General features: G+C 43.0%; 2 protein-coding genes across 3 annotated transcripts in view; one reads left to right on the plus strand and one right to left on the minus strand.

Annotated features, from left to right (window-relative positions):
• The first annotated feature begins 3,998 nt into the window (after positions 1–3,998).
• Positions 3,999–42,477, plus strand: LOC133547697 (transforming growth factor-beta-induced protein ig-h3-like). Of its 2 annotated transcripts, none has more exons than XM_061893249.1 (13): positions 3,999–5,484; positions 9,225–9,371; positions 9,445–9,586; positions 9,658–9,870; positions 20,756–20,893; positions 21,025–21,167; positions 28,834–28,970; positions 29,033–29,163; positions 36,873–36,997; positions 37,075–37,177; positions 37,247–37,287; positions 41,853–41,880; positions 41,940–42,477. In XM_061893249.1, the coding sequence occupies exons 1-13, from the start codon at positions 4,003–4,005 to the stop codon at positions 42,005–42,007; spliced, it is 2,898 nt and encodes a 965-aa protein (XP_061749233.1). In that variant the 5' UTR covers positions 3,999–4,002; the 3' UTR covers positions 42,008–42,477. The 2 variants fall into 2 exon arrangements, with proteins under 2 accessions (XP_061749233.1, XP_061749234.1); XM_061893250.1 differs by having other exon boundaries at positions 21,028–21,167.
• A 27,425-nt stretch (positions 42,478–69,902) lies between these two features.
• LOC133547696 (beta-1,4-galactosyltransferase 1-like) overlaps positions 69,903–72,089 on the minus strand; it is a 71,083-nt gene continuing 68,896 nt past the window's right edge. The window contains exon 6 of the mRNA XM_061893248.1: positions 69,903–70,626. Coding sequence (XP_061749232.1) covers positions 70,497–70,626 — 130 coding nt within the window. The 3' untranslated portion in view covers positions 69,903–70,496. The remainder of the gene's footprint in view (positions 70,627–72,089) is intronic.

Genomic DNA, 72,089 nt, shown 5'->3' on the forward strand with positions numbered 1-72,089 from the left:
TGATGGAGTGTGTGCTCTTTGACCTGATGGAGTGTGTGCTCTTTGACCTGATGGAGTGTGTGCTCTTGACCTGATGGAGTGTGTGCTCTTGACCTGATGGAGTGTGTGCTCTTTGACCTGATGGAGTGTGTGCTCTTTGACCTGATGGAGTGTGTGCTCTTTGACCTGATGGAGTGTGTGCTCTTTGACCTGATGGAGTGTGTGCTCTTTGACCTGATGGAGTGTGTGCTCCTTGACCTGATGGAGTGTGTGCTCTTTGACCTGATGGAGTGTGTGCTCTTTGACCTGATGGAGTGTGTGCTCTTTGACCTGATGGAGTGTGTGCTCTTTGACCTGATGGAGTGTGTGCTCTTTGACCTGATGGAGTGTGTGCTCTTGACCTGATGGAGTGTGTGCTCTTTGACCTGATGGAGTGTGTGCTCTTTGACCTGATGGAGTGTGTGCTCTTTGACCTGATGGAGTGTGTGCTCTTGACCTGATGGAGTGTGTGCTCCTTGACCTGATGGAGTGTGTGCTGGTGCTCTTGACCTGATGGAGTGTGTGCTCTTTGACCTGATGGAGTGTGTGCTCTTTGACCTGATGGAGTGTGTGCTCCTTGACCTGATGGAGTGTGTGCTCCTTGACCTGATGGAGTGTGTGCTCTTTGACCTGTTGGAGTGTGTGCTCTTTGACCTGATGGAGTGTGTGCTCTTTGACCTGATGGAGTGTGTGCTCCTTGACCTGATGGAGTGTGTGCTCTTTGACCTGATGGAGTTTGTGCTCCTTGACCTGATGGAGTTGTGTGCTCTTTGACCTGATGGAGTGTGTGCTCTTTGACCTTATGGAGTGTGTGCTCTTTGACCTGATGGAGTGTGTGCTCTTTGACCTGATGGAGTGTGTGCTCTTTGACCTGATGGAGTGTGTGCTCCTTGACCTGATGGAGTGTGTGCTCTTTGACCTGTTGGAGTGTGTTCTCTTTGACCTGATGGAGTGTGTGCTCTTTGACCTGATGGAGTGTGTGCTCTTTGACCTGATGGAGTGTGTGCTCTTTGACCTGATGGAGTGTGTGCTCTTTGACCTGATGGAGTGTGTGCTCCTTGACCTGATGGAGTGTGTGCTCTTTGACCTGACGGGGTGTGTGCTCTTTGACGTGATGGAGTGTGTGCTCTTTGAACTGATGGAGTGTGTGCTCCTTGACCTGATGGAGTGTGTGCTCTTTGACCTGATGGAGTGTGTGCTCTTTGGCCTGATGGAGTGTGTGCTCTTTGACCTGATGGAGTGTGTGCTCTTTGACCTGATGGAGTGTGTGCTCTTTGACTGATGGAGTGTGTGCTCCTTGACCTGATGGAGTGTGTGCTCCTTGACCTGATGGAGTGTGTGCTCTTTGACCTGTTGGAGTGTGTGCTCTTTGACCTGATGGAGTGTGTGCTCTTTGACCTGATGGAGTGTGTGCTCTTTGACCTGATGGAGTGTGTGCTCTTTGACCTGATGAGTGTGTGCTCTTTGACCTGATGGAGTGTGTGCTCTTTGGCCTGATGGAGTGTGTGCTCTTTGACCTTATGGAGTGTGTGCTCTTTGACCTGATGGAGTGTGTGCTCTTTGACCTGATGGAGTGTGTGCTCTTTGACCTGATGGAGTGTGTGCTCTTTGACCTGATGGAGTGTGTGCTCTTTGACCTGATGGAGTGTGTGCTCTTTGACCTGATGGAGTGTGTGCTCTTGACCTGATGGAGTGTGTGCTCTTTGACCTGATGGAGTGTGTGCTCTTTGACCTGATGGAGTGTGTGCTCTTTGACCTGATGGAGTGTGTGCTCCTTGACCTGATGGGAGTGTGTGCTCTTTGACCTGATGGAGTGTGTGCTCTTTGACCTGATGGAGTGTGTGCTCTTTGACCTGATGGAGTGTGTGCTCTTTGACCTGATGGAGTGTGTGCTCTTTGACCTGATGGAGTGTGTGCTCTTTGACCTGATGGAGTGTGTGCTCTTTGACCTGATGGAGTGTGTGCTCTTTGACCTGATGGAGTGTGTGCTCCTTGACCTGATGGAGTGTGTGCTCCTTGACCTGATGGAGTGTGTGCTCTTTGACCTGATGGAGTGTGTGCTCTTTGACCTGATGGAGTGTGTGCTCTTGACCTGATGGAGTGTGTGCTCCTTGACCTGATGGAGTGTGTGCTCTTTGACCTGTTGGAGTGTGTGCTCTTTGACCTGATGGAGTGTGTGCTCTTTGACCTGATGGAGTGTGTGCTTCTTTGACCTGATGGAGTGTGTGCTCCTTGACCTGATGGAGTGTGTGCTCTTTGACCTGACGGGGTGTGTGCTCTTGACCTGATGGAGTGTGTGCTCTTTGAACTGATGGAGTGTGTGCTCCTTGACCTGATGGAGTGTGTGCTCTTTGACCTGATGGAGTGTGTGCTCTTTGACCTGATGGAGTGTGTGCTCTTTGACCTGATGGAGTGTGTGCTCTTTGACCTGATGGAGTGTGTGCTCTTTGACCTGATGGAGTGTGTGCTCTTTGACCTGATGGAGTGTGTGCTCCTTGACCTGAGGAGTGTGTGCTCCTTTACCTGATGGAGTGTGTGCTCTTTGACCTGTTGGAGTGTGTGCTCTTTGACCTGATGGAGTGTGTGCTCTTTGACCTGATGGAGTGTGTGCTCTTGACCTGATGGAGTGTGTGCTCCTTGACCTGATGGAGTGTGTGCTCTTTGACCTGTTGGAGTGTGTGCTCTTTGACCTGATGGAGTGTGTGCTCTTTGACCTGATGGAGTGTGCTCTTGACCTGATGGAGTGTGTGCTCTTTGACCTGATGGAGTTGTGCTCCTTGACCTGATGGAGTGTGTGCTCTTTGACCTGATGGAGTGTGTGCTCTTTGACCTTATGGAGTGTGTGCTCTTTGACCTGATGGAGTGTGTGCTCTTTGACTGATGGAGTGTGTGCTCCTTGACCTGATGGAGTGTTTGCTCCTTGACCTGATGGAGTGTGTGCTCTTTGACCTGTTGGAGTGTGTTCTCTTTGACCTGATGGAGTGTGTGCTCTTTGACCTGATGGAGTGTGTGCTATTTGACCTGATGGAGTGTGTGCTATTTGACCTAATGGAGTGTGTGCTCTTTGACCTGATGGAGTGTGTGCTCTTGACCTGATGGAGTGTGTGCTCTTTGACCTGACGGGGTGTGTGCTCTTTGACCTGATGGAGTGTGTGCTCTTTGAACTGATGGAGTGTGTGCTCCTTGACCTGATGGAGTGTGTGCTCTTTGACCTGATGGAGTGTGTGCTCTTTGGCCTGATGGAGTGTGTGCTCTTTGACCTGATGGAGTGTGTGCTCTTTGACCTGATGGAGTGTGTGCTCTTTGATCTGATGGAGTGTGTGCTCTTTGACCTGATGGAGTGTGTGCTCCTTGACCTGATGGAGTGTGTGCTCCTTGACCTGATGGAGTGTGTGCTCTTTGACCTGTTGGAGTGTGTGCTCTTTGACCTGATGGAGTGTGTGCTCTTTGACCTGATAGAGTGTGTGCTCTTTGACCTGATGGAGTGTGTGCTCTTTGACCTGATGGAGTGTGTGCTCTTTGACCTGATGGAGTGTGTGCTCTTTGGCCTGATGGAGTGTGTGCTCTTTGACCTGATGGAGTGTGTGCTCTTTGTCCTGATGGAGTGTGTGCTCTTTGACCTGATGGAGTGTGTGCTCTTTGACCTGATGGAGTGTGTGCTATTTGACCTGATGGAGTGTGTGCTCTTTGACCTGATGGAGTGTGTGCTCTTTGACCTGATGGAGTGTGTGCTCTTTGACCTGATGGAGTGTGTGCTCCTTGACCTGATGGAGTGTGTGCTCCTTTACCTGATGGAGTGTGTGCTCTTTGACCTGTTGGAGTGTGTGCTCTTTGACCTGATGGAGTGTGTGCTCTTTGACCTGATGGAGTGTGTGGCTCCTTGACCTGATGGAGTGTGTGCTCCTTGACCTGATGGAGTGTGTGCTCTTTGACCTGTTGGAGTGTGTGCTCTTTGACCTGATGGAGTGTGTGCTCTTTGACCTGATGGAGTGTGTGCTCCTTGACCTGATGGAGTGTGTGCTCTTTGACCTGATGGAGTTTGTGCTCCTTGACCTGATGGAGTGTGTGCTCTTTGACCTGATGGAGTGTGTGCTCTTTGACCTTATGGAGTGTGTGCTCTTTGACCTGATGGAGTGTGTGCTCTTTGACCTGATGGAGTGTGTGCTCCTTGACCTGATGGAGTGTTTGCTCCTTGACCTGATGGAGTGTGTGCTCTTTGACCTGTTGGAGTGTGTTCTCTTTGACCTGATGGAGTGTGTGCTCTTTGACCTGATGGAGTGTGTGCTATTTGACCTGATGGAGTGTGTGCTATTTGACCTAATGGAGTGTGTGCTCTTTGACCTGATGGAGTGTGTGCTCCTTGACCTGATGGAGTGTGTGCTCTTTGACCTGACGGGGTGTGTGCTCTTTGACCTGATGGAGTGTGTGCTCTTTGAACTGATGGAGTGTGTGCTCCTTGACCTGATGGAGTGTGTGCTCTTTGACCTGATGGAGTGTGTGCTCTTTGGCCTGATGGAGTGTGTGCTCTTTGACCTGATGGAGTGTGTGCTCTTTGACCTGATGGAGTGTGTGCTCTTTGATCTGATGGAGTGTGTGCTCTTTGACCTGATGGAGTGTGTGCTCCTTGACCTGATGGAGTGTGTGCTCCTTGACCTGATGGAGTGTGTGCTCTTTGACCTGTTGGAGTGTGTGCTCTTTGACCTGATGGAGTGTGTGCTCTTTGACCTGATAGAGTGTGTGCTCTTTGACCTGATGGAGTGTGTGCTCTTTGACCTGATGGAGTGTGTGCTCTTTGACCTGATGGAGTGTGTGCTCTTTGGCCTGATGGAGTGTGTGCTCTTTGACCTGATGGAGTGTGTGCTCTTTGTCCTGATGGAGTGTGTGCTCTTTGACCTGATGGAGTGTGTGCTCTTTGACCTGATGGAGTGTGTGCTATTTGACCTGATGGAGTGTGTGCTCTTTGACCTGATGGAGTGTGTGCTCTTTGACCTGATGGAGTGTGTGCTCTTTGACCTGATGGAGTGTGTGCTCTTTGACCTGATGGAGTGTGTGCTCTTTGACCTGATGGAGTGTGTGCTCTTTGACCTGATGGAGTGTGTGCTCTTTGACCTGATGGAGTGTGTGCTCTTTGACCTGATGGAGTGTGTGCTCTTTGACCTGATGGAGTGTGTGCTCTTTGACCTGATGGAGTGTGTGCTCTTTGACCTGATGGAGTGTGTGCTCTTTGACCTGATGGAGTGTGTGCTCTTTGACCTGATGGAGTGTGTGCTCTTTGACCTGATGAGTGTGTGCTCCTCACAGGAGATATTGGATGCACTGGTGAGCAACGTCAACATCGAGCTCCTCAATGCTCTCCACTATCACATGATCAACCGCAGACTCACCTCTGAGGAGCTCAAACATGGATCCTCCTTCTCCTCCATGTACCAAGACTTCCACGTGCACCTGCAGCACTACTCCAACGGGGTAACACGCACTTACCACACACACACACCACGCACACACACACATACACACAAACACACACACACACACACACACACGCACACATGCATGTGTGTGTATGTAGGTCGCCCTCCCTAGTTAGTGTCACTGGATGTGCACGTTGGTAGGTCATCCTCCTAGTTAGTGTCACTGGATGTGCACGTTGGTAGGTCACCCTCCCTAGTTAGTGTCACTGGATGTGCACGTTGGTAGGTCACCCTCCCTAGTTAGTGTCACTGGATGTGCACGTTGGTAGGTCACCCTCCCTAGTTAGTGTCACTGGATGTGCACGTTGGTAGGTCACCCTCCCTAGTTAGTGTCACTGGATGTGCACGTTGGTAGGTCACCCTCCCTAGTTAGTGTCACTGGATGTGCACGTTGGTAGGGTCACCCTCCCTAGTTAGTGTCACTGATGTGCACGTTGGTAGGTCACCCTCCCTAGTTAGTGTCACTGGATGTGCACGTTGGTAGGTCACCCTCCCTAGTTAGTGTCACTGGATGTGCACGTTGGTAGGTCACCCTCCCTAGTTAGTGTCACTGGATGTGCACCTTGGTAGGTCACCCTCCCTAGTTAGTGTCACTGGATGTGCACGTTGGTAGGTCACCCTCCCTAGTTAGTGTCACTGGATGTGCACCTTGGTAGGTCACCCTCCCTAGTTAGTGTCACTGGATGTGCACCTTGGTAGGTCACCCTCCCTAGTTAGTGTCACTGGATGTGCACGTTGGTAGGTCACCCTCCCTAGTTAGTGTCACTGGATGTGCACGTTGGTAGTCACCCTCCCTAGTTAGTGTCACTGGATGTGCACCTTGGTAGGTCACCCTCCCTAGTTAGTGTCACTGGATGTGCACCTTGGTAGGTCACCCTCCCTAGTTAGTGTCACTGGATGTGCACGTTGGTAGGTCACCCTCCCTAGTTAGTGTCACTGGATGTGCACGTTGGTAGGTCACCCTCCCTAGTTAGTGTCACTGGATGTGCACGTTGGTAGGTCACCCTCCCTAGTTAGTGTCACTGATGTGCACGTTGGTAGGTCACCCTCCCTAGTTAGTGTCACTGGATGTGCACGTTGGTAGGTCACCCTCCCTAGTTAGTGTCACTGGATGTGCACGTTGGTAGGTCACCCTCCCTAGTTAGTGTCACTGGATGTGCACCTTGGTAGGTCACCCTCCCTAGTTAGTGTCACTGGATGTGCACGTTGGTAGGTCACCCTCCCTAGTTAGTGTCACTGGATGTGCACGTTGGTAGGTCACCCTCCCTAGTTAGTGTCACTGGATGTGCACGTTGGTAGGTCACCCTCCCTAGTTAGTGTCACTGGATGTGCACGTTGGTAGGTCACCCTCCCTAGTTAGTGTCACTGGATGTGCACGTTGGTAGGTCACCCTCCCTAGTTAGTGTCACTGGATGTGCACGTTGGTAGGTCACCCTCCCTAGTTAGTGTCACTGGATGTGCACGTTGGTAGGTCACCCTCCCTAGTTAGTGTCACTGGATGTGCACCTTGGTAGGTCACCCTCCCTAGTTAGTGTCACTGGATGTGCACGTTGGTAGGTCACCCTCCCTAGTTAGTGTCACTGGATGTGCACGTTGGTAGGCCAGCCTCCCTAGTTAGTGTCACTGGATGTGCACCTTGGTAGGTCACCCTCCCTAGTTAGTGTCACTGGATGTGCACCTTGGTAGGTCACCCTCCCTAGTTAGTGTCACTGGATGTGCACCTTGGTAGGCCACCCTCCCTAGTTAGTGTCACTGGATGTGCACGTTGGTAGGTCACCCTCACTAGTTAGTGTCACTGGATGTGCACGTTGGTAGGTCACCCTCCCTAGTTAGTGTCACTGGATGTGCACGTTGGTAGGTCACCCTCCCTAGTTAGTGTCACTGGATGTGCACGTTGGTAGGTCACCCTCCCTAGTTAGTGTCACTGGATGTGCACCTTGGTAGGTCACCCTCCCTAGTTAGTGTCACTGGATGTGCACGTTGGTAGGTCACCCTCCCTAGTTAGTGTCACTGGATGTGCACGTTGGTAGGTCACCCTCCCTAGTTAGTGTCACTGGATGTGCACGTTGGTAGGTCACCCTCCCTAGTTAGTGTCACTGGATGTGCACCTTGGTAGGTCACCCTCCCTAGTTAGTGTCACTGGATGTGCACGTTGGTAGGTCACCCTCCCTAGTTAGTGTCACTGGATGTGCACCTTGGTAGGTCACCCTCCCTAGTTAGTGTCACTGGATGTGCACCTTGGTAGGTCACCCTCCCTAGTTAGTGTCACTGGATGTGCACCTTGGTAGGTCACCCTCCCTAGTTAGTGTCACTGGATGTGCACCTTGGTAGGTCACCCTCCCTAGTTAGTGTCACTGGATGTGCACCTTGGTAGGTCACCCTCCCTAGTTAGTGTCACTGGATGTGCACCTTGGTAGGTCACCCTCCCTAGTTAGTGTCACTGGATGTGCACGTTGGTAGGTCACCCTCCCTAGTTAGTGTCACTGGATGTGCACCTTGGTAGGCCACCCTCCCTAGTTAGTGTCACTGGATGTGCACGTTGGTAGGTCACCCTCCCTAGTTAGTGTCACTGGATGTGCACCTTGGTAGGTCACCCTCCCTAGTTAGTGTCACTGGATGTGCACCTTGGTAGGTCACCCTCCCTAGTTAGTGTCACTGGATGTGCACCTTGGTAGGTCACCCTCCCTAGTTAGTGTCACTGGATGTGCACCTTGGTAGGTCACCCTCCCTAGTTAGTGTCACTGGATGTGCACGTTGGTAGGTCACCCTCCCTAGTTAGTGTCACTGGATGTGCACCTTGGTAGGTCACCCTCCCTAGTTAGTGTCACTGGATGTGCACCTTGGTAGGTCACCCTCCCTAGTTAGTGTCACTGGATGTGCACCTTGGTAGGTCACCCTCCCTAGTTAGTGTCACTGGATGTGCACGTTGGTAGGTCACCCTCCCTAGTTAGTGTCACTGGATGTGCACCTTGGTAGGTCACCCTCCCTAGTTAGTGTCACTGGATGTGCACCTTGGTAGGTCACCCTCCTTAGTTAGTGTCACTGGATGTGCACGTTGGTAGGTCGCCCTCCCTAGTTAGTGTCACTGGATGTGCACGTTGGTAGGTCACCCTCCCTAGTTAGTGTCACTGGATGTGCACCTTGGTAGGTCACCCTCCCTAGTTAGTGTCACTGGATGTGCACGTTGGTAGGTCACCCTCCCTAGTTAGTGTCACTGGATGTGCACGTTGGTAGGTCACCCTCCCTAGTTAGTGTCACTGGATGTGCACCTTGGTAGGTCACCCTCCCTAGTTAGTGTCACTGGATGTGCACGTTGGTAGGTCACCCTCCCTAGTTAGTGTCACTGGATGTGCACGTTGGTAGGTCACCCTCCCTAGTTAGTGTCACTGGATGTGCACCTTGGTAGGTCACCCTCCCTAGTTAGTGTCACTGGATGTGCACGTTGGTAGGTCACCCTCCCTAGTTAGTGTCACTGGATGCGCACCTTGGTAGGTCACCCTCCCTAGTTAGTGTCACTGGATGTGCACGTTGGTAGGTCACCCTCCCTAGTTAGTGTCACTGGATGTGCACGTTGGTAGGTCACCCTCCCTAGTTAGTGTCACTGGATGTGCACCTTGGTAGGTCACCCTCCCTAGTTAGTGTCACTGGATGTGCACCTTGGTAGGTTAGGGTTAGTGCAGAGGGGACAAGGCAGGGTTCCACATTGTTGACAAACAAAGAACCTTTCACCTTCAGATCGTGACGGTGAACTGCGCCCGGCTGATCAAAGCCGACCAGCACGCCACCAACGGGATCGTGCACGTGGTGGACCGTGTGATCACTGCCATCTCCAACAACGTGCACGTTCTCATCGACGTGGACGAGGACCTGGAAACCCTGCGTGTAAGTCCACCACTCAAAGGTTACAGTGGAAGGAACTGCTCTCTTCTCTGCTGACTTCCTGTGCGGCTTCAAGACGGCCATTGCGGCCGCCGGTCTCACCAGCATTCTGGAGAGCGAGGGTCAGTACACCATCTTTGCTCCTACCAATGAGGCCTTCCAGAAAATTCCTCCAGAAACCTTAAACAGGATCTTGGGGGACCCCGTGTCTCTTCGAGGTAACCAGCAGGAAACCTGGCCCCGTTGGAACGGTTCTCTCATGGTTGTGGTTCTGGTTCCAACCCTTTAGACCTGCTCAACTACCACATCCTGAAGAACATGCGCTGTGCAGAGTCCATCGTGTCTGGGACGCCCATGGAGACGCTGCAGGGCACGGTTCTGGAAGTGGGATGTGACGGACAGGAGATCACTCTGAACGGGAAGGCCGTCATCACCAAGAAGGACCAGCTGGGAACCAACGGGGTCATCCATTACATCAACCAACTGCTCATCCCGGACTCAGGTACCACCGGAGCCCTGACTTGGATTTAACAACACCCGGGTCAACAGAGGAACTTAGAAAAGGCTGAAATCCTGAGTATCGCGGAACCATAGACATGATATCCACACAATGAAGTTCTAGAATAACAATCATGAGTATCACAGCACCGTAGACATGATATCCACACGATGAAGCTCTAGAATAACAATCATGAGTATCGCAGCACCGTTGACATGATATCCACACAACAAAGTTCTAGAATAACAATCATGAGTATCACAGCACCGTAGACATGATATCCACACAATGAAGTTCTAGAATAACAATCATGAGTATCGCAGCACCGTAGACATGATATCCACACAACAAAGTTCTAGAATAACAATCATGAGTATCGCAGCACCGTAGACATGATATCCACACGATGAAGCTCTAGAATAACAATCATGAGTATCACAGCACCGTAGACATGATATCCACACGATGAAGTTCTAGAATAACAATCATGAGTATCGCAGCAATGCAGACATGATATCCACACGATGAAGCTCTAGAATAACAATCATGTGTATCGCAGCACCGTAGACATGATATCCACACAATGAAGTTCTAGAATAACAATCATGAGTATCGCAGCAATGTAGACATGATATCCACACCATTAAGTTCTAGAATAACAATCATGAGTATCACAGCACCGTAGACATGATATCCACACAATGAAGTTCTAGAATAACAATCATGAATATCGCAGCAATGCAGACATGATATCCACACAATGAAGTTCTAGAATAACAATCATGAGTATCGCAGCACCGTAGACATGATATCCACACAATGAAGTTCTAGAATAACAATCATGAGTATCGCAGCAATGCAGACATGATATCCACACAATGAAGTTCTAGAATAACAATCATGAGTATCGCGGCACCATAGACATGATATCCACACAATGAAGTTCTAGAATAACAATCATGAATATCGCAGCAATGCAGACATGATATCCACACAATGAAGTTCTAGAATAACAATCATGAGTATCGCAGCAATGCAGACATGATATCCACACAATGAAGTTCTAGAATAACAATCATGAGTATCGCAGCAATGTAGACATGATATCCACACCATTAAGTTCTAGAATAACAATCATGAGTATCACAGCACCGTAGACATGATATCCACACAATGAAGTTCTAGAATAACAATCATGAATATCGCAGCAATGCAGACATGATATCCACACAATGAAGTTCTAGAATAACAATCATGAGTATCGCAGCACCGTAGACATGATATCCACACGATGAAGCTTTAGAATAACAATCATGAGTATCGCAGCACCGTAGACATGATATCCACACAATGAAGTTCTAGAATAACAATCATGAGTATCGCAGCAATGCAGACATGATATCCACACAATTAAGTTCTAGAATAACAATCATGAATATCGCAGCAATGCAGACATGATATCCACACAATGAAGTTCTAGAATAACAATCATGAGTATCGCAGCAATGCAGACATGATATCCACACAATGAAGTTCTAGAATAACAATCATGAGTATCGCAGCAATGCAGACATGATATCCACACAATGAAGCTCTAGAATAACAATCATGAGTATCGCAGCACCGTAGACATGATATCCACACAATGAAGTTCTAGAATAACAATCATGAGTATCGCAGCAATGCAGACATGATATCCACACAATTAAGTTCTAGAATAACAATCATGAATATCGCAGCAATGCAGACATGATATCCACACAATGAAGTTCTAGAATAACAATCATGAGTATCGCAGCAATGCAGACATGATATCCACACAATGAAGTTCTAGAATAACAATCATGAGTATCACAGCACCATGGACATGATATCCACACAATGAAGTTCTAGAATAACAATCATGAGTATCGCAGCACCGTAGACATGATATCCACACAATGAAGTTCTAGAATAACAATCATGAGTATCACAGCACCGTAGACATGATATCCACACAATGAAGTTCTAGAATAACAATCATGAGTATCGCAGCACCGTAGACATGATATCCACACAATGAAGTTCTAGAATAACAATCATGAGTATCGCAGCAATGCAGACATGATATCCACACAATGAAGTTCTAGAATAACAATCATGAGTATCGCAGCAATGCATACATGATATCCACACAATGAAGCTCTAGAATAACAATCATGAGTATCGCAGCAATGCAGACATGATATCCACACAATGAAGTTCTAGAATAACAATCATGAGTATCGCAGCAATGTAGACATGATATCCACACAATGAAGTTCTAGAATAACAATCATGAGTATCGCAGCACCGTAGACATGATATCCACACAATGAAGTTCTAGAATAACAATCATGAGTATCGCAGCAATGCAGACATGATATCCACACAATGAAGTTCTAGAATAACAATCATGAGTATCGCAGCAATGTAGACATGATATCCACACCATTGAGTTCTAGAATAACAATCATGAGTATCACAGCACCATGGACATGATATCCACACAATGAAGTTCTAGAATAACAATCATGAGTATCGCAGCACCGTAGACATGATATCCACACAATGAAGTTCTAGAATAACAATCATGAGTATCGCAGCAATGCAGACATGATATCCACACAATGAAGTTCTAGAATAACAATCATGAGTATCGCAGCAATGCAGACATGATATCCACACAATGAAGTTCTAGAATAACAATCATGAGTATCGCAGCACCGTAGACATGATATCCACACAATGAAGTTCTAGAATAACAATCATGAGTATCGCAGCAATGCAGACATGATATCCACACAATGAATCTCTAGAATAACAATCATGAGTATCACAGCACCGTAGACATGATATCCACACAATGAAGTTCTAGAATAACAATCATGAGTATCGCGGCACCATAGACATGATATCCACACAATGAAGTTCTAGAATAACAATCATGAATATCGCAGCAATGCAGACATGATATCCACATGATGAAGCTCTAGAATAACAATCATGAGTATCACAGCACAGTAGACATGATATCCACACAACGAAGTTCTAGAATAACAATCATGAGTATCGCGGCACCATAGACATGATATCCACACAATGAAGTTCTAGAATAACAATCATGAGTATCGCAGCAATGTAGACATGATATCCACACCATTAAGTTCTAGAATAACAATCATGAGTATCACAGAACCGTAGACATGATATCCACACAAAGAAGTTCTAGAATAACAATCATGAGTATCGCAGCACCGTAGACATGATATCCACACGATGAAGCTCTAGAATAACAATCATGAGTATCGCAGCAATGCAGACATGATATCCACACAATGAATCTCTAGAATAACAATCATGAGTATCACAGCACCGTAGACATGATATCCACACAATGAAGTTCTAGAATAACAATCATGAGTATCGCGGCACCATAGACATGATATCCACACAATGAAGTTCTAGAATAACAATCATGAATATCGCAGCAATGCAGACATGATATCCACATGATGAAGCTCTAGAATAACAATCATGAGTATCACAGCACAGTAGACATGATATCCACACAACGAAGTTCTAGAATAACAATCATGAGTATCGCGGCACCATAGACATGATATCCACACAATGAAGTTCTAGAATAACAATCATGAGTATCGCAGCAATGTAGACATGATATCCACACCATTAAGTTCTAGAATAACAATCATGAGTATCACAGAACCGTAGACATGATATCCACACAAAGAAGTTCTAGAATAACAATCATGAGTATCGCAGCACCGTAGACATGATATCCACACGATGAAGCTCTAGAATAACAATCATGAGTATCGCAGCACCGTAGACATGATATCCACACAATGAAGTTCTAGAATAACAATCATGAGTATCGCGGCACCATAGACATGATATCCACACAATGAAGTTCTAGAATAACAATCATGAATATCGCAGCAATGCAGATATGATATCCACACAATGAAGTACTAGAATAACAATCATGAGTGTCACAGCACCGTTGACATGATATCCACACAACGAAGTTCTAGAATAACAATCATGAGTATCGCAGCACCGTAGACATGATATCCACACGATGAAGCTCTAGAATAACAATCATGAGTATCACAGCACCGTAGACATGATATCCACACGATGAAGTTCTAGAATAACAATCATGAGTATCGCAGCACCGTAGACATGATATCCACACGATGAAGTTCTAGAATAACAATCATGAATATCGCAGCAATGTAGACATGATATCCACACGATGAAGCTCTAGAATAACAATCATGAGTATCACAGCACAGTAGACATGATATCCACACAACAAAGTTCTAGAATAACAATCATGAGTATCGCGGCACCATAAACATGATATCCAGACAATGAAGTTCTAGAATAACAATCATGAGTATCGCAGCAATGTAGACATGATATCCATACCATTAAGTTCTAGAATAACAATCATGAGTATCACAGCACCGTAGACATGATATCCACACAAAGAAGTTCTAGAATAACAATCATGAGTATCGCAGCACCGTAGACATGATATCCACACAATGAAGTTCTAGAATAACAATCATGAGTATCGCGGCACCGTAGACATGATATCCACACAATGGAGTTCTAGAATAACAATCATGAGTATCGCGGCACCATAGACATGATATCCACACAATGAAGTTCTAGAATAACAATCATGAATATCGCAGCAATGCAGACATGATATCCACACAATGAAGTTCTAGAATAACAATCATGAGTATCGCAGCATCCTAGACATGATATCCACACAATGAAGTTTTTAGAATAACAATCATGAATATCGCAGCAATGCAGACATGATATCCACACAATGAAGTTCTAGAATAACAATCATGAATATCGCAGCAATGCAGACATGATATCCACACAATGAAGTTCTAGAATAACAATCATGAGTATCGCGGCACCGTAGACATGATATCCACACAATGAAGTTCTAGAATAACAATCATGAGTATCGCGGCACCATAGACATGATATCCACACAATGAAGTTCTAGAATAACAATCATGAATATCGCAGCAATGCAGACATGATATCCACACAATGAAGTTCTAGAATAACAATCATGAGTATCGCAGCATCCTAGACATGATATCCACACAATGAAGTTCTAGAATAACAATCATGAATATCGCAGCAATGCGGACATGATATCCACACAATGAAGTTCTAGAATAACAATCATGAGTATCGCAGCACCGTAGACATGATATCCACACAATGAATCTCTAGAATAACAATCATGAGTATCACAGCACCGTAGACATGATATCCACACAATGAAGTTCTAGAATAACAATCATGAGTATCGCGGCACCATAGACATGATATCCACACAATGAAGTTCTAGAATAACAATCATGAGTATCGCAGCAATGTAGACATGATATCCACACCATTAAGTTCTAGAATAACAATCATGAGTATCACAGAACCGTAGACATGATATCCACACAAAGAAGTTCTAGAATAACAATCATGAGTATCGCAGCACCGTAGACATGATATCCACACGATGAAGCTCTAGAATAACAATCATGAGTATCGCAGCAATGCAGACATGATATCCACACAAAGAAGTTCTAGAATAACAATCATGAGTATCGCGGCACCATAGACATGATATCCACACAATGAAGTTCTAGAATAACAATCATGAATATCGCAGCAATGCAGACATGATATCCACACAATGAAGTTCTAGAATAACAATCATGAGTATCGCGGCACCATAGACATGATATCCACACAATGAAGTTCTAGAATAACAATCATGAATATCGCAGCAATGCAGACATGATATCCACACAATGAAGTTCTAGAATAACAATCATGAGTATCGCAGCATCCTAGACATGATATCCACACGATGAAGTTCTAGAATAACAATCATGAGTATCGCAGCAATGCAGACATGATATCCACACAATGAAGCTCTAGAATAACAATCATGAGTATCACAGCACCGTAGACATGATATCCAGACAATGAAGCTCTAGAATAACAATCATGAGTATCGCGGCACCATAGACATGATATCCACACAATGAAGTTCTAGAATAACAATCATGAATATCGCAGCAATGCAGACATGATATCCACACAATGAAGTTCTAGAATAACAATCATGAGTGTCACAGCACTGTTGACATGATATCCACACAACGAAGTTCTAGAATAACAATCATGAGTACCGCAGCACCGTAGACATGATATCCACACGATGAAGTTCTAGAATAACAATCATGAGTATCACAGCACCGTAGACATGATATCCACACGATGAAGTTCTGGAATAACAATCATGAGTATCGCAGCACCGTAGCATGATATCCACACGATGAAGTTCTAGAATAACAATCATGAATATCGCAGCAATGTAGACATGATATCCACACGATGAAGCTCTAGAATAACAATCATGAATATCGCAGCAATGCAGACATGATATCCACACAACGAAGTTCTAGAATAACAATCATGAGTACCGCAGCACCGTAGACATGATATCCACACAATGAAGTTCTAGAATAACAATCATGAGCATCACAGCACCGTAGACATGATATCCACACGATGAAGTTCTGGAATAACAATAATGAGTATCGCAGCAATGTAGACATGATATCCACACGATGAAGCTCTAGAATAACAATCATGAATATCGCAGCAATGCAGACATGATATCCACACAATGAAGTTCTAGAATAACAATCATGAGTATCACAGCACCGTAGACATGATATCCACACAAAGAAGTTCTAGAATAACAATCATGAGTATCGCAGCACCGTAGACATGATATCCACACAATGAAGTTCTAGAATAACAATCATAAGTATCGCGGCACCGTAGACATGATATCCACACAATGAAGTTCTAGAATAACAATCATGAGTATCGCGGCACCATAGACATGATATCCACACAATGAAGTTCTAGAATAACAATCATGAATATCGCAGCAATGCAGACATGATATCCACACAATGAAGTTCTAGAATAACAATCATGAGTATCGCAGCATCCTAGACATGATATCCACACAATGAAGTTCTAGAATAACAATCATGAATATCGCAGCAATGCAGACATGATATCCACACAATGAAGTTCTAGAATAACAATCATGAGTATCGCAGCATCCTAGACATGATATCCACACAATGAAGTTCTAGAATAACAATCATGAATATCGCAGCAATGCAGACATGATATCCACACAATGAAGTTCTAGAATAACAATCATGAATATCGCAGCAATGCAGACATGATATCCACACAATGAAGTTCTAGAATAACAATCATGAGTATCGCAGCATCCTAGACATGATATCCACACAATGAAGTTCTAGAATAACAATCATGAATATCGCAGCAATGCAGACATGATATCCACACAATGAAGTTCTAGAATAACAATCATAAGTATCGCGGCACCGTAGACATGATATCCACACAATGAAGTTCTAGAATAACAATCATAAGTATCGCGGCACCGTAGACATGATATCCACACAATGAAGTTCTAGAATAACAATCATGAATATCGCAGCAATGCAGACATGATATCCACACAATGAAGTTCTAGAATAACAATCATAAGTATCGCGGCACCGTAGACATGATATCCACACAATGAAGTTCTAGAATAACAATCATGAGTATCGCAGCACCGTAGACATGATATCCACACAATGAAGTTCTAGAATAACAATCATAAGTATCGCGGCACCGTAGACATGATATCCACACAATGAAGTTCTAGAATAACAATCATGAGTATCGCGGCACCATAGACATGATATCCACACAATGAAGTTCTAGAATAACAATCATGAATATCGCAGCAATGCAGACATGATATCCACACAATGAAGTTCTAGAATAACAATCATGAGTATCGCAGCATCCTAGACATGATATCCACACAATGAAGTTCTAGAATAACAATCATGAATATCGCAGCAATGCAGACATGATATCCACACAATGAAGTTCTAGAATAACAATCATGAGTATCGCAGCATCCTAGACATGATATCCACACAATGAAGTTCTAGAATAACAATCATGAATATCGCAGCAATGCAGACATGATATCCACACAATGAAGTTCTAGAATAACAATCATGAGTATCGCAGCACCGTAGACATGATATCCACACAATGAAGTTCTAGAATAACAAGAGCTGTCATTGAACTATAACTGACAGCTGACTTTTTTATTCTAACCCTCAACTTTAGCATATTAAAGCACTTAAACAGCATCCAAACATAAATCTATAAACATACTACATTTTCAACCACGACTGCTATTGGAACCCAAGTTCTTCTGCTCTACACCCCAAGTACTATTGACGTAAATTAGTACATACAAGAAATACTCCTTTTTACACACTTGACAAGAAATACTCCTTTTTACACACTTGACAAGAAATACTCCTCCTTACACACTTGACAAGAAATACTCCTCTTTACACACTTGACAAGAAATACTCCTTTTTACACACTTGACAAGAAATACTCCTTTTTACACACTTGACAAGAAATACTCCTCCTTACACACTTGACAAGAAATACTCCTTTTTACACACTTGACAAGAAATACTCCTCCTTACACACTTGACAAGAAATACTCCTTTTTACACACTTGACAAGAAATACTCCTTTTTACACACTTGACAAGAAATACTCCTTTTTACACACTTGACAAGAAATACTCCTTTTTACACACTTGACAAGAAATACTCCTCCTTACACACTTGACAAGAAATACTCCTTTTTACACACTTGACAAGAAATACTCCTTTTTACACACTTGACAAGAAATACTCCTTTTTACACACTTGACAAGAAATACTCCTTTTTACACACTTGACAAGAAATACTCCTCCTTACACACTTGACAAGAAATGCTCCTTTTTACACACTTGACAAGAAATACTCCTTTTTACACACTTGACAAGAAATACTCCTTTTTACACACTTGACAAGAAATACTCCTCCTTACACACTTGACAAGAAATACTCCTTTTTACACACTTGACAAGAAATACTTCTTTTTACACACTTGACAAGAAATACTCCTTTTTACACACTTGACAAGAAATACTCCTTTTTACACACTTGACAAGAAATACTCCTTTTTACACACTTGACAAGAAATACTCCTCCTTACACACTTGACAAGAAATGCTCCTCCTTACACACTTGACAAGAAATACTCCTTTTTACACACTTGACAAGAAATACTCCTCCTTACACACTTGACAAGAAATACTCCTTTTTACACACTTGACAAGAAATACTCCTTTTTACACACTTGACAAGAAATACTCCTTTTTACACACTTGACAAGAAATACTCCTTTTTACACACTTGACAAGAAATACTCCTTTTTACACACTTGACAAGAAATACTCCTTTTTACACACTTGACAAGAAATACTCCTTTTTACACACTTGACAAGAAATACTCCTTTTTACACACTTGACAAGAAATACTCCTCCTTACACACTTGACAAGAAATGCTCCTCCTTACACACTTGACAAGAAATACTCCTTTTTACACACTTGACAAGAAATACTCCTCCTTACACACTTGACAAGAAATACTCCTTTTTACACACTTGACAAGAAATACTCCTTTTTACACACTTGACAAGAAATACTCCTTTTTACACACTTGACAAGAAATACTCCTTTTTACACACTTGACAAGAAATACTCCTTTTTACACACTTGACAAGAAATACTCCTTTTTACACACTTGACAAGAAATACTCCTTTTTACACACTTGACAAGAAATACTCCTTTTTACACACTTGACAAGAAATACTCCTCCTTACACACTTGACAAGAAATGCTCCTCCTTACACACTTGACAAGAAATACTCCTCCTTACACACTTGACAAGAAATACTCCTCCTTACACACTTGACAAGAAATACTCCTTTTTACACACTTGACAAGAAATACTCCTTTTTACACACTTGACAAGAAATACTCCTTTTTACACACTTGACAAGAAATACTCCTTTTTACACACTTGACAAGAAATACTCCTTTTTACACACTTGACAAGAAATACTCCTTTTTACACACTTGACAAGAAATACTCCTTTTTACACACTTGACAAGAAATACTCCTCTTTACACACTTGACAAGAAATACATTGGCAATAAACTCCCTAGCTTGCAAGCTTGTGTGCGCTAGCTCTCTGAGACTCTTATTTTGTTAGCGCAGGCAGGATGAAGCAGCGCTTTTATTGTGAAGACAGGAACTGTGCAGTCGGTCTTTAGAATCTGCCGAAATAAAAAGTGTTTCTGGCCTTCCTGTCGGCCATTTTGTCTTCATCAGGATGAGGCGGCAGCCAGCGTCATCTCACAAGTTCCTCAGGTGTTGTCGACGTCAGTCAAGTCACGTCTTGGTGAAGATTCTTATTTTTGGTTAGGATGCGGACTCAGTGTTGTGGGCGGGGCCTCCCTCGTGTCGGAGGCCTTTTATTTGCTCTATCACCCCGGTCTTGGGTATTCTACGTCCAGGTGTGGAAGTGGCAGGTAGCCACGCCCATATGGTCTCGCCAAAGGCTTCTGGCATGTTGTTCAGAGGAGGCCCCGCCCACAAGATTGAAATTGAGTCTTAACTGGAAAAAAAGAGGCTTTGTTGCAAAAGAAGAAAGATTTCTGGCCATATGAGGGATGCTTCTATGAAAAAAACTCTTATTTTGCTAAAAAGTGGACTGAATCCATCTTTTTTTATAAACTAAAAAACCAAACAACACCTCTTTGTCGTGCAGCAAAAACTCTGCTGGAGCTAACGGAAAGCTCCAATGTTGCTACGGCGACCAGAATGTTTGTGGAGGCGGGTCTGAGCCCACAACTGAAGGGCTCCCAACCTCTGACCGTGCTGGCACCTGTGGACCACGCCTTCACAGGTAAGTCACCTCTGCACCAGCCCGCTCTTGGCCCTGCCTTGTCAGGTGACTGCTGTCTCTCTCTCTGTCTGTCTGTCTGTCTGTCTGTCTGTCTCTCTGTGTGTGTGTGTGTGTGTGTGTGCGTGCGCCAGCAGGTGTGAGCAGCCCGGGCGACATGAGCAAGGTGATGAGCAACCACGTGGTGAAGGGTCAGCTGTCCTCCAAGTCCTTGTACCACAACCAGGAGCTGCAGACACTGGGAGATGTGACACTTCGAGTCTTTGTCTACAGAAATGTGAGAACTTGGAAACAAAGTCCAACTTCGCAGCACTTCCTGTTTCTTATTGTGTGAACATTCACACAATATGCTTTTCTCCACCACAATTCATCAAAATTAATCTATATTATTATTATTATTGATATTACTATTATTATTATCAATGTTATTTTTACTGTGTGAAAACTTTCACACTATATGTTTTTCTACACCAAAATTCATAAATGTATTATTATTATTATGATTTGTGTGAATGTTCCAAACATTCACACAATATGCTTTTCTGCACCGAAATTAATTCATGTATTATTATTGTTATTATTATTGATATTAATATTATTATCATTATTATTATTATTACTGTGTGAAAACATTCACACAATAATAATAATAATAATTGTGTTTATTAATAACTATTATTATTATATTATTATTATTGTGTGAATGTTCCAAACATTCCACAATATGCTTTTCTACACCTAAAGTCATCAATTTATTATGATTATCCATCCATCCATCCATCCATCCATCTTCTTCCGCTTATTTGAGGTCGGGTCGCGGGGGCAACAGCCTAAGCAGGGAAGCCCAGACTTCCCTCTCCCCAGCCACTTCGTCTAGCTCTTCCCGGGGGATCCCAAGGCGTTCCCAGGCCAGCCGGGAGACATAGTCTTCCCAACGTGCCCTGGGTCTTCCCCGTGGCCTCCTACCGGATGGACGTGCCCTAAACACCTCCCTAGGGAGGCGTTCAGGTGGCATCCTGACCAGATGCCCGAACCACCTCATCTGGCTCCTCTCCATGAGGAGGAGCAGCGGCTTTACTTTGAGTTCCTCCCGGATGGCAGAGCTTCTCACCCTATCTCTAAGGGAGAGCCCCGCCACCCGGCGGAGGAAACTCATTTCGGCCGCTTGTACCCGTGATCTTATCCTTTTGGTCATGACCCAAAGCTCATGACCATAGGTGAGGATGAGAACGTAGATCGACCGGTAAATTGAGAGCTTTGCCTTCCGGCTCAGCTCCTTCTTCACCACAACGGATCGATACAACGTCCGCATTACTGAAGACGCCGCACCGATCCGCCTGTCGATCTCACCATCTACTCTTCCCTCACTCGTGAACAAGACTCCTAGGTACTTGAACTCCTCCACTTGGGGCAGGGTCTCCTCCCCAACCCGGAGATGGCACTCCACCCTTTTCCGGGCGAGAACCATGGACTCGGACTTGGAGGTGCTGATTCTCATTCCGGTCGCTTCACACTCGGCTGCGAACCGATCCAGTGAGAGCTGAAGATCCCGGTCAGATGAAGCCATCAGGACCACATCATCTGCGAAAAGCAGAGACCTTATCCTGCGTTCACCAAACCGGAACCCCTCAACGCCTTGACTGCGCCTAGAAATTCTGTCCATAAAAGTTATGAACAGAATCGGTGACAAAGGACAGCCTTGGCGGAGTCCAACCCTCACTGGAAATGTGTCCGACTTACTGCCGGCAATGCGGACCAAGCTCTGACACTGATCATACAGGAAGTGGACCGCCACAATAAGACAGTCCGATACCCCATACTCTCTGAGCACTCCCCACAGGACTTCCCGAGGGACACGGTCGAATGCCTTCTCCAAGTCCACAAAGCACATGTAGACTGGTTGGGCAAACTCCCATGCACCCTCAAGAACCCTGCCGAGAGTATAGAGCTGGTCCACAGTTCCACGACCAGGACGAAAACCACACTGTTCCTCCTGAATCCGAGGTTCGACTATCCGACGTAGCCTCCTCTCCAGTACACCTGAATAAACCTTACCGGGAAGGCTGAGGAGTGTGATCCCACGATAGTTGGAACACACCCTCCGGTCCCCCTTCTTAAAGAGAGGAACCACCACCCCGGTCTGCCAATCCAGAGGTACCGCCCCCGATGTCCACGCGATGCTGCAGAGTCTTGTCAACCAAGACAGCCCCACAGCATCCAGAGCTTTAAGGAACTCCGGGCGGATCTCATCCACCCCCGGGTTCTTGCCACCGAGGAGCTTTTTAACTACCTCAGCAACCTCAGCCCCAGAAATAGGAGAGTCCACCACAGATTCCCCAGGCACTGCTTCCTCAAAGGAAGACGTGTTGGTGGGATTGAGGAGGTCTTCGAATTATTCCTTCCACCTATCCACAACATCCACAGTTGAGGTCAACAGAACACCATCCGCACCATACACGGTGTTGACAGTGCACTGCTTCCCCTTCCTGAGGCGGCGGACGGTGGTCCAGAATCGCTTCGAAGCCGTCCGGAAGTCGTTTTCCATGGCTTCCCTGAACTCCTCCCATGTCCGAGTTTTTGCCTCCGCGACCGCTAAAGCTGCACACCGCTTGGCCTGTCGGTACCTGTCTGCTGCCTCCGGAGTCCTATGAGCCAAAAGGACCCGATAGGACTCCTTCTTCAGCTTGACGACATCCCTCACCGCTGGTGTCCACCAAGGGGTTTTAGGATTGCCGCCCCGACAAGCACCAACTTCCTTGCGGCCACAGCTCCGATCAGCCGCCTCGACAATAGAGGTGCGGAACATGGTCCACTCGGACTCAATGTCCAGCACCTCCCTCGTGACATGTTCAAAGTTCCTCCGGAGGTGGGAATTGAAACTTTGTCTGACAGGAGACTCTGCCAGACGTTCCCAGCCGACCCTCACAATGTGTTTGGGTCTGCCAGGTCTGTCCGGCATCCTCTCCCACCATCGCAGCCAACTCACCACCAGGTGGTGATCGCTAGAAAGCTTATTATGATTATGATTATGTGAATGTTTGAAACATATAAATCTAAGTTGTATATATATTCACATAATAGGCTTTTCTACACCAAAATTCTTCTTTCTTCTTCTTCTTCTTCTTCTCCAGACTTTCCCGCTCTCCACCTTCCCCATTTTTCACCCCATTCAAACCATTCCAACTTCAAACTGTTCAGGTTATTTGGGAATTTCCCTCGACAAATTCCCAAAATTGCCAGATTTTCCAGAATTCCAGGTTTTCCGGTACATTTTCCCATTCAAAATGAATGATCCATTTGTCAAAATTGCACAATCCCCACATTTTTCAATAGATTCAAAGCATCAACACATTCCACTTATCTGGGAAATTCAAACAACCATTTTTTCTTGTTCAACTAAATTCCAGAAATTCCAGTTTGCTTTTTAACCTTATTTCCAACTTTTTTTCCTGCAATGATTCCTTTCACATTTTTCAACCCATTTCGACCGTTCCACTGTCAAAACATTCCTTTTAGTCAGGACAAAAGAACAAGTTGGTTTAAGAATTGGAACATTTCCCAGAATTCCATCATACCATTTCTCAATTAAAAAGTGTTAGTAATTCAACATTTCTGAACCAATTGAAACAATCCCAACACCAACCAAGGCAGCAGCTCATTCAGGACATTCGTGCTCCTAATCATTTTCAAAAAAATCACGCTTTTCCCAAATTTCCAGGAAGTTTCCATTGAAATGAATGGGACATTTTTCCAAGTTGCACAATTGCCACATTTTTCAAGCTATTCAAAGCATTCCAACATCAACACATTCCACTCATCCAACACTTTCACAAGTTCCAAACCAAATTCCGTTTTTCCTGGAAATGCGAACTGTTCAACCTTCCAACATTGCTCGGTAAACAGATAGTACCGTATTGGTCCCTTCTGGAAAGTTCCCTCAGCAAAATTAAGATTAATATTCCAGCAGCAGTGTACAGAATTGAGATCGGATTTAAAAAGTCAATTAAAGCTGCAAGCAGCGATGGATGGGACCACTTGGGCTGCTGCCCCCGCGACCCAAGCCCGGATAAGCGGTAAAAGATGGATGGTTGGATGGATGGATTATTACACAGAGAAAAAGTTGTATACACATGTGTTATACATCAGTCTCATAGCAATAACAGTTGTAAAGTGGCTTGGGCATTTTAGAAGGACGCCATTTTGAGACTCTAATGCATTGTGAAAGGAATGCAGCTGTTGTATTGAAGGGGGAATAGCAAAATTCCTGTTGATTTTAGTTGGGGGTGGTCAGTGGATGAAATATCAATCAATCAATGTTTACTTATATAGCCCTAAATCACTAGTGTCTCAAAGGGCTGCACAAACCACTACGACATCCTCGGTAGGCCCACATAAGGGCAAGGAAAACTCACACCCAGTGGGACGTCGGTGACAATGATGACTATGAGAAACCTTGGAGAGGACGAAAGCAATGGATGTCGAGCGGGTCTAACATGATACTGTGAAAGTTCAATCCATAATGGATCCAATACAGCCGCGAGAGTCCAGTCCAAAGTGGATCCAACACAGCAGCGAGAGTCCCGTTCACAGCGGAGCCAGCAGGAAACCATCCCAAGCGGAGGCGGATCAGCAGCGCAGAGATGTCCCCAGCCGATACACAGGCAAGCAGTACATGGCCACCGGATCGGACCGGACCCCCTCCACAAGGGAGAGTGGGACATAGGAGAAAAAAGAAAAGAAACGGCAGATCAACTGGTCTACAAAGGAGGTCTATTTAAAGGCTAGAGTATACAAATGAGTTTTAAGGTGAGACTTAAATGCTTCTACTGAGGTAGCATCTCGAACTTTTACCAGGAGGGCATTCCAGAGTACTGGAGCCCGAACAGAAAACGCTCTATAGCCCGCAGACTTTTTTTGGGCTTTGGGAATCACTAATAAGCCGGAGTCCTTTGAAGGCAGATTTCTTGCCGGGACATATGGTACAATACAATCGGCAAGATAGGATGGAGCTAGACCGTGTAGTATTTTATACGTAAGTAGTAAAACCTTAAAGTCACATCTTAAGTGCACAGGAAGCCAGTGCAGGTGAGCCAGTATAGGTATATATGTATGTATATATGTATATAAAGGTATATACAGTATAGGTATATATGTATGTATATATGTATATAAAGGTATATACAGTATAGGTATATATGTATGTATATATGTATATAAAGGTATATACAGTATAGGTATATATGTATGTATATATGTATATAAAGGTATATACAGTATAGGTATATATGTATGTATATATGTATATAAAGGTATATACAGTATAGGTATATATGTATGTATATATGTATATAAAGGTATATACAGTACAGGCGTAATGTGATCAAACTTTCTTGTTCTTGTCAAAAGTCTAGCAGCCGCATTTTGTACCAACTGTAATCTTTTAATGCTAGACATGGGGAGACCCCAAAATAATACGTTACAGTAATCGAGACGAGACGTAACAAACGCATGGATAATGATCTCAGCGTCTTTAGTGGACAAAATGGAGCGAATTTTAGCGATATTGCAGAGATGAAAGAAGGCCGTTTTAGTAACGCTTTTAATGTGTGCCTCAAAGGAGAGAGTTGGGTCGAAGATAATACCCAGATTCTTTACCGTGTCGCCTTGTTTAATTGTTTGGTTGTCAAATGTTAGAGTTGTATTATTAAATAGAGGTCAGTGTCTAGCAGGACCGATAATCAGCATTTCCGTTTTTTTGGCGTTGAGTTGCAAAAAGTTAGCGGACATCCTGTTATGGTTTACTAAGGACGTGACGGCAAACGGACACCAGGTGGCAGTAGTGTACAGAGATTTAATATATATATATATAAATGTTAAATCACATATCTATAATAATCAAACAATAGAAAACGAACTAAGGGAATGGAAAGTGAACTATAGATTCAAAAGTGTATGTGGTGTGAGGCTATGTGTGTAGGTTAACTGGAGTGTCTTACCAAAGTGTTGGAGGTGCGTGTTGAGAGAAGCGATGCAGTCCAATAAGGGCAAGACAGGCAGGGCAGTCCGTGCAAGGAAGCGAGGAGTCGAGGGACGAAGGAAGCAATCCGAGGACGAAGGAGATCCGGGGAAGAGTGAGATGCACAGCTCACTTTGCAGGTGACGGAGAGTTCTGCGGGGACACGGGAAAAGACACTGAGAACCACGGAGAGACTTGAACACAAGGAAAACAGGATTTGCATAATGCAGGATGATCGCTTACTGTACTTCAACAGAGAACTAAGTTCCCGCAAGGATCCCTAGGTCCACTGGTCTCTTAAGCAGCTCCTCGTCATCAGTCACAGGTGTGCTGCGGCAAAGAGTGGGCGCGGTCCGCTTGATGAGTGCAGGAGCGTGTCTGGAATGCGCTGTCAGCGGGTCCTCAGGTTGGACTCGTAGCGGAGGGAGACGCAGAATGCGCATGTCCCACAACACATCCATTGTTTAATTTCATTAAGACACGCCTCCAGCTGACTACAATCCGGCGTGTTGGTCAGCTTTAGGGGCATGTAGAGTTGGGTGTCATCAGCATAACAGTGAAAGCTAACACCGTATTTGCGTATGATGTCACCTAGCGGCAGCATGTAGATGCTGAAGAGTGCAGGGCCAAGGACCGAACCCTGGGGAACTCCACACGTTACCTTAACATAGTCCGAGGTCACACTGTTATGGGAGACACACTGCATCCTATCAGTAAGATAAGAGTTAAACCAAGACAGGGCTAAGTCTGACTTACCAATTCGTGTTTTGATACGTTCTAATAAAATATTATGATCGACTGTATCGAAAGCAGCGCTAAGATGGAGGAGCAGCAACATAGATGACGCATCAGAATCCATCGTTAGCAATAGATCATTAGTCATTTTTGCGAGGGCTGTCTCGGTCGAGTGATTTGCCCTGAAACCGGATTGAAAGGTTTCACATAGATTGTTAGACACTAAGTGTTCATTTAACTGCCCCGCAACAATTTTTTCGAGGATGTTTGAAATAAAGGGAAGGTGAGACACCGGTCGGTAGTTTACCATGAGGTCAGGATCGAGGTTAGGTCTTTTAAGAAGAGGATGAATAACCGCTTTTTTGAATGCTAGGGGAACAGTGCCCGAGGAAAGTGATAAGTTTATAATATTTAGCACTGATGGACCTAATAATACAAAGAGCTCCTTGATCAGTTTCCCAGGAAGAGGGTCAAGTAAAAATATAGGTCTCAGTGAGACCTACATTGAGGTTTTTGTTTCATGTGTAGATGACAGTCCTACAGTGAGTTACAAGCAGTTTTGTTTGATTAGGAAGCCGCCATTTTGTGACAGAAGTAGCACAACAGCACCAGCGCAGCGGTTCTTTGCGGGCTCATTAAATCCAAACCGGGGTATTAATTTAAACTCTTTCTTTAACTTTTAATCAGAAGGGTTTAATCTCTTTTCTGTGTTTATTTGAAGCTGAAACGACAAACGGCCTCAGAGGAGATCATGTTTGAAAAAAAGCGACATTTTGTTAGCCAACTTTTGTTATTATTGAAGGGGGAATTGCAAACTTCTTGTTGATTTTAGCTGGGGGGTATTAGGCTATGAAATATAGGTCTAACAGAGTTTTGAAGCACGCTAAGGCGGTCAAATTACAGCTCAAAGAGGCGGCGGTATAATAATAATAATAAAGAATAATAAAACACTAGAAATTCAATAGAGTCCTCTGTCCCAAAGGGACATCGGTCCCTAATAATAGGGGTATAAAAAATATAACAATAAGAATACAAATACGAGGGTAAAATATAAGAAGAGAAAGTAGGCAGCAGTGAGCATGTTAGGAGAAGTGCAAGTATGCCTCCGTTCATGCTGCTTTGTGTCAGCATTTCACTTCAACATTGGAGCCTCTGACCCTAACTCATTTACTCCTTGATGGATATTGTGTAGAACTTGTGCATCGAGAACGCCTGCCTCGCTGCCCACGACAAGACCGGGCGCTACGGGACCATGTTGACCGTGGACAAAGTGGTGACTCCGCCCATGGGGACCGTCATGGACGTCTTGAAGGCGGACGACCGCTTCAGGTGAGCACGAAACACTTAGCTGCACGGCCAGCGAGGAGACGTCCACAAGCGCTGTCTTTCAGCCTTCTGGTGGGAGCCATCCAGACGGCCGGAATGACGGAGATGCTCAACCAGCCCGGAGCGTTGACCTTCTTCGCCCCAACCAACCACGCATTCAACGCCCTGCCGCAGACAGAAGTCAGCCAGATGATGCGTGAGTCCTCGTCCCATGTTGGAATGTGGAGCCTCCACTAAACACCAAGTCCATCTTCATCCATCAAAGTAGTTTTACCTACCTTGAAGGAAATCAGGTTCTCTTGCTCATTTTACACTGCATGCACAATCTAGCTCATTTTAGACTGCATGCATGCACAATCTAGCTCATTTTAGACTGCATGCATGCACAATCTTGCTCATTTTAGACTGCATGCATACACAATCTTGCTCCTTTTAGACTGCATGCATGCACAATCTAGCTCATTTTAGACTGCATGCATGCACAATCTTGCTCATTTTACACTGCATGCATGCACAATCTAGCTCATTTTAGACTGCATGCATGCACAATCTTGCTCCTTTTAGACTGCATGCATGCACAATCTTGCTCCTTTTAGACTGCATGCATGCACAATCTAGCTCATTTTAGACTGCATGCATGCACAATCTTGCCCCTTTTAGACTGCATGCATGCACAATCTTGCTCACTTTAGACTGCATGCATGCACAATCTTGCTCATTTTAGACTGCATGCATGCACAATCTTGCTCCTTTTAGACTGCATGCATGCACAATCTAGCTCATTTTAGACTGCATGCATGCACAATCTTGCTCATTTTACACTGCATGCATGCACAATCTTGCTCACTTTAGACTGCATGCATGCACAATCTTGCTCATTTTAGACTGCACGCATGCACAATCTTGCTCATTTTAGACTGCATGCATGCACAATCTTGCTCATTTTAGACTGCATGCATGCACAGTCTAGCTCGTTTTAGACTGCATGCATGCACAATCTTGCTCCTTTTAGACTGCATGCATGCACAATCTTGCTCACTTTAGACTGCATGCATGCACAATCTTGCTCATTTTAGACTGCATGCATGCACAATCTTGCTCACTTTAGACTGCATGCATGCACAATCTTGCTAATTTTAGACTGCATGCATGCACAATCTTGCTCCTTTTAGACTGCATGCATGCACAATCTAGCTCATTTTAGACTGCATGCATGCACAATCTTGCTCATTTTACACTGCATGCATGCACAATCTTGCTCCTTTTAGACTGCATGCATGCACAATCTTGCTCACTTTAGACTGCATGCATGCACAATCTTGCTCATTTTAGACTGCATGCATGCACAATCTTGCTCATTTTAGACTGCATGCATGCACAATCTTGCTCATTTTAGACTGCATGCATGCACAGTCTAGCTCGTTTTAGACTGCATGCATGCACAATCTTGCTCCTTTTAGACTGCATGCATGCACAATCTTGCTCCTTTTAGACTGCATGCATGCACAATCTTGCTCCTTTTAGACTGCATGCATGCACAATCTTGCTCACTTTAGACTGCATGCATGCACAATCTTGCTCACTTTAGACTGCATGCATGCACAATCTTGCTCACTTTAGACTGCATGCATGCACAATCTTGCTCATTTTAGACTGCATGCATGCACAATCTAGCTCATTTTAGACTGCATGCATGGACAATCTTGCTCCTTTTAGACTGCATGCATGCACAATCTTGCTCACTTTAGACTGCATGCATGCACAATCTTGCTCACTTTAGACTGCATGCATGCACAATCTTGCTCATTTTAGACTGCATGCATGCACAATCTAGCTCATTTTAGACTGCATGCATGCACAATCTTGCTCCTTTTAGACTGCATGCATGCACAATCTTGCTCATTTTAGACTGCATGCATGCACAATCTTGCTCCTTTTAGACTGCATGCATGCACAATCTTGCTCACTTTAGACTGCATATATGCACAATCTTGCTCATTTTAGACTGCATGCATGCACAATCTAGCTCCTTTTAGACTGCATGCATGCACAATCTTGCTCCTTTTAGACTGCATGTATGCACAATCTTGCTCATTTTAGACTGCATGCATGCACAATCTTGCTCATTTTAGACTGCATGCATGCACAATCTTGCTCACTTTAGACTGCATGCATGCACAATCTTGCTCATTTTAGACTGCATGCATGCACAATCTAGCTCATTTTAGACTGCATGCATGGACAATCTTGCTCCTTTTAGACTGCATGCATGCACAATCTTGCTCACTTTAGACTGCATGCATGCACAATCTTGCTCATTTTAGACTGCATGCATGCACAATCTAGCTCATTTTAGACTGCATGCATGCACAATCTTGCTCCTTTTAGACTGAATGCATGCACAATCTTGCTCATTTTAGACTGCATGCATGCACAATCTTGCTCCTTTTAGACTGCATGCATGCACAATCTTGCTCACTTTAGACTGCATGCATGCACAATCTTGCTCATTTTAGACTGCATGCATGCACAATCTTGCTCATTTTAGACTGCATGCATGCACAATCTTGCTCACTTTAGACTGCATGCATGCACAATCTAGCTCATTTTAGACTGCATGCATGCACAATCTTGCTCATTTTAGACTGCATGCATGCACAATCTTGCTCATTTTAGACTGCATGCATGCACAATTTTGCTCATTTTAGACTGCATGCATGCACAATCTTGCTCCTTTTAGACTGCATGAATGCACAATCTTGCTCATTTTAGACTGCATGCATGCACCATCTTGCTCATTTTAGACTGCATGCATGCACAATCTTGCTCATTTTAGACTGCATGCATCCACAATCTTGCTCATTTTAGACTGCATGCATCCACAATCTTGCTCCTTTTAGACTGCATGCATGCACAATCTTGCTCATTTTAGACTGCATGCATGCACAATCTTGCTCCTTTTAGACTGCATGCATGCACAATCTTGCTCACTTTAGACTGCATGCATGCACAATCTTGCTCCTTTTAGACTGCATGCATGCACAATCTAGCTCATTTTAGACTGCATGCATGCACAATCTTGCTCATTTTACACTGCATGCATGCACAATCTTGCTCCTTTTAGACTGCATGCATGCACAATCTTGCTCACTTTAGACTGCATGCATGCACAATCTTGCTCATTTTAGACTGCATGCATGCACAATCTTGCTCATTTTAGACTGCATGCATGCACAATCTTGCTCATTTTAGACTGCATGCATGCACAGTCTAGCTCGTTTTAGACTGCATGCATGCACAATCTTGCTCCTTTTAGACTGCATGCATGCACAATCTTGCTCCTTTTAGACTGCATGCATGCACAATCTTGCTCCTTTTAGACTGCATGCATGCACAATCTTGCTCACTTTAGACTGCATGCATGCACAATCTTGCTCACTTTAGACTGCATGCATGCACAATCTTGCTCACTTTAGACTGCATGCATGCACAATCTTGCTCATTTTAGACTGCATGCATGCACAATCTAGCTCATTTTAGACTGCATGCATGGACAATCTTGCTCCTTTTAGACTGCATGCATGCACAATCTTGCTCACTTTAGACTGCATGCATGCACAATCTTGCTCACTTTAGACTGCATGCATGCACAATCTTGCTCATTTTAGACTGCATGCATGCACAATCTAGCTCATTTTAGACTGCATGCATGCACAATCTTGCTCCTTTTAGACTGCATGCATGCACAATCTTGCTCATTTTAGACTGCATGCATGCACAATCTTGCTCCTTTTAGACTGCATGCATGCACAATCTTGCTCACTTTAGACTGCATATATGCACAATCTTGCTCATTTTAGACTGCATGCATGCACAATCTAGCTCCTTTTAGACTGCATGCATGCACAATCTTGCTCCTTTTAGACTGCATGTATGCACAATCTTGCTCATTTTAGACTGCATGCATGCACAATCTTGCTCATTTTAGACTGCATGCATGCACAATCTTGCTCACTTTAGACTGCATGCATGCACAATCTTGCTCATTTTAGACTGCATGCATGCACAATCTAGCTCATTTTAGACTGCATGCATGGACAATCTTGCTCCTTTTAGACTGCATGCATGCACAATCTTGCTCACTTTAGACTGCATGCATGCACAATCTTGCTCATTTTAGACTGCATGCATGCACAATCTAGCTCATTTTAGACTGCATGCATGCACAATCTTGCTCCTTTTAGACTGAATGCATGCACAATCTTGCTCATTTTAGACTGCATGCATGCACAATCTTGCTCCTTTTAGACTGCATGCATGCACAATCTTGCTCACTTTAGACTGCATGCATGCACAATCTTGCTCATTTTAGACTGCATGCATGCACAATCTTGCTCATTTTAGACTGCATGCATGCACAATCTTGCTCACTTTAGACTGCATGCATGCACAATCTAGCTCATTTTAGACTGCATGCATGCACAATCTTGCTCATTTTAGACTGCATGCATGCACAATCTTGCTCATTTTAGACTGCATGCATGCACAATTTTTGCTCATTTTAGACTGCATGCATGCACAATCTTGCTCCTTTTAGACTGCATGAATGCACAATCTTGCTCATTTTAGACTGCATGCATGCACAATCTTGCTCATTTTAGACTGCATGCATGCACAATCTTGCTCATTTTAGACTGCATGCATCCACAATCTTGCTCATTTTAGACTGCATGCATCCACAATCTTGCTCCTTTTAGACTGCATGCATGCACAATCTTGCTCATTTTAGACTGCATGCATGCACAATCTTGCTCCTTTTAGACTGCATGCATGCACAATCTTGCTCATTTTAGACTGCATGCATGCACAATCTTGCTCATTTTAGACTGCATGCATGCACAATCTTGCTCATTTTAGACTGCATGCATGCACAATCTTGCTCATTTTAGACTGCATGCATCCACAATCTTGCTCATTTTAGACTGCATGCATCCACAATCTTGCTCCTTTTAGACTGCATGCATGCACAATCTTGCTCATTTTAGACTGCATGCATGCACAATCTTGCTCCTTTTAGACTGCATGCATGCACAATCTTGCTCACTTTAGACTGCATGCATGCACAATCTTGCTCATTTTAGACTGCATGCATGCACAATCTTGCTCATTTTAGACTGCATGCACAATCTTGCTCATTTTAGACTGCATGCATGCACAATCTTGCTCATTTTAGACTGCATGCTTGCACAATCTTGCTCATTTTAGACTGCATGCACAATCTTGCTCATTTTAGACTGCATGCACAATCTGGCTCATTTTAGACTGCATGCATGCACAATCTTGCTCATTTTAGACTGCATGCACAATCTTGCTCATTTTAGACTGCATGCACAATCTGGCTCATTTTAGACTGCATGCATGCACAATCTTGCTCATTTTAGACTGCATGCACAATCTTGCTCATTTTAGACTGCATGCATCCACAATCTTGCTCCTTTTAGACTGCATGCATGCACAATCTTGCTCCTTTTAGACTGCATGCATGCACAATCTTGCTCCTTTTAGACTGCATGCATGCACAATCTTGCTCACTTTAGACTGCATGCATGCACAATCTTGCTCATTTTAGACTGCTTGCATGCACAATCTTGCTCATTTTAGACTGCATGCACAATCTTGCTCATTTTAGACTGCATGCATGCACAATCTTGCTCATTTTAGACTGCATGCATGCACAATCTTGCTCATTTTAGACTGCATGCATGCACAATCTTGCTCATTTTAGACTGAATGCATGCACAATCTTGCTCATTTTAGACTGCATGCACAATCTTGCTCCTTTTAGACTGCATGCATGCACAATCTTGCTCATTTTAGACTGCATGCATGCACAATCTTGCTCATTTTAGACTGCATGCATGCACAATCTTGCTCCTTTTAGACTGCATGCATGCACAATCTTGCTCATTTTAGACTGAATGCATGCACAATCTTGTTCATTTTAGACTGCATGCACAATCTTGCTCCTTTTAGACTGCATGCATGCACAATCTTGCTCATTTTAGACTGCATGCATGCACAATCTTGCTCATTTTAGACTGCATGCATGCACAATCTTGCTCCTTTTAGACTGAATGCATGCACAATCTTGTTCATTTTTAGACTGCATGCATGCACGGCCTGTTGTTAGCATTCTGATATTCCCATGCTTGCTTTTTTGCTAATTTTACAGACCTGGGCAAAATACGAGGGCCACATGCAGCCCGTTAACATTTTCGTTCGTTCTACATTATTATCTTTATTTGTGCAGCCCTTTAAGACCCTCATGATTCAGGGTTATAGAAGTAAACATTGATTGATTGATTGATTGATTGACACACACACCTTTTACATGAAAAGTGTATTTGTCGTCATGATGTGCAGTCTTGGTTTGAAATGAGTAAGTCTTGAACTAGACTAAGTATATCAATGGTTGAAGTCAGCACTTTTACAGGAGTTACTACTGTAATATAGTTATTACTGTGATCTAGTTATTACTGTAATCTAGTTATTACTGTAATCCAGTTATTACTGTAATCCAGTTATTACTGTAATCTAGTTATTACTGTAATCTAGTTATTACTGTGATCTAGTTATTACTGTAATATAGTTATTACTGTAATCTAGTTATTACTGTAATCTAGTTATTACTGTAATCCAGTTATTACTGTAATCCAGTTATTACTGTAATCTAGTTATTACTGTAATCTAGTTATTACTGTGATCTAGTTATTACTGTAATCTAGTTATTACTGTAATCTAGTTATTACTGTAATCTAGTTATTACTGTAATCTAGTTATTACTGTGATCTAGTTATTACTGTAATCTAGTTATTACTGTAATCCAGTTATTACTGTAATCTAGTTATTACTGTAATCTAGTTATTACTGTAATGTAGTTATTACTGTGATCTAGTTATTACTGTAATCTAGTTATTACTGTAATCTAGTTATTACTGTGATCTAGTTATTACTGTAATCTAGTTATTACTGTGATCTAGTTATTACTGTAATCTAGTTATTACTGTAATCTAGTTATTACTGTAATCCAGTTATTACTGTAATCTAGTTATTACTGTAATCTAGTTATTACTGTAATCTAGTTATTACTGTAATCCAGTTATTACTGTAATCTAGTTATTACTGTAATCTAGTTATTACTGTGATCTAGTTATTACTGTAATCTAGTTATTACTGTAATCTAGTTATTACTGTAATCTAGGTCACAGCAGCTCACACCAGGAAGACAGCAGAGTAGGCGTGGCTTGTTTTCAGCCCCAAACACATGTGTTCCTGACTAGCACACCTGAGACATGGTGTGCTAGTATTCATACTACTACATATTGCCCTCATTGTGGCCCATGACAAGAAAGTCCAGCTAAGTTTCTGTGGATTGTGCTCAACAAGATGTGTGACTCTTCTTCTTTAAGATAGCAAAGTGTCTCCTTCTTTGGCTGTGACCTTCTTCAAGTGTTGGAAAACATTTCCCTCCAGGAAGGAGAATGTTTACTAACGTATAAAGAAGTGAAATGTCATCAGCGGGAAGGAGAATGTTTACTAACGTATAAAGAAGTTAGATGTCATCAGCGGGAAGGAGAATGTTTACTAACGTATAAAGAAGTGAAATGTCATCAGCGGGAAGGAGAATGTTTACTAACGTATAAAGAAGTTAGATGTCATCAGCGGGAAGGAGAATGTTTACTAACGTATAAACAAGTTAGATGTCATCAGCGGGAAGGAGAATGTTTACTAACGTATAAACAAGTTAGATGTCATCAGCGGGAAGGAGAATGTTTACTAACGTATAAAGAAGTGAAATGTCATCAGCGGGAAGGAGAATGTTTCAAGTGCTGTTGTCCTCACCAGGAAACGGCGAGCAGCTGGCGGCCACCCTCAGATACCATCTTGGCGACGGGATGCTGGTCAGCGGCGGGGTGGGGTCTCACACCCGAGTCAAACCTCTGCAGGGTGACAGGTTGGAGTTGGGCGTGGTCAGTGGTCACACTTCATCCAGCATTGGTCCTAAATGCTGGTCCACACTCATGACCCCCCCATCCCCCCCCTTCAGAAAAACTACACGGTCTTTGTCAACCGAGTGGCGGTGGCACACGCTGACCTGATGGCCACCAACGGCGTGGTTCACGGCATGGACAGCATGGTCAAGCCACTGCGTGAGTCCAACTTTCACTTCCTGTTTGGACATCAGCCAACATGAGGTCATACAGTATGTCTGTTTGCAGCTCCCAAGGTGGACCCAGAACAAGCTGACGGGCCGGCCAGGGTGAGACCTTGAACGCAACACCCACCACCCACCACACGCCCCAAGACAAGTCCTAATCTTTTAGTCCACACCTGGACTAGTTAAGTCCATTAAGCTTTTCAAGCTGACCCGTCAGATATTCTACATCATTTTTTACATCTTGAACATCAACACTGTAGCTACCGTTATGACATTTTCTTCTAATGATCTCACCTTAGTCTTCAACTATTTACCGGTCGATCTACGTTCCCATCCTCACCTATGGTCATGAGCTGTGGGTCATGACCGAAAGGACAAGATCACGGGTACAAGCGGCCCAAATGAGTTTCCAGGTCTCTCCCTTAGAGATAGGGTGAGAAGCTCTGCCATCCGGGAGGAACTCAAAGTAAAGCCGCTGCTCCTCCACGTGGAGAGGAGCCAGATGAGGTGGTTTGGCCATCTGCTCAGGATGCCACCCGAACGCCTCCCTAAGGAGGTGTTTAGGGCACGTCCGAACGGTAGGAGGCCACGGGGAAGACCCAGGACATGTTGGGAAGACTATGTCTCCCGGCTGGCCTGGGAACGCCTCGGGATCCCCCGGGAAGAGCTGGACCAAGTGGCTGGGGAGAGAGAAGTCTGGGCATCCCTGCTTAGGCTGCTGCCCCCGCGACCCGACCTCGGGTGAGTGGAAGAAGATGGATGGATGGATGGATGGAAAGTGCAGACTTCAACCATTGATATACTTAGTCTATTTCAAGTCTTAGTCATTTCCAAACCAGACTGCACATCATGACGACCAATACACTTTTCATGTTAAAGATGTAAAACAAGAACGTCCTGCGGGCCGCATCCACAAGCTTAATGGGCTGCATGTGGCCTGTGGACCCTGTTTGGTCCAGGTCTGGACTCGCATGAACATTCCAAACTGGAAGGCAACACAGTAGCTAATTAAGCTTGGTGTGACTGCGCCACAAAAAGTAGTTCCTCTGCAAAGTGGCTGCAGCTTGGTTGTTATGCATGTACATAAAAGCCTGCTTGACACTTTGCACAGGTTTTTAAATACTTGATACATGACTCAAACACTGAGCTGCTAAATGTTTGCATGTACTAAATCACCTGATGATCTACTTAACTCGTGAGCAGAGGATCTGTTAAGTGAGCAAAATAAGGCATGCAATCCATCTTGCCTCTGTCTACATCCATCCATTTCTACCGCTTATTCCCTTTTGGGGTCGCTGGTGCCTATCTCAGCTACAATCGGGCGGAAGGCGGGGTACACCCTGGACAAGTCGCCACCTCATGGCAGGGCCAACACAGATAGACAACATTCACACACTAGGGACCATTTAGTGTTGCCAAACAACCTATCTACAGAAATATGGCAAATATTTGCTGATCGTGGAAAGGCCCACAATACTGGGAGGAAAATATCATGATTTTGCACACGCAATGTGATTTATTACATTGTTTTGTCAGCACTAGTTAGTATTTCATTTAGCATGTGCAAACATAGAAAAGCCCACAACACTGGGAGGAAAACATCATGATCAAAGCGCTTTGAGTACCTTGAAGGTAGAAAAGCGCTATACAAGTACAACCCATTTATTTAGCACATGCAGGATCCATCCATCCATCTTCAACCACTTATCTGGAATGTGGTGGTGGGGACAACAGCTCCAGCAGAGACCCCCAGACTTGCCTCTCCAGAGCAACATTAGCAACTTCCTCCTGGGGGATTCCCAAGCGTTTCCAGGCCAGAAAGGAGATGTAATCCCCCCATCCGGTCCTGGGCCTGCAGTGGGGGCCCCTCCCAGTGGGACGTGCAAGGAGGACCTACCCAGAGAGACGCTGTTGAGGTATCCGCACAAGATGCCCGCACCGCCTAAGCTGACTCCTTTCCAGGCGAAGGAGCAGCGGCTCTACTCCGAGTCTCTCTCGGGTGACTGAACTTCTCACCCTATCGCTAAGGGAGATGCCAGCCACCCTTCTGGTGAAACTCATTTCGGCCGCTTGTATCCGCCATTTTATTATTTGGACCCACATTCATGACCCACATTTCATGACCGTAGGTGAGAGTAGGAATGTACATAGCTCAGTAGACCGAGAGCTTTGCCTTCTGGCTCAGCTCTCGTTTGGTCACACCAACGCGGCAGATGGACTGCAATACTGCCCTAGCTGCTCCCATTCTCTGACTGATTTCCTTTTCCATCTTTCCTTCACTCGGCTGCGAAACCATCCAGTGAGAGTCAAAGTTCACAAACCGATGGTGCCACATCCTCTGCAAACAGCAGTGACACAACCTTATACCCCCCGAGACGCATCCCCTCTCCGCCATGGTCACAACTCTGCCTAGAAATGCTGACAATGAAAATCACAAACAGGATAGGTAACAGAGACACAACTCTCGCTTTGGTTGTACAGAGATTGGATGACCCTCTGGTCCCCCTTTTTGAATAGAAGAACCACCACCCAAGTCTGCCACTCTCTCGGCACTGTCCCAGACGTCCACGCAATGTTGTAAAGGCGTATCAACCATGACAGTCCCTCAACACCCAGAGCCTTCAGCATTTCTGGACGAATCTCGTCAACCCCCGGAACTTTGCACCTGTGGAGTTGTCCATCTACCTCAGTGACTTCACTCCGAGAGATCGATGTCAATCCCCCATCATCCTCAGGCTACGCTCCTGTCAGAGAGTGTGTCTGATATAGTTGGGTTCAGGAGTTCCTCAAAGTGCTCTTTCCAACGCCCCACGACTTCCTCACTTGAAGTCAGCAGAGTCCCATTCTTGCTGTACATAGCTTGGATGGTTCCCTGCTTCACCCTTCTGAGGTGGGGTATGGTCTTCCCAGACAGTTTTGATTCCGCCCGATAATCCGTCTCCATGGACTCCCTGAACTGCTCCCACACCCTTAGCCTCGTCCACAGCCACAGCCACTGTCCTGTCGGTACCTTGCGACTGCCTCCAGAGTCCCCCGGGATAACATACTTCAGTAGGATTGCTTCACTGACCACCGCTGTCCACCAGGGTGTTTGAGGGTTACCGCCCCTTTAGGCACCTAAGACCTCCTGGCCACAGCTCTCAGCTTTAGCAAAAGAGGCTTTGAACATTCCCCAGTCCTGTTCAATGTCTCCCACCTCCACAGGGATGGCAGAAAAGTCCCGTCGGAGGTGGGAGTTGAAGTCACTCCGAACAAAGGACTCTCCAAACATTCCCAGTTCACCAACACTACACGCTTGGGTTTGCCAGGTCTGTCCAGAGGTTTCCCCTTCCATCTGACCCAACCCGCCACCAGATGGTGATCAGTTGACAGTTCAGCCCCTCTCCTCACCTGAGTGTCCAAAACATACGGCCTCAGATCAGCTGATACGATTACAAAATAGATCATTGATCTTTGGCCTAGGGTGCTCTGGTACTAGGTACACCTATGAGCATCCTTATGCTTGAACGTGGTGTTTGTTATCACAAGTCCATGAGTAGCACAGAAGTCCAATAACAATCCACCACTCAGGTTCAGATCAGGGAGACCGTTCTTCCCAATCACGCCAGTCCAAGTATCACTGTCAATGCCCACATGCGAAGCCCCCCAGGAAAACTATAGAATATCCTACCAGCACCCCATACAGGACCCCACGCAAGGTATCCAAGAAAGCCAAATACTCTGAACTCTTTTTTGGTGCGTACACACAAACAACAGTCAGAATTTCCCCCCCACCAACCCTAAGGCGAAGGGATGTGACCTTCCTGTCTTCCGGGGTAAACTCCAACGTACAGGCACTCAGCCGGGGACTCGTGGATATCTCCACAACCGCCTGGGCCCTCACACCCTGAGCAACTCTAGAAGTGAACAAGATCCAGCCCTTGTCCAGGACTGGGGTTTCAGAGCACCTGCGATGCATAGAGGTAAGCCCTACCAGATCCAACCGGTAGCGCACCAGCTCAGGCTCCTTCTCCACCAGGGTCAAGATGTTCCACGTCCCAAAACTCAGCCTCTGCTGCCCCGAATTGGTCCGTCTGGAGCCTCCACTTTCACTGCCGTCCAATTGGCAGCGCACCTGACCCCACTGGTTCCGACTGTGGGTGTTAGGCCCACGTGGCGGAGAAAATTGTGTGTCCAAGTAGCTTCTTCGGGCTGAGCCCGGCCGGGATCCGTGGCTAGCCCGTCGACCAGATGCTCGCTGAGCTGACAAGCTCGGCCCTCCTCCGGGCCAGGTAACACAACTTCTGCTAGTTTGGTCCATGGGGGGTATCATAGTTTAGTAGTTTGAAAGCAATGCAAAAAGGGAGGTATTTAGAAATGTGTCTAGCGCACCATTCGCGGTAATAAAAATAAATTGTAGCTGCACTGAAAGTGTGCTTCTAAAATGTCCACAAAAAGTGGTAAATGTCTCCTGCATGTTTAGAAACAATACAACTCCACAGCATGATTACATGCATGTGCAGTAAATGAGTGTTTCCATGGCGAAGCCCACACAAAAGCTTCATTTAAGTAAGGCGCTCCGAGTTGTACCTGGTCTTAGTAAATCACAGGCTAACTAATAGTACAGACCATGTTTGGATCTGAGTAGACCGGTGACTATTTAACTCCATGTTTTGTCTTCTGTGCAGCAATCGGACGTGGGAAGCTTCAGGAACGGTGAGTTGTCCCCTGATTGTTGTTCCTGACCTCACTCCTGACAGTTCTTCTCTACGCAGACGCCCTTTTCCTCAAGGTCGTGCAGAGTGGCTCCAGCAGGACCATGAGCAGCAGGCCAGATGTTTGACTTTTCCTCAAGTGGCTCCAGCAGCAGGCCAGATGTTTAACTGTTGCTTGGCGTCAACGCTCATGTCCTGCTTTACTTTTCCTGCAATCGCCTGCTTGCTTTCTTGGCAGACAATTTGCCAGTGAGCACAGACACCTGCTGAAAGAATCAAACCTGAGTTATGAAGGCCAACTAAAGCGCTTGAGGACTTAAACGAAGAAGAAGGTTGAATATAAGCACATTCTTTACTTGTAGCAATGTTGCTAACTACTCACCAACATGCTGCAGCATCCGCTTTGCTACTTCTCTTATTTTGTCAACTCCAAGAGAAACCTTTCTTGTGTTGATGAAAAACAATCTGGGACATGTCAGAAAAAAACACATTTCTTGTCTTTTCTTCTTGTGGATGTCAGGTTAGCCCTCAAAATGTTTTTTTTCTGGTTGTCAAAATAAAGCCGGAGTGAATAAAAGTGAGTTTGGTGTAAATAAAAGTGAGTTTGGTGTAAATGTTAGCAAGTTATCATGCTAACAATGGCATGCCAACAGTTAGCATATACCAAGTTGTATGACTGAGGGGTACGGCAGCAAATATGGCACAAAACTTAGCATGGCATCATGCTAACGTTGGAAGGCCAGCAGTTAGCATTATGCTAACGTTAAAAGGCCAACAGTTAGCATGTGTCAATTAGCAAGTTATAATGCATTCCATTTATATTGGGAAGTCGGAATTTCCGACTTCCGAGTTGGAAGTTTCAACTGGGACGCCTCTCGAGGTTTGAATCATAGATCTATGCTAACAGATGATGTACGTCACGTACCAAGTTATGACTGTACGGCAGCAAAATTTGCTAAAAATGTTAGCATCCTATCATGCTAGTGTTTACATGCCAACAGTTATCATATGTCAAGTACCAAATTACTTGACAATTACCAAAGTACTCGCATGTCACATGGCAAGTTGTATGAATATGAGTTGTACGGTGTCAACATTTTTAAAAAATGTCCATGCTATCATGCTAACGTTAGCAGGAATTTCCACGTTACTGTTGTCTATTTTCTACTGGAACGCCCCTGAGGCCGGGTTTCCTCATTCCCATCACACCCGAGTTGTTTTTAAAGAAGACTCATCTAAATATAAACAAACACATTATTTCCGTTACAGTAACTCTGATAAGTTTTTGGGGCCCTCCATGAGATATGTATTGTTTGCATACTGTATGCTAACCATACTGTCGTGTTTGCATACTGTATGCTAACCATACTGTCGTGTTTGCATACTGTATGCTAACCATACTGTCGTGTTTGCATACTGTATGCTAACCATACTGTCGTGTTTGCATACTGTATGCTAACCATACTGTCGTGTTTGCATACTGTATGCTAACCATACTGTCGTGTTTGCATACTGTATGCTAACCATACTGTCGTGTTTGCATACTGTATGCTAACCATACTGTCGTGTTTGCATACTGTATGCTAACCATACTGTCGTGTTTGCATACTGTATGCTAACCATACTGTCGTGTCGACACCTTCTCCATCCAACCGAAAGACTGCATATTTTCCAATAAGTTCTTCATACTTTACACATTTGGCAAGTGCAAAATTAGTTTTTGTGGATGAGGCCATCTTGAATGTCACAAGTCTGCTGAGACCTCATTCCCAGCTCCGACTTCTATCTTCCCAGGTAACTTGAACGCAGCACATGGAGATATGTCAGACCTGCCTGTGTAGCGCCCATCTCAGTGGGGACGTGCCTATGTGGCAGCCATCTTAGTGGGGATTTCCCAAAGTCCTGACTTAAAGGTGTGGACAATGCTGAAGAAACAAGTCCATGTCAGAAATCCAACAAATCTAGCTGAAACATTGGAGCAGAAGCTTACCAGAAGCTTGTGGATGGCTACCAAAAGAGCCTCATTGCAGTGAAACTTGCCAAGGGACATGTAAGTAAAACGGTTATATGTCCCTTGGCAAGTTTTTTACAGCAAGGTGGTCTTGTCGTGGGCCTTAAGCCTGTCGCACCTCCACCGGTACCTGTGGTGGACTGTGCATGGCAGGGACGTCCTCTTCCCTGAGGCAGGCCTAAACCTGACCACATACCTTTCATTCAAAAAAGCGGTTATTCATCCTCTCCTTAAAAGACCTAACCTCGATCCTGACCTCATGGTAAACTACCGACCGGTGTCTCACCAACAACACTGTTTACATTTGTAGACAGTATCTACTGATGTGTGGACAACTGTAATGTACCAACATGTCCACTAGATGGAGCAACAGCACTGTTTACATTTGTAGACTGTATCAACTGATGTGTGGACACCTGTAATGTACCAACATGTCCACTAGATGGAGCAACAACACTGTTTACATTTGTAGACTGTATCTACTGATGTGTGGACAACTGTAATGTACCAACATGTCCACTAGATGGAGCAACAACACTGTTTACATTTGTAGACTGTATCTACTGATCTGTGGACAACTGTAATGTACCAACATGTCCACTAGATGGAGCAACAACACTGTTTACATTTGTAGACTGTATTTACTGATCTGTGGACAACTGTAATGTACCAACATGTCCACTAGATGGAGCAACAACACTGTTTACATTTGTAGACAGTATCTACTGATCTGTGGACAACTGTAATGTACCAACATGTCCACTAGATGGAGCAACAACACTGTTTACATTTGTAGACTGTATCTACTGATGTGTGGACACCTGTAATGTACCAACATGTCCACTAGATGGAGCAACAACACTGTTTACATTTGTAGACTGTATCTACTGATCTGTGGACAACTGTAATGTACCAACATGTCCACTAGATGGAGCAACAACACTGTTTACATTTGTAGACTGTATCTACTGATGTGTGGACAACTGTAATGTACCAACATGTCCACTAGATGGAGCAACAACACTGTTTACATTTGTAGACTGTATCTACTGATCTGTGGACAACTGTAATGTACCAACATGTCCACTAGATGGAGCAACAACACTGTTTACATTTGTAGACTGTATCTACTGATCTGTGGACAACTGTAATGTACCAACATGTCCACTAGATGGAGCAACAACACTGTTTACATTTGTAGACTGTATCTACTGATCTGTGGACAACTGTAATGTACCAACATGTCCACTAGATGGAGCAACAACACTGTTTACATTTGTAGACTGTATCTACTGATCTGTGGACAACTGTAATGTACCAACATGTCCACTAGATGGAGCAACAACACTGTTTACATTTGTAGACAGTATCTACTGATGTGTGGACAACTGTAATGTACCAACATGTCCACTAGATGGAGCAACAACACTGTTTACATTTGTAGACTGTATCTACTGATCTGTGGACAACTGTAATGTACCAACATGTCCACTAGATGGAGCAACAACACCGTTTACATTTGTAGACTGTATCTACTGATGTGTGGACAACTGTAATGTACCAACATGTCCACTAGATGGAGCAACAACACTGTTTACATTTGTAGACTGTATCTACTGATCTGTGGACAACTGTAATGTACCAACATGTCCACTAGATGGAGCAACAACCCTGTTTACATTTGTAGACAGTATCTACTGATGTGTGGACAACTGTAATGTACCAACATGTCCACTAGATGGAGCAACAACACTGTTTACATTTGTAGACTGTATCTACTGATGTGTGGACAACTGTAATGTACCAACATGTCCACTAGATGGAGCAACAACACTGTTTACATTTGTAGACTGTATCTCCAGATCTGTGGACAACTGTAATGTACCAACATGTCCACTAGATGGAGCAACAACACTGTTTACATTTGTAGACTGTATCTACTGATGTGTTTCAACTGTAATGTACCAACATGTCCACTAGATGGAGCAACAACACTGTTTACATTTGTAGACTGTATCTACTGATCTGTGAACAACTGTAATGTACCAACATGTCCACTAGATGGAGCAACAACACTGTTTACATTTGTAGACTGTATCTCCAGATCTGTGGACAACTGTAATGTACCAACATGTCCACTAGATGGAGCAACAACACTGTTTACATTTGTAGACTGTATCTCCAGATCTGTGGACAACTGTAATGTACCAACATGTCCACTAGATGGAGCAACAACACTGTTTACATTTGTAGACTGTATCTACTGATCTGTGGACAACTGTAATGTACCAACATGTCCACTAGATGGAGCAACAACACTGTTTACATTTGTAGACTGTATCTACTGATCTGTGGACAACTGTAATGTACCAACATGTCCACTAGATGGAGCACCAGCACTGTTTACATTTGTAGACTGTATCTACTGATCTGTGGACACCTGTAATGTACCAACATGTCCACTAGATGGAGCAACAACACTGTTTACATTTGTAGACAGTATCTCCAGATCTGTGGACAACTGTAATGTACCAACATGTCCACTAGATGGAGCAACAACACAGTTTACATTTGTAGACTGTATCAACTGATCTTTTTCAACTGTAATGTACCAACATGTCCACTAGATGGAGCAACAACACTGTTTACATTTGTAGACTGTATCTACTGATGTGTGGACAACTGTAATGTACCAACATGTCCACTAGATGGAGCAACAACACCGTTTACATTTGTAGACTGTATCTACTGATGTGTGGACAACTGTAATGTACCAACATGTCCACTAGATGGAGCAACAACACTGTTTACATTTGTAGACTGTATCTACTGATCTGTGGACAACTGTAATGTACCAACATGTCCACTAGATGGAGCAACAACCCTGTTTACATTTGTAGACAGTATCTACTGATGTGTGGACAACTGTAATGTACCAACATGTCCACTAGATGGAGCAACAACACTGTTTACATTTGTAGACTGTATCTACTGATGTGTGGACAACTGTAATGTACCAACATGTCCACTAGATGGAGCAACAACACTGTTTACATTTGTAGACTGTATCTCCAGATCTGTGGACAACTGTAATGTACCAACATGTCCACTAGATGGAGCAACAACACTGTTTACATTTGTAGACTGTATCTACTGATGTGTGGACAACTGTAATGTACCAACATGTCCACTAGATGGAGCAACAGCACTGTTTACATTTGTAGACTGTATCAACTGATGTGTGGACACCTGTAATGTACCAACATGTCCACTAGATGGAGCAACAACACTGTTTACATTTGTAGACTGTATCTACTGATCTGTGGACAACTGTAATGTACCAACATGTCCACTAGATGGAGCAACAACACTGTTTACATTTGTAGACTGTATCTACTGATCTGTGGACAACTGTAATGTACCAACATGTCCACTAGATGGAGCAACAACACTGTTTACATTTGTAGACTGTATCTACTGATCTGTGGACAACTGTAATGTACCAACATGTCCACTAGATGGAGCAACAACACTGTTTACATTTGTAGACTGTATCTACTGATGTGTGGACACCTGTAATGTACCAACATGTCCACTAGATGGAGCAACAACACTGTTTACATTTGTAGACTGTATCTACTGATGTGTGGACAAATGTAATGTACCAACATGTCCACTAGATGGAGCAACAACACTGTTTACATTTGTAGACTGTATCTACTGATCTGTGGACAACTGTAATGTACCAACATGTCCACTAGATGGAGCAACAACACTGTTTACATTTGTAGACTGTATCTACTGATGTGTGGACACCTGTAATGTACCAACATGTCCACTAGATGGAGCAACAACACTGTTTACATTTGTAGACTGTATCTACTGATCTGTGGACAACTGTAATGTACCAACATGTCCACTAGATGGAGCAACAACACTGTTTACATTTGTAGACTGTATCTACTGATCTGTGGACAACTGTAATGTACCAACATGTCCACTAGATGGAGCAACAACACTGTTTACATTTGTAGACTGTATCTACTGATGTGTGGACAACTGTAATGTACCAACATGTCCACTAGATGGAGCAACAACACTGTTTACATTTGTAGACAGTATCTACTGATGTGTGGACAACTGTAATGTACCAACATGTCCACTAGATGGAGCAACAACACTGTTTACATTTGTAGACTGTATCTACTGATCTGTGGACAACTGTAATGTACCAACATGTCCACTAGATGGAGCAACAACACCGTTTACATTTGTAGACTGTATCTACTGATGTGTGGACAACTGTAATGTACCAACATGTCCACTAGATGGAGCAACAACACTGTTTACATTTGTAGACTGTATCTACTGATCTGTGGACAACTGTAATGTACCAACATGTCCACTAGATGGAGCAACAACCCTGTTTACATTTGTAGACAGTATCTACTGATGTGTGGACAACTGTAATGTACCAACATGTCCACTAGATGGAGCAACAACACTGTTTACATTTGTAGACTGTATCTACTGATGTGTGGACAACTGTAATGTACCAACATGTCCACTAGATGGAGCAACAACACTGTTTACATTTGTAGACTGTATCTCCAGATCTGTGGACAACTGTAATGTACCAACATGTCCACTAGATGGAGCAACAACACTGTTTACATTTGTAGACTGTATCTACTGATGTGTTTCAACTGTAATGTACCAACATGTCCACTAGATGGAGCAACAACACTGTTTACATTTGTAGACTGTATCTACTGATCTGTGGACAACTGTAATGTACCAACATGTCCACTAGATGGAGCAACAACACTGTTTACATTTGTAGACTGTATCTCCAGATCTGTGGACAACTGTAATGTACCAACATGTCCACTAGATGGAGCAACAACACTGTTTACATTTGTAGACTGTATCTCCAGATCTGTGGACAACTGTAATGTACCAACATGTCCACTAGATGGAGCAACAACACTGTTTACATTTGTAGACTGTATCTACTGATCTGTGGACAACTGTAATGTACCAACATGTCCACTAGATGGAGCAACAACACTGTTTACATTTGTAGACTGTATCTACTGATCTGTGGACAACTGTAATGTACCAACATGTCCACTAGATGGAGCACCAGCACTGTTTACATTTGTAGACTGTATCTACTGATCTGTGGACACCTGTAATGTACCAACATGTCCACTAGATGGAGCAACAACACTGTTTACATTTGTAGACAGTATCTCCAGATCTGTGGACAACTGTAATGTACCAACATGTCCACTAGATGGAGCAACAACACAGTTTACATTTGTAGACTGTATCAACTGATCTTTTTCAACTGTAATGTACCAACATGTCCACTAGATGGAGCAACAACACTGTTTACATTTGTAGACTGTATCTACTGATGTGTGGACAACTGTAATGTACCAACATGTCCACTAGATGGAGCAACAACACCGTTTACATTTGTAGACTGTATCTACTGATGTGTGGACAACTGTAATGTGCCAACATGTCCACTAGATGGAGCAACAACACTGTTTACATTTGTAGACTGTATCTACTGATCTGTGGACAACTGTAATGTACCAACATGTCCACTAGATGGAGCAACAACCCTGTTTACATTTGTAGACAGTATCTACTGATGTGTGGACAACTGTAATGTACCAACATGTCCACTAGATGGAGCAACAACACTGTTTACATTTGTAGACTGTATCTACTGATGTGTGGACAACTGTAATGTACCAACATGTCCACTAGATGGAGCAACAACACTGTTTACATTTGTAGACTGTATCTCCAGATCTGTGGACAACTGTAATGTACCAACATGTCCACTAGATGGAGCAACAACACTGTTTACATTTGTAGACTGTATCTACTGATGTGTTTCAACTGTAATGTACCAACATGTCCACTAGATGGAGCAACAACACTGTTTACATTTGTAGACTGTATCTACTGATCTGTGGACAACTGTAATGTACCAACATGTCCACTAGATGGAGCAACAACACTGTTTACATTTGTAGACTGTATCTCCAGATCTGTGGACAACTGTAATGTACCAACATGTCCACTAGATGGAGCAACAACACTGTTTACATTTGTAGACTGTATCTCCAGATCTGTGGACAACTGTAATGTACCAACATGTCCACTAGATGGAGCAACAACACTGTTTACATTTGTAGACTGTATCTACTGATCTGTGGACAACTGTAATGTACCAACATGTCCACTAGATGGAGCAACAACACTGTTTACATTTGTAGACTGTATCTACTGATCTGTGGACAACTGTAATGTACCAACATGTCCACTAGATGGAGCACCAGCACTGTTTACATTTGTAGACTGTATCTACTGATCTGTGGACACCTGTAATGTACCAACATGTCCACTAGATGGAGCAACAACACTGTTTACATTTGTAGACAGTATCTCCAGATCTGTGGACAACTGTAATGTACCAACATGTCCACTAGATGGAGCAACAACACAGTTTACATTTGTAGACTGTATCAACTGATCTTTTTCAACTGTAATGTACCAACATGTCCACTAGATGGAGCAACAACACTGTTTACATTTGTAGACAGTATCTCCAGATCTGTGGACAACTGTAATGTACCAACATGTCCACTAGATGGAGCAACAGCACTGTTTACATTTGTAGACTGTATCTACTGATGTGTGGACAACTGTAATGTACCAACATGTCCACTAGATGGAGCAACAACACTGTTTACATTTGTAGACTGTATCTACTGATCTGTGGACAACTGTAATGTACCAACATGTCCACTAGATGGAGCACCAGCACTGTTTACATTTGTAGACTGTATCTACTGATCTGTGGACAACTGTAATGTACCAACATGTCCACTAGATGGAGCAACAACACTGTTTACATTTGTAGACTGTATCTCCAGATCTGTGGACAACTGTAATGTACCAACATGTCCACTAGATGGAGCAACAACACTGTTTACATTTGTAGACTGTATCTCCAGATCTGTGGACAACTGTAATGTACCAACATGTCCACTAGATGGAGCAACAACACTGTTTACATTTGTAGACTGTATCTACTGATCTGTGGACAACTGTAATGTACCAACATGTCCACTAGATGGAGCACCAGCACTGTTTACATTTGTAGACTGTATCTACTGATGTGTTTCAACTGTAATGTACCAACATGTCCACTAGATGGAGCAACAACACTGTTTACATTTGTAGACTGTATCTACTGATCTGTGGACAACTGTAATGTACCAACATGTCCACTAGATGGAGCACCAGCACTGTTTACATTTGTAGACTGTATCTACTGATCTGTGGACACCTGTAATGTACCAACATGTCCACTAGATGGAGCAACAACACTGTTTACATTTGTAGACAGTATCTCCAGATCTGTGGACAACTGTAATGTACCAACATGTCCACTCAATGGAGCAACAACACAGTTTACATTTGTAGACTGTATCAACTGATCTTTTTCAACTGTAATGTACCAACATGTCCACTAGATGGAGCAACAACACTGTTTACATTTGTAGACAGTATCTCCAGATCTGTGGACAACTGTAATGTACCAACATGTCCACTAGATGGAGCAACAGCACTGTTTACATTTGTAGACTGTATCTACTGATGTGTGGACAACTGTAATGTACCAACATGTCCACTAGATGGAGCAACAACACTGTTTACATTTGTAGACTGTATCTACTGATCTGTGGACAACTGTAATGTACCAACATGTCCACTAGATGGAGCACCAGCACTGTTTACATTTGTAGACAGTATCTCCAGATCTGTGGACAACTGTAATGTACCAACATGTCCACTAGATGGAGCAACAACACTGTTTACATTTGTAGACTGTATCTACCTATCTGTGGACAACTGTAATGTACCAACATGTCCACTAGATGGAGCAACAACACTGTTTACATTTGTAGACTGTATCAACTGATCTTTTTCAACTGTAATGTACCAACATGTCCACTAGATGGAGCACCAGCACTGTTTACATTTGTAGACTGTATCTACTGATGTGTGGACAACTGTAATGTACCAACATGTCCACTAGATGGAGCAACAACACTGTTTACATTTGTAGACTGTATCTACTGATGTGTTTCAACTGTAATGTACCAACATGTCCACTAGATGGAGCAACAGCACTATTTACATTTGTAGACTGTATCTACTGATGTGTTTCAACTGTAATGTACCAACATGTCCACTAGATGGAGCAACAACACTGTTTACATTTGTAGACTGTATCTACTGATGTGTGGACAACTGTAATGTACCAACATGTCCACTAGATGGAGCAACAACACTGTTTACATTTGTAGACTGTATCAACTGATCTTTTTCAACTGTAATGTACCAACATGTCCACTAGATGGAGCAACAGCACTATTTACATTTGTAGACTGTATCTACTGATCTGTGGACAACTGTAATCAATCAATCAATCAATATTTATTTATATAGCCCTAAATCACAAATGTCTCAAAGGACTGCACAAATCATTACGACTACAACATCCTCGGAAGAACCCACAAAAGGGCAAGGAAAACTCACACCCAGTGGGCAGAGAGAATTCACATCCAGTGGGACGCCAGTGACAATGCTGACTATGAGAAACCTTGGAGAGGACCTCAGATGTGGGCAACCCCCCCCCCCCCTCTAGGGGACCGAAAGCAATGGATGTGGAGCGGGTCTAACATGATACTGTGAAAGTTCAATCCATAGTGGCTCCAACACAGCCGCGAGAGTTCAGTTCAAGCGGATCCAAGACAGCAGCGAGAGTCCCGTGCACAGGAGACCATCTCAAGCGGAGGCGGATCAGCAGCGTAGAGATGTCCCCAACCGATACAGGCGAGGGGTCCATCCAGGGTCCCGACGAGCGGTCCATCCTGGGTCTCGACTCTGGACAGCCAGTACTTCATCCATGGTCATCGGACCGGACCCCCTCCACAAGGGAGGGGGGGACATAGGAGAAAGAAAAGAAGCGGCAGATCAACTGGTCTAAATAGGAGGTCTATTTAAAGGCTAGAGTATACAGATGAGTTTTAAGGTGAGACTTAAATGCTTCTACTGAGGTAGCATCTCCAACTGTTACCGGGAGGGCATTCCAGAGTACTGGAGCCCGAACGGAAAACGCTCTATAGCCCGCAGACTTTTTTTGGGCTCTAGGAATCACTAATAAGCCGGAGTCTTTTGAACGCAGATTTCTTGCCGGGACATATGGTACAATACAATCGGCAAGATAGGATGGAGCTAGACCGTGTAGTATTTTATACGTAAGTAGTAAAACCTTAAAGTCACATCTTAAGTGCACAGGAAGCCAGTGCAGGTGAGCCAGTATAGGTATATATGTATGTATATATGCATATAAAGGTATATACAGTATAGGTATATATGTATGTATATATGTATATAAAGGTATATACAGTATAGGTATATATGTATGTATATATGTATATAAAGGTATATACAGTATAGGTATATATGTATGTATATATGTATATAAAGGTATATACAGTATAGGTATATATGTATGTATATATGCATATAAAGGTATATACAGTATAGGTATATATGTATGTATATATGTATATAAAGGTATATACAGTATAGGTATATATGTATGTATATATGTATATAAAGGTATATACAGTATAGGTATATATGTATGTATATATGTATATAAAGGTATATACAGTATAGGTATATATGTATGTATATATGTATATAAAGGTATATACAGTATAGGTATATATGTATGTATATATGTATATAAAGGTATATACAGTATAGGTATATATGTATGTATATATGTATATAAAGGTATATACAGTACAGGCGTAATGTGATCAAACTTTCTTGTTCTTGTCAAAAGTCTAGCAGCCGCATTTTATACCAACTGTAATCTTTTAATGCTAGACATGGGGAGACCCCAAAATAATACGTTACAGTAATCGAGACGAGACGTAACAAACGCATGGATAATGATCTCAGCGTCTTTAGTGGACAAAATGGAGCGACATTTAGCGATATTACGGAGATGAAAGAAGGCCGTTTTAGTAACGCTTTTAATGTGTGCCTCAAAGGAGAGAGTTGGGTCGAAGATAATACCCAGATTCTTTACCGAGTCGCCTTGTTTAATTGTTTGGTTGTCAAATGTTAGAGTTGTATTATTAAATAGAGTTCGGTGTCTAGCAGGACCGATAATCAGCATTTCCGTTTTTTTGGCGTTGAGTTGCAAAAAGTTAGCGGACATCCATTGTTTAATTTCATTAAGACACGCCTCCAGCTGACTACAATCCGGCGTGTTGGTCAGCTTTAGGGGCATGTAGAGTTGGGTGTCATCAGCATAACAGTGAAAGCTAACACCGTATTTGCGTATGATGTCACCTAGCGGCAGCATGTAGATGCTGAAGAGTGCAGGGCCAAGGACCGAACCCTGGGGAACTCCACACGTTACCTTAACGTAGTCCGAGGTCACACTGTTATGGGAGACACACTGCATCCTATCAGTAAGATAAGAGTTAAACCAAGACAGGGCTGAGTCTGACATACCAATTCGTGTTTTGATACGCTCTAATAAAATATTATGATCGACGGCATCGAAAGCAGCGCTAAGATGGAGGAGCAGCAACATAGATGACGCATCAGAATCCATCGTTAGCAATAGATCATTAGTCAATTTTGCGAGGGCTGTCTCGGTCGAGTGATTTGCCCTGAAACCGGATTGAAAGGTTTCACATAGATTGTTAGACGCTAAGTGTTTTATTCCATTTACACGTTGTAACAATTCTTCTAATGTTATTTCATCAAAACGAGAGAAACTATTTCTGATATTTGCAGTATCCGCCGTATATACAATCGTGTCAGTGTTAATAGAACCCCGTTGTAGTTGGGACGCATTGTCTTTAATCTCCTTTCTAATAAGTTCAATTTTCTTATTAAAGAACTTCATAAAGTCATCTGCCGAATGGGTGGAGCTACTGGAAGGAGTCCCTTGTTGGGTTAGCGATGCTACTGTACTAAACAAAAATTTTGGATCGTTTTTATTAATGCGGATGAGATTTGAGTAATATTTAGCTTTAGCTAAGGTAAGCATGCGTTTATAAGTTATTAAACTATCACTCCATGCTTGATGGTGCACCTCAAGTTTAGTCGTGCGCCATTTGCGTTCCAGCTTTCTACATAATAATTTCTGAGCTCTAGTTTCTTCTGTAAACCACGGAGTACGCCTTTTTGGAGCCTTTTTTAACTTTAGCGGTGCTATGTTATCAATGGTTTCGCGCAGGGCGTGGTTAAAGTTGTTAGTGAGGTTATCAATAGAGCCCACATACTTTGGGAATGGTGCCATTACCGAGGGCAGTAGGTCAGCAAGAGTTGTCGTGGCAGCATTAATGTTGCGGCTGCTATAGCAGTTATTATTATTATTAGCTTGCCGAACATGAGTCTGAACTTCGAATTTTATAAGGTAATGATCGGACATTACTTTAGTATACGGGAGTATCATAACTTTGGAAACGGTGATACCTCTGACAAGCACTAGGTCTATCGTATTACCGCTGTGATGCGTCGGTTCATTTATTATTTGTGTAAGTCCACAGCTATCAATTATAGTCTGGAGCGCCACGCACGGTGGGTCCGATGGGGTATTCATATGGATATTAAAGTCCCCCATTATAATTAAAATTTCGGCGTGCGTCACTAGATCAGCAACAAACTCTGAGAATTCACTAATAAAGTTCGAATAGGGCCCTGGGGGGCGGTAGATAACGGCCAGGCACAGAGGCAGAGGTGTGGCAGACCTCATAGTAAGCACCTCAAACGATTTATATTTATTATTTAAGTTAGGACTAAAGTTAAAGTTTTCGTTGTATATTAGTGCGACACCCCCTCCCCTTTTGAGGTGACGGGCAATATGCGCATTCGTATAGTTAGGAGGGGATGCCTCATTTATCGCAAAAAAGTCGTCTGGTTTAAGCCAGGTTTCGCTAAGACCGATGACGTTAAGGTTGTTGTCTCTAATGACCTCATTGACTAACAACGTTTTGGGAGACAAAGATCTGATGTTTAGAAAGCCCATATTATAGGTAGTGGGCTGTTTTAAGGAGTTGTTGATGAAATTATCCGTAGTAGCAATATTAATAATGTTGCGTTTATTATGCGCAGTGTACTTAAAATAATTACGACCATATCTAGGAATTGATATGACGGGAATTTTCAGATTGTCTACTTGGCGCTGCGATAAACTGAACGCATCATAATTTGCCACCTCAGTAGAACGCATGTCTAACTCTGACGTAGTCATAGACACAGTAGAAAAAACATTTTGTGAGTTGTGTATTATTCTACGAAAATTGCTATGTGTACAAGGATCATCCAGCCTGGCGCTGGCTAGTTCCAGCTTAACTGACTCCATACCCAGGCTAGCAGGCTCTGTAATTGCCTGTGACCGGGCTTGCTCTAGTGCAGTTAGTCAAATGTGGCTCAATGCGAAATCTATGTTCCGAGACAAGAGGATAGCACCTTCCTGGTTAGGGTGAAGGCCGTCTCTCCTCAGCAAGCCAGGTTTGCCCCAGAAAGAGGGCTAATTATCAATAAACGTAAATCCCTGTTGTCTACAGAAGCTATCCAGCCACCTGTTAAGAGAGACTAATCTGCTATATCTCTCATCATTGCCTCTCCCAGGCAGGGGGCCAGAGACAATTACTCGATGCCTGGACATCTTTCTGGCGAGATTACAAGCCCTGGCTATGTTTCTCTTTGTAATCTCTGATTGTCTCATCCTAACATCATTGGAGCCAACGTGTATTACTATATTCGCATAACTAGTGGTGCGGTTAGCCTGCCGTACGTGTTTACTAGACCTGTTGCGAGTCAGCTCCTTAAGATTAGCTTCAATGTCAGGTGCTCTGCCCCCGGGAATACACTTAATTGTGGCTGGTTTGCTAAGCTTTATGTTTCGGGTGATGTAGTCCCCTATGACTAAAGTGTGGTGCCCGGTAGACTGGGGTGTAGGACTAGCTAAAGGGCTAAATCTATTATGCGTCTCAACCGGTACACCGTAGCTTGTAGGCCGCTTAGGGCTGCTACAAGCTGGGCTAGTTAGCTCGCTACAGCTAACGCTAGCAGATGTGTCCGCAACATCTAAAGTTACGAAATTACACTGCTCTAACTGGCGGACACGGCTCTCTAGCATAGCCAACCTATCCATGAGTAAAGTGCACGAAGCGCAGGAAGCCATACTCACAGAAACTTTCCGTCGCCGAGTGGAGTGCCAGCTGTCTTCGGGAAGTGATGGTCACGGTGGCGGGGGAGAAGCTTCCTTCAGACCGGCGCTGCCTTTCTCCGCTAGCCTCGTTAGCTTAGCAGCTAGCTAGCTGAGGGCGAAGTGGTGAGACAGAGATCGGGTGATTTGCAAGTTAAATTGAACTATTAAATATGTTCGAGAAGTTGTAAATAAAGCTGCAAAACAGTTAAAATCACACAGATAGAACGATACTTGTTTTTTTTGCAACAAGAGCAGTCAGCGAGCAGTCATTCACGTTGACCCGGAACCGGAAGTCAACGTACCAACATGTCACTAGAAGGCGCAACAACACTGTTTACATTTCTAGACTGTATCTACTGATCTGTGGACAACTGTAATGTACCAACATGTCCACTAGATGGAGCAACAACACTGTTTACATTTGTAGACTGTATCTACTGATCTGTGGACAACTGTAATGTACCAACATGTCCACTAGATGGAGCAACAACACTGTTTACATTTGTGGACTGTATCTACTGATCTGTGGACAACTGTAATGTACCAACATGTCCACTAGATGGAGCAACAACACTGTTTACATTTGTAGACTGTATCAACTGATCTTTTTCAACTGTAATGTACCAACATGTCCACTAGATGGAGCAACAGCACTGTTTACATTTGTAGACTGTATCAACTGATCTTTTTCAACTGTAATGTACCAACATGTCCACTAGATGGAGCAACAACACTGTTTACATTTGTAGACTGTATCAACTGATCTGTGTTTCAACTGTAATGTACCAACATGTCCACTAGATGGAGCAACAACACTGTTTACATTTGTAGACTGTATCTACTGATCTGTGGACAACTGTAATGTACCAACATGTCCACTAGATGGAGCAACAACACTGTTTACATTTGTAGACTGTATCTACTGATCTGTGGACAACTGTAATGTACCAACATGTCCACTAGATGGAGCAACAACACTGTTTACATTTGTAGACTGTATCTACTGATCTGTGGACAACTGTAATGTACCAACATGTCCACTAGATGGAGCAACAACACTGTTTACATTTGTAGACTGTATCAACTGATCTTTTTCAACTGTAATGTACCAACATGTCCACTAGATGGAGCAACAGCACTGTTTACATTTGTAGACTGTATCTACTGATCTGTGGACACCTGTAATGTACCAACATGTCCACTAGATGGAGCAACAACACTGTTTACATTTGTAGACAGTATCTACTGATGTGTGGACAACTGTAATGTACCAACATGTCCACTAGATGGAGCACCAACACTGTTTACATTTGTAGACTTTATCTACTGATGTGTGGACAACTGTAATGTACCAACATGTCCACTAGATGGAGCAACAACACTGTTTACATTTGTAGACTGTATCTACTGATCTGTGGACAACTGTAATGTACCAACATGTCCACTAGATGGAGCAACAACACTGTTTACATTTGTAGACCGTATCAACTGATCTTTTTCAACTGTAATGTACCAACATGTCCACTAGATGGAGCAACAGCACTGTTTACATTTGTAGACTGTATCTACTGATCTGTGGACACCTGTAATGTACCAACATGTCCACTAGATGGAGCAACAACACTGTTTACATTTGTAGACAGTATCTACTGATGTGTGGACAACTGTAATGTACCAACATGTCCACTAGATGGAGCAACAACACTGTTTACATTTGTAGACTGTATCTACTGATCTGTGGACACCTGTAATGTACCAACATGTCCACTAGATGGAGCAACAACACTGTTTACATTTGTAGACAGTATCTACTGATGTGTGGACAACTGTAATGTACCAACATGTCCACTAGATGGAGCACCAACACTGTTTACATTTGTAGACTGTATCTACTGATGTATTTCAACTGTAATGTACCAACATGTCCACTAGATGGAGCAACAACACTGTTTACATTTGTAGACATTATCAACTGATCTGTGGACAACTGTAATGTACCAACATGTCCACTAGATGGAGCAACAACACTGTTTACATTTGTAGACTGTATCAACTGATCTTTTTCAACTGTAATGTACCAACATGTCCACTAGATGGAGCAACAACACTGTTTACATTTGTAGACTGTATCTACTGATCTATGGACAACTGTAATGTACCAACATGTCCACTAGATGGAGCAACAACACTGTTTACATTTGTAGACTGTATCTACTGATTTGTGGACAACTGTAATGTACCAACATGTCCACTAGATGGAGCAACAACACTGTTTACATTTGTAGACTGTATCAACTGATCTTTTTCAACTGTAATGTACCAACATGTCCACTAGATGGAGCAACAGCACTGTTTACATTTGTAGACTGTATCTACTGATGTGTGGACAACTGTAATGTACCAACATGTCCACTAGATGGAGCAACAACACTGTTTACATTTGTAGACTGTATCTACTGATCTGTGGACAACTGTAATGTACCAACATGTCCACTAGATGGAGCAACAACACTGTTTACATTTGTAGACAGTATCTACTGATGTGTGGACAACTGTAATGTACCAACATGTCCACTAGATGGAGCACCAACACTGTTTACATTTGTAGACTGTATCTACTGATGTATTTCAACTGTAATGTACATACATGTCCACTAGATGGAGCAACAACACTGTTTACATTTGTAGACTGTATCTACTGATCTGTGGACAACTGTAATGTACCAACATGTCCACTAGATGGAGCAACAACACTGTTTACATTTGTAGACATTATCAACTGATCTGTGGACAACTGTAATGTACCAACATGTCCACTAGATGGAGCAACAACACTGTTTACATTTGTAGACTGTATCAACTGATCTTTTTCAACTGTAATGTACCAACATGTCCACTAGATGGAGCAACAACACTGTTTACATTTGTAGACTGTATCAACTGATCTTTTTCAACTGTAATGTACCAACATGTCCACTAGATGGAGCAACAACACTGTTTACATTTGTAGACTGTATCTACTGATCTGTGGACAACTGTAATGTACCAACATGTCCACTAGATGGAGCAACAACACTGTTTACATTTGTAGACTGTAACTACTGATCTGTGGACAACTGTAATGTACCAACATGTCCACTAGATGGAGCAACAACACTGTTTACATTTGTAGACTGTATCTACTGATCTATGGACAACTGTAATGTACCAACATGTCCACTAGATGGAGCAACAACACTGTTTACATTTGTAGACTGTATCTACTGATTTGTGGACAACTGTAATGTACCAACATGTCCACTAGATGGAGCAACAACACTGTTTACATTTGTAGACTGTATCAACTGATCTTTTTCAACTGTAATGTACCAACATGTCCACTAGATGGAGCAACAGCACTGTTTACATTTGTAGACTGTATCTACTGATGTGTGGACAACTGTAATGTACCAACATGTCCACTAGATGGAGCAACAACACTGTTTACATTTGTAGACTGTATCTACTGATCTGTGGACAACTGTAATGTACCAACATGTCCACTAGATGGAGCAACAACACTGTTTACATTTGTAGACAGTATCTACTGATGTGTGGACAACTGTAATGTACCAACATGTCCACTAGATGGAGCACCAACACTGTTTACATTTGTAGACTGTATCTACTGATGTATTTCAACTGTAATGTACCAACATGTCCACTAGATGGAGCAACAACACTGTTTACATTTGTAGACTGTATCTACTGATCTGTGGACAACTGTAATGTACCAACATGTCCACTAGATGGAGCAACAACACTGTTTACATTTGTAGACATTATCAACTGATCTGTGGACAACTGTAATGTACCAACATGTCCACTAGATGGAGCAACAACACTGTTTACATTTGTAGACTGTATCAACTGATCTTTTTCAACTGTAATGTACCAACATGTCCACTAGATGGAGCAACAACACTGTTTACATTTGTAGACTGTATCAACTGATCTTTTTCAACTGTAATGTACCAACATGTCCACTAGATGGAGCAACAACACTGTTTACATTTGTAGACTGTATCTACTGATCTGTGGACAACTGTAATGTACCAACATGTCCACTAGATGGAGCAACAACACTGTTTACATTTGTAGACTGTAACTACTGATCTGTGGACAACTGTAATGTACCAACATGTCCACTAGATGGAGCAACAACACTGTTTACATTTGTAGACTGTATCTACTGATCTGTGGACAACTGTAATGTACCAACATGTCCACTAGATGAAGCAACAGCACTGTTTACATTTGTAGACTGTATCTACTGATGTGTGGACAACTGTAATGTACCAACATGTCCACTAGATGGAGCAACAACACTGTTTACATTTGTAGACTGTATCTACTGATCTGTGGACAACTGTAATGTACCAACATGTCCACTAGATGGAGCAACAACACTGTTTACATTTGTAGACAGTATCTACTGATGTGTGGACAACTGTAATGTACCAACATGTCCACTAGATGGAGCACCAACACTGTTTACATTTGTAGACTGTATCTACTGATGTATTTCAACTGTAATGTACCAACATGTCCACTAGATGGAGCAACAACACTGTTTACATTTGTAGACTGTATCTACTGATCTGTGGACAACTGTAATGTACCAACATGTCCACTAGATGGAGCAACAACACTGTTTACATTTGTAGACATTATCAACTGATCTGTGGACAACTGTAATGTACCAACATGTCCACTAGATGGAGCAACAACACTGTTTACATTTGTAGACTGTATCTACTGATCTGTGGACAACTGTAATGTACCAACATGTCCACTAGATGGAGCAACAACACTGTTTACATTTGTAGACTGTATCAACTGATCTTTTTCAACTGTAATGTACCAACATGTCCACTAGATGGAGCAACAACACTGTTTACATTTGTAGACTGTATCAACTGATCTTTTTCAACTGTAATGTACCAACATGTCCACTAGATGGAGCAACAACACTGTTTACATTTGTAGACTGTATCTACTGATCTGTGGACAACTGTAATGTACCAACATGTCCACTAGATGGAGCAACAACACTGTTTACATTTGTAGACTGTATCTACTGATCTGTGGACAACTGTAATGTACCAACATGTCCACTAGATGGAGCAACAACACTGTTTACATTTGTAGACTGTATCTACTGATCTGTGGACAACTGTAATGTACCAACATGTCCACTAGATGGAGCAACAACACTGTTTACATTTGTAGACTGTATCTACTGATCTGTGGACAACTGTAATGTACCAACATGTCCACTAGATGGAGCAACAACACTGTTTACATTTGTAGACTGTATCAACTGATCTTTTTCAACTGTAATGTACCAACATGTCCACTAGATGGAGCAACAACACTGTTTACATTTGTAGACTGTATCTACTGATCTGTGGACAACTGTAATGTACCAACATGTCCACTAGATGGAGCAACAACACTGTTTACATTTGTAGACTGTATCTACTGATCTGTGGACAACTGTAATGTACCAACATGTCCACTAGATGGAGCAACAACACTGTTTACATTTGTAGACTGTATCAACTGATCTTTTTCAACTGTAATGTACCAACATGTCCACTAGATGGAGCAACAGCACTGTTTACATTTGTAGACTGTATCTACTGATGTGTGGACAACTGTAATGTACCAACATGTCCACTAGATGGAGCAACAACACTGTTTACATTTGTAGACTGTATTTACTGATCTGTGGACAACTGTAATGTACCAACATGTCCACTAGATGGAGCAACAACACTGTTTACATTTGTAGACAGTATCTACTGATGTGTGGACAACTGTAATGTACCAACATGTCCACTAGATGGAGCACCAACACTGTTTACATTTGTAGACTGTATCTACTGATGTATTTCAACTGTAATGTACCAACATGTCCACTAGATGCAGCAACAACACTGTTTACATTTGCAGACTGTATCTACTGATCTGTGGACAACTGTAATGTACCAACATGTCCACTAGATGGAGCAACAACACTGTTTACATTTGTAGACATTATCAACTGATCTGTGGACAACTGTAATGTACCAACATGTCCACTAGATGGAGCAACAACACTGTTTACATTTGTAGACTGTATCTACTGATCTGTGGACAACTGTAATGTACCAACATGTCCACTAGATGGAGGAACAACACTGTTTACATTTGTAGACTGTATCAACTGATCTTTTTCAACTGTAATGTACCAACATGTCCACTAGATGGAGCAACAACACTGTTTACATTTGTAGACTGTATCAACTGATCTTTTTCAACTGTAATGTACCAACATGTCCACTAGATGGAGCAACAACACTGTTTACATTTGTAGACTGTATCTACTGATCTGTGGACAACTGTAATGTACCAACATGTCCACTAGATGGAGCAACAACACTGTTTACATTTGTAGACTGTATCTACTGATCTGTGGACAACTGTAATGTACCAACATGTCCACTAGATGGAGCAACAACACTGTTTACATTTGTAGACTGTATCAACTGATCTTTTTCAACTGTAATGTACCAACATGTCCACTAGATGGAGCAACAACACTGTTTACATTTGTAGACTGTATCTACTGATCTGTGGACAACTGTAATGTACCAACATGTCCACTAGATGGAGCAACAACACTGTTTACATTTGTAGACTGTATCTACTGATCTGTGGACAACTGTAATGTACCAACATGTCCACTAGATGGAGCAACAACACTGTTTACATTTGTAGACTGTATCAACTGATCTTTTTCAACTGTAATGTACCAACTTGTCCACTAGATGGAGCAACAACACTGTTTACATTTGTAGACTGTATCTACTGATCTGTGGACAACTGTAATGTACCAACATGTCCACTAGATGGAGCAACAACACTGTTTACATTTGTAGACTGTATCTACTGATCTGTGGACAACTGTAATGTACCAACATGTCCACTAGATGGAGCAACAACACTGTTTACATTTGTAGACTGTATCTACTGATGTATTTCAACTGTAATGTACCAACATGTCCACTAGATGGAGCAACAGCACTGTTTACATTTGTAGACTGTATCTACTGATCTGTGGACACCTGTAATGTACCAACATGTCCACTAGATGGAGCACCAGCACTGTTTACATTTGTAGACTGTATCTACTGATCTGTGGACAACTGTAATGTACCAACATGTCCACTAGATGGAGCAACAACACTGTTTACATTTGTAGACTGTATCTACTGATCTGTGGACAACTGTAATGTACCAACATGTCCACTAGATGGAGCAACAACACTGTTTACATTTGTAGACTGTATCTACTGATCTGTGGACAACTGTAATGTACCAACATGTCCACTAGATGGAGCAACAACACTGTTTACATTTGTAGACTGTATCTACTGATCTGTGGACAACTGTAATGTACCAACATGTCCACTAGATGGAGCAACAACACTGTTTACATTTGTAGACTGTATCAACTGATCTGTTTCAACTGTAATGTACCAACATGTCCACTAGATGGAGCAACAACACTGTTTACATTTGTAGACTGTATCTACTGATCTGTGGACAACTGTAATGTACCAACATGTCCACTAGATGGAGCAACAACACTGTTTACATTTGTAGACTGTATCAACTGATCTGTTTCAACTGTAATGTACCAACATGTCCACTAGATGGAGTAACAACACTGTTTACATTTGTAGACTGTATCTACTGATCTGTGGACAACTGTAATGTACCAACATGTCCACTAGATGGAGCAACAACACTGTTTACATTTGTAGACTGTATCTACTGATCTGTGGACACCTGTAATGTACCAACATGTCCACTAGATGGAGCACCAGCACTGTTTACATTTGTAGACTGTATCTACTGATGTGTTTCAACTGTAATGTACCAACATGTCCACTAGATGGAGCAACAACACTGTTTACATTTGTAGACTGTATCTACTGATCTGTGGACAACTGTAATGTACCAACATGTCCACTAGATGGAGCAACAACACTGTTTACGTTTGTAGACAGTATCTACTGATCTGTGGACAACTGTAATGTACCAACATGTCCACTAGATGGAGCAACAAAACTGTTTACATTTGTAGACAGTATCTACTGATGTGTTTCAACTGTAATGTACCAACATGTCCACTAGATGGAGTAACAACACTGTTTACATCTGTAGACTCTATCTACTGATCTGTGGACAACTGTAATGTACCAACATGTCCACTAGATGGAGCAACAACACTGTTTACATTTGTAGACTGTATCTACTGATCTGTGGACAACTGTAATGTACCAACATGTCCACTAGATGGAGCAACAACACTGTTTACATTTGTAGACAGTATCTACTGATGTGTTTCAACTGTAATGTACCAACATGTCCACTAGATGGAGTAACAACACTGTTTACATTTGTAGACTGTATCTACTGATGTGTGGACAACTGTAATGTACCAACATGTCCACTAGATGGAGCAACAACACTGTTTACATTTGTAGACTGTATTTACTGATCTGTGGACAACTGTAATGTACCAACATGTCCACTAGATGGAGCAACAACACTGTTTACATTTGTAGACAGTATCTACTGATGTGTGGACAACTGTAATGTACCAACATGTCCACTAGATGGAGCACCAACACTGTTTACATTTGTAGACTGTATCTACTGATGTATTTCAACTGTAATGTACCAACATGTCCACTAGATGGAGCAACAACACTGTTTACATTTGTAGACTGTATCTACTGATCTGTGGACAACTGTAATGTACCAACATGTCCACTAGATGGAGCAACAACACTGTTTACATTTGTAGACATTATCAACTGATCTGTGGACAACTGTAATGTACCAACATGTCCACTAGATGGAGCAACAACACTGTTTACATTTGTAGACTGTATCTACTGATCTGTGGACAACTGTAATGTACCAACATGTCCACTAGATGGAGCAACAACACTGTTTACATTTGTAGACTGTATCAACTGATCTTTTTCAACTGTAATGTACCAACATGTCCACTAGATGGAGCAACAACACTGTTTACATTTGTAGACTGTATCAACTGATCTTTTTCAACTGTAATGTACCAACATGTCCACTAGATGGAGCAACAACACTGTTTACATTTGTAGACTGTATCTACTGATCTGTGGACAACTGTAATGTACCAACATGTCCACTAGATGGAGCAACAACACTGTTTACGTTTGTAGACAGTATCTACTGATCTGTGGACAACTGTAATGTACCAACATGTCCACTAGATGGAGCAACAAAACTGTTTACATTTGTAGACAGTATCTACTGATGTGTTTCAACTGTAATGTACCAACATGTCCACTAGATGGAGTAACAACACTGTTTACATTTGTAGACTCTATCTACTGATCTGTGGACAACTGTAATGTACCAACATGTCCACTAGATGGAGCAACAACACTGTTTACATTTGTAGACTGTATCTACTGATCTGTGGACAACTGTAATGTACCAACATGTCCACTAGATGGAGCAACAACACTGTTTACATTTGTAGACAGTATCTACTGATGTGTTTCAACTGTAATGTACCAACATGTCCACTAGATGGAGTAACAACACTGTTTACATTTGTAGACTGTATCTACTGATGTGTGGACAACTGTAATGTACCAACATGTCCACTAGATGGAGCAACAACACTGTTTACATTTGTAGACTGTATTTACTGATCTGTGGACAACTGTAATGTACCAACATGTCCACTAGATGGAGCAACAACACTGTTTACATTTGTAGACAGTATCTACTGATGTGTGGACAACTGTAATGTACCAACATGTCCACTAGATGGAGCACCAACACTGTTTACATTTGTAGACTGTATCTACTGATGTATTTCAACTGTAATGTACCAACATGTCCACTAGATGGAGCAACAACACTGTTTACATTTGTAGACTGTATCTACTGATCTGTGGACAACTGTAATGTACCAACATGTCCACTAGATGGAGCAACAACACTGTTTACATTTGTAGACATTATCAACTGATCTGTGGACAACTGTAATGTACCAACATGTCCACTAGATGGAGCAACAACACTGTTTACATTTGTAGACTGTATCTACTGATCTGTGGACAACTGTAATGTACCAACATGTCCACTAGATGGAGCAACAACACTGTTTACATTTGTAGACTGTATCAACTGATCTTTTTCAACTGTAATGTACCAACATGTCCACTAGATGGAGCAACAACACTGTTTACATTTGTAGACTGTATCTACTGATCTGTGGACAACTGTAATGTACCAACATGTCCACTAGATGGAGCAACAACACTGTTTACATTTGTAGACTGTATCTACTGATCTGTGGACAACTGTAATGTACCAACATGTCCACTAGATGGAGCAACAACACTGTTTACATTTGTAGACTGTATCTACTGATCTGTGGACAACTGTAATGTACCAACATGTCCACTAGATGGAGCAACAACACTGTTTACATTTGTAGACTGTATCAACTGATCTTTTTCAACTGTAATGTACCAACATGTCCATTAGATGGAGCAACAACACTGTTTACATTTGTAGACTGTATCTACTGATCTGTGGACAACTGTAATGTACCAACATGTCCACTAGATGGAGCAACAACACTGTTTACATTTGTAGACTGTATCTACTGATCTGTGGACAACTGTAATGTACCAACATGTCCACTAGATGGAGCAACAACACTGTTTACATTTGTAGACTGTATCAACTGATCTTTTTCAACTGTAATGTACCAACATGTCCACTAGATGGAGCAACAACACTGTTTACATTTGTAGACTGTATCTACTGATCTGTGGACAACTGTAATGTACCAACATGTCCACTAGATGGAGCAACAACACTGTTTACATTTGTAGACTGTATCTACTGATCTGTGGACAACTGTAATGTACCAACATGTCCACTAGATGGAGCAACAACACTGTTTACATTTGTAGACTGTATCTACTGATGTATTTCAACTGTAATGTACCAACATGTCCACTAGATGGAGCAACAGCACTGTTTACATTTGTAGACTGTATCTACTGATCTGTGGACACCTGTAATGTACCAACATGTCCACTAGATGGAGCACCAGCACTGTTTACATTTGTAGACTGTATCTACTGATCTGTGGACAACTGTAATGTACCAACATGTCCACTAGATGGAGCAACAACACTGTTTACATTTGTAGACTGTATCTACTGATCTGTGGACAACTGTAATGTACCAACATGTCCACTAGATGGAGCAACAACACTGTTTACCTTTGTAGACTGTATCTACTGATCTGTGGACAACTGTAATGTACCAACATGTCCACTAGATGGAGCAACAACACTGTTTACATTTGTAGACTGTATCTACTGATCTGTGGACAACTGTAATGTACCAACATGTCCACTAGATGGAGTAACAACACTGTTTACATTTGTAGACTCTATTTACTGATGTGTTTCAACTGTAATGTACCAACATGTCCACTAGATGGAGCAACAACACTGTTTACATTTGTAGACTGTATCTACTGATCTGTGGACAACTGTAATGTACCAACATGTCCACTAGATGGAGTAACAACACTGTTTACATTTGTAGACTCTATTTACTGATGTGTTTCAACTGTAATGTACCAACATGTCCACTAGATGGAGTAACAACACTGTTTACATTTGTAGACTGTATCTACTGATCTGTGGACAACTGTAATGTACCAACATGTCCACTAGATGGAGCAACAACACTGTTTACATTTGTAGACTGTATCTACTGATCTGTGGACACCTGTAATGTACCAACATGTCCACTAGATGGAGCACCAGCACTGTTTACATTTGTAGACTGTATCTACTGATGTGTTTCAACTGTAATGTACCAACATGTCCACTAGATGGAGCAACAACACTGTTTACGTTTGTAGACAGTATCTACTGATCTGTGGACAACTGTAATGTACCAACATGTCCACTAGATGGAGCAACAAAACTGTTTACATTTGTAGACAGTATCTACTGATGTGTTTCAACTGTAATGTACCAACATGTCCACTAGATGGAGTAACAACACTGTTTACATTTGTAGACTCTATCTACTGATCTGTGGACAACTGTAATGTACCAACATGTCCACTAGATGGAGCAACAACACTGTTTACATTTGTAGACAGTATCTACTGATGTGTTTCAACTGTAATGTACCAACATGTCCACTAGATGGAGTAACAACACTGTTTACATTTGTAGACTCTATCTACTGATCTGTGGACAACTGTAATGTACCAACATGTCCACTAGATGGAGCAACAACACTGTTTACATTTGTAGACTGTATCTACTGATCTGTGGACAACTGTAATGTACCAACATGTCCACTAGATTGAGCAACAACACTGTTTACATTTTTAGAGTGTATCGACTGCTCTGTGGACAAGAAACATCTGCCCATGAGTAGAAACACACACCAACAAACACACACACAGAAGAGGATTTTGTACAAATACATTTGCCTCTCTTCCAAAAATGTTCTTACTAAAAAAGTGCACAGTGACCAAGTGCTTTTATTGTGAAAACATGAGAAACGTTTGTAACTTCCTCCATCTTTGAATGTTTGATAGGAAGAGTTCAAAGTTCATTGGGATGAGTAAACTGTTAAAGCAAATATGTTTCACGGCAACTGCTCGCCACTAACTAGCTTGGAAGCCATTAAGCGCTGATTGTCTACATTACACACACACACACACACACACACACACACACACACACACACACACACACACTAAGTGATTCAAGCTGATCAATAAATGATCGATATGTGACGGGACACTGATTGTCTGCATGAAAGTCTTGCAAAGTGATTAAAGCTGATCTTGAAGTCCAGGCTCACATTAAAGGATGACAATCAGTTGTCATGGCAACAAAAGACCATTGATTCAAATGATTTAGGAGAAACAGAAATTAGGAGCGGACGTTGACCACATCAATATTTGTCTGATCGATGGATCGGGTCATTGATTGACAGAGCGAGTGATAGGTTTGAAGGAAGCAGACAGAAACCAAAGCAGGTCCAGCATGTCAGACCGAAGGCACATTTGGTGGTCAGGGTTGGACCAGGTCCAGCATGTCAGATGTGTTGGTCAGGGTCTGCCAATGTCCACTGTGATGTTGGTGAAGAGATCCATGGTCAGTCTGGACACCAGCTGGTAGGACAAGGACTTGATGCCATCCTTGGTCATGGTGTCCCGGGTGTGGGAGATGCGGTCAAACCTTCAGGAGCACAAAGACTAATCAGTCACACCTGGACCAGCACAAAGACTAATCAGTCACACCTGGACCAACACAAAGACTAATCAGTCAGACCTGGAACGGCACAAAGACTAATCAGTCAGACCTGGACCAGCACAAAGACTAATCAGTCACACCTGGACCAGCACAAAGACTAATCAGTCAGACCTGGACCAGCACAAAGACTAATCAGTCACACCTGGACCAGCACAAAGACTAATCAGTCAGACCTGGACCAGCACAAAGACTAATCAGTCACACCTGGACCAGCACAAAGACTAATCAGTCAGACCTGGACCAGCACAAAGACTACTCAGTCACACCTGGACCAGCACAAAGACTAATCAGTCACACCTGGACCAGCACAAAGACTAATCAGTCAGACCTGGACCAGCACAAAGACTACTCAGTCACACCTGGACCAGCACAAAGACTACTTAGTCAGACCTGGACCAGCATAAAGACTAATCAGTCACACCTGGACCGGCACAAAGACTACTTAGTCACACCTGGACCAGCACAAAGACTACTCAGTCACACCTGGACCAGCACAAAGACTACTTAGTCAGACCTGGACCAGCACAAAGACTACTCAGTCACACCTGGACCAGCACAAAGACTACTCAGTCACACCTGGACCAGCACAAAGACTACTTAGTCAGACCTGGACCAGCACAAAGACTAATCAGTCACACCTGGACCAGCACAAAGACTAATCAGTCACACCTGGAACGGCACAAAGACTACTCAGTCACACCTGGACCAGCACAAAGACTAATCAGTCACACCTGGACCAGCACAAAGACTACTTAGTCAGACCTGGACCAGCATAAAGACTAATCAGTCACACCTGGACCAGCACAAAGACTAATCAGTCACACCTGGAACGGCACAAAGACTACTCAGTCACACCTGGACCAGCACAAAGACTAATCAGTCACACCTGGACCAGCACAAAGACTACTTAGTCAGACCTGGACCAGCACAAAGACTAATCAGTCACACCTGGAATGGCACAAAGACTACTTAGTCACACCTGGAACGGCACAAAGACTACTTAGTCACACCTGGACCGGCACAAAGACTACTTAGTCACACCTGGACCAGCACAAAGACTAATCAGTCAGACCTGGACCAGCACAAAGACTAATCAGTCACACCTGGACCAGCACAAAGACTACTTAGTCAGACCTGGACCAGCACAAAGACTAATCAGTCACACCTGAAATGGCACAAAGACTAATCAGTCACACCTGGAACGGCACAAAGACTACTTAGTCACACCTGGACCAGCACAAAGACTACTTAGTCACACCTGGACCAGCACAAAGACTAATCAGTCAGACCTGGACCAGCACAAAGACTACTCAGTCACACCTGGACCAGCACAAAGACTACTCAGTCACACCTGGACCAGCACAAAGACTAATCAGTCAGACCTGGAC

Source organism: Nerophis ophidion, unplaced genomic scaffold (assembly GCF_033978795.1).
Source record: "Nerophis ophidion isolate RoL-2023_Sa unplaced genomic scaffold, RoL_Noph_v1.0 HiC_scaffold_154, whole genome shotgun sequence".
In the NCBI taxonomy this organism is placed as follows: domain Eukaryota; kingdom Metazoa; phylum Chordata; class Actinopteri; order Syngnathiformes; family Syngnathidae; genus Nerophis; species Nerophis ophidion.

Bases quoted from the DNA above. Each gene is read 5' to 3' on its own strand.
- LOC133547697 (XM_061893249.1), top strand. From the start codon at position 4,003: ATGGAGTGTGTGCTCCTTGACCTGATGGAGTGTGTGCTCTTTGACCTG. The intron at 20,894-21,024 runs GTAAGTCACCTC...TGCGTGCGCCAG, and splicing joins TGTGGACCACGCCTTCACAG to CAGGTGTGAGCAGCCCGGGC. The intron at 41,881-41,939 runs GTGAGTTGTCCC...TTCTCTACGCAG, and splicing joins CGTGGGAAGCTTCAGGAACG to ACGCCCTTTTCCTCAAGGTC.